Source organism: Malania oleifera, chromosome 3 (genome assembly GCF_029873635.1).
Source record: "Malania oleifera isolate guangnan ecotype guangnan chromosome 3, ASM2987363v1, whole genome shotgun sequence".
NCBI classification, from domain to species: Eukaryota; Viridiplantae; Streptophyta; class Magnoliopsida; order Santalales; family Ximeniaceae; genus Malania; species Malania oleifera.
In genome coordinates, this window is record NC_080419.1 from 104292127 (window position 1) to 104364215 (window position 72089).

General features: G+C 38.0%; 1 protein-coding gene and 1 pseudogene across 1 annotated transcript; one reads left to right on the forward strand and one right to left on the reverse strand.

Annotated features, from left to right (window-relative positions):
* Window positions 1-5659: 5659 nt before the first annotated feature.
* Window positions 5660-7658, forward strand: LOC131151461 (leucine-rich repeat extensin-like protein 4; annotated as a pseudogene).
* A 1075-nt stretch (window positions 7659-8733) lies between these two features.
* LOC131150156 (diacylglycerol O-acyltransferase 2D) lies at window positions 8734-35363 on the reverse strand. Its single transcript, XM_058100740.1, has 9 exons — window positions 34972-35363; window positions 34814-34888; window positions 34562-34647; window positions 11258-11364; window positions 10996-11151; window positions 10232-10318; window positions 9971-10068; window positions 9438-9525; window positions 8734-9025 (listed from the first exon to the last, which is right to left on the reverse strand). The coding sequence occupies exons 1-9, from the start codon at window positions 35160-35162 to the stop codon at window positions 8924-8926; spliced, it is 990 nt and encodes a 329-aa protein (XP_057956723.1). The 5' UTR covers window positions 35163-35363; the 3' UTR covers window positions 8734-8923.
* Between the last annotated feature and the right edge of the window lie 36726 nt (window positions 35364-72089).

A 72089-nucleotide genomic window follows, 5' to 3' on the forward strand; every position in this document is an offset into this window, starting at 1 on the left:
TCAAGCGAACTAAACCAATCTCATGTGTGGTAAGAGGGATATCATTGGCAGTGTAGATGATTCCATCTTCTAGATCTTTAAAATCAAAGACCCAATTTCGATTGGGACATATAATGGATACATCCAGAATCTAGTAGCCATATATAGAATGAACTAGTTGATGGCGTAATAGCAAGTGAAAGATCTAAACCTTCATCTTCGTACTTATCCACATTTAAGACGGTCTTTCCTTTATCATGTTTTCCTTAATTTTTTAGTTTCGGACAGTCTTTCTTCCAATGCCCTTTTTCTTGACAAAAAGCACATTCATCTTTGTTTGGTCTGGACCTTGACTTGGATCTCTCTTTCTTTCTCCTATTTTGGCTTTGTGAATGGCCTCTAACTACTAAAGCCTTGTTGGCTCCACTTGTGCTTTCAAGCTTGTCCTTCTTCCTCAATTCATAGCTGTACAAAGCAGCATAAACCTCGCTAAAAGACACTTTTTCCTTTCCATGGAGTAGAGTAGTTTGAAGAAACTCAAACTCCTCAAGAAGTGATCCAAACAACATCAAAGTCATGTCTTCATCTTTAAAAGTCTCATCTAGATTAACTAAATCAACAACCAACCTATCAAAGTTGGTGATATGATCATTCATAGTGGTACTTGAGACATAAGTGAAGCAAAATAGTCTCTTCTTTATATGGAGTTTCTTCTGGTAGCTTTTTTTTGAAAACTTTTCCTCCAGTGCCTTTCACAACTTATTTACAGAAGTTTCCTTATAGAATGTATGCTTCTGCTCTCTTGAAAGACATGATCGAATTGTACCACATGCTAACTGATTGATGGTCCCCCATTCTTTCTTCTCAATATCTTCTGGTTTCTCTTCTTCAATGGAAATGTCTAGACCTTGCTGAAGAAGAGCGTTTAGAACTTCACTTTGCCACATACCAAAATAACTAGTGCCATAAAAAATCTCAACTGCAAATCTAGCATTTGTCACAGTAGTTCTTACCAGAATAGATGAGTTCGATGTGGATGTTTTTGCATTATCTGTCACCTCTAATGTGGATATCTTTGTGTCGTCTGTCATCTCTACCACAAATGCTATTCAATAGCTGCTGATGCGAAATGCCAATAGCCCAAGGGAAACTTTTCTGATGTGGAAGAGGACTAAGCTGCAACCATAAAGCATACTAAGAATAACCTTGGCTCTGATACCAATTGTTGTGAAGCTCGAGATTATTCAACCTAACTTCACCTAGTTACTCATGCATAGGTGAATAGAGAGTGAATGATTGTACTAAATTACATCAGCTAAATTCTCAAGGAAGTGGGAGATCACAATGGACTACTTAAGTCCTAGTTTCCTCGATAGAATTTTCCTTTTACACGTAATTAGCACAATATATAACTACAACTATACCGGAAAATAGCTAACTATTGAATAGATGAAAGGAAGAACACCAAAATTTAATGAAGTTCTGTTAATTGTGCATATGTCCTCGGATACTACCAACTAATATTTCTCTATTGCATAAATATTACGGAGAGAGAGAAGAGAGAATGTGCCTAAGAGAAAAGTAGACAATTATGGGATGCTTTTACAAATGAAAGTGGTGGGTATATATAGGGTAGAGAATAGCACTATTACAATAACTCATTTACTATTACACTAACCCTTCACCCACCATGGAAGACTAGCCCATCATTGAAGACTTTCATGGCAACCTCAAGTTCAACAATGGTGAACTTTTGAAAATGAGTCACTATTCAACAAATCTCCACCTTGGCGAAATTCCATCTCTTAAAATCACTCATGGATTCCATTGTTTCTTCAAATGCGCTTGTAGCGCCAATCTTTCAATTTTCAACAATGTTGATTAAGTTTAAGCAATGTTGAAACTTGACTACAGTCACTACTTTTGTTATCATATCAGCAATATTCTCAGTGGTTCGAATCTTATGAATTACTACTCCACCTTTCTTCCAAAATTTCTCGTACAAAGTGATGTCGAATGTCGATTTACTTTGTCCTTGAATGGTAGACTTAGTTCTTTGCTAGATGGATAGCACTTTGGCTATTACAATGCACCTTGATATGCTTCTTTCCAATTCCCAATTCTTTCATCAATCCTTGAAACCAAATTGCCTCCTTCACAACCTCTATGACTACCGTGTACTACGCCTCTATAGTGGAAAAAGCAATTGTTGACTGTAGAGTAGACCTCCAACTAACTTGAGCTTTTGCAAGAGTAAATACATATTTAGTAGTTGACCGACGCTTATCTAAATCACTAGCGTAGTCAGAATCACAGTATCCAACAATACTATTACCATCTTGCTTATCTTGCTCAAATATCAATCCAACATCTACAAGATACAGAATGTATCGTAGAATCCATTTCACAACTTGCCAATGTTCCTTTCCTGGATCATGCATATTCCTACTCACAACTCCAATAGCTTGTGAAATATCAAGTCTTGTGCACACCATGGCATACATCAAGCTACCAACAACACTTGAATATGATACTTTTGACATGTATTCTCATTCTACTTTAGTTTTTGGAGACAGAGATGCATTCAGCTTGAAATGAGGAGCAAGCGAAGTACTAATAGATTTGACTTCTCATTCATGCCAAAACGTTTCAGTAATTTCCTCAAATATTATTTTTGAGTCAATTAAGCCTCCCCAATTTCGTATCTCTACTTATCTCCATACTGAGAATCTTCTTGGCTTCACCAAGATCCTTCATCTCAAACTCCCTGTTCAACTCAACCTTCAGTTTGTTAATTCTGTTCGACTCTTGGAGGCTATCAACATATCATCACCATAGAGAAGAAGATATAAGCAAAATCTATCTTATAGCTTGCGAAAATACACACAGTGATCATATTTGCTTCTTCTGTACTTTTACCCCATCATAAACTTATCAAATCGTTTGTACCACTACCTTGGGAACTGTTTTAATCCATACAACGATTTTTCAAATTTGCACACCATATTTTCTTTTCCAGCAACTTTGAAACCTCCTAGCTGAGTCAAGTAGATTTCCTTTTCCAAGTTTCTATGTAAAAAAAATAGTTTTTACATCATATTGAACTAATTTCATATCCAATTTTGTTACCAAAGTCAAAAAAAATTTAATGGAGGAATGCTTTACTATTGGAGAAAATACCTCATTGTAATCAATTGCCTTCGTCTGTGTGTAACCTTTAGCCACCAACCTTGCTTTGTAGCGAATGCTATTTTTGTCAGGAAATCCATCTTTCTTTTTATATACCCATTTGCACCAAATTGCCTTCTTTCCCTTCGAAAGACTAACTAGCTTCCATGTCTGATTCTTATGAATGGACTACATTTCTTCATTCATGGCTCCCTCTACTTTTCTTCTTCTGAACTTTGGATTGCTTCATTATAAGTGACAAGAGTATCATCGTTTGCAATTGGAGATGTGTAAGCCACCATCTCAACAAAGCGAGCAGGCTTTCTAATTTTTATCTTTGGCTTACTCAATGCAATAGATTCATGTTGCTATGGAGGTTCTTGGGTTTAAACCTTTTCTTCAGGAAACTCTTCTTCTACCATAGGAGAGTCTTTTGTCTCTTCATTTGTTGGAAAAACAATTCTTCTATCAAATTCCACTTGTTTTGGAGCACCATTTGTCTGCTCAACACTTTTTGTTGTCACATTTTTTAAAAAAAGTAGATTCATTAAAGGTAACATCCCTACTGAAAATTATCTTCTTTGTTTTTGGAGACCGAAGGTGATATCCCTTTAACCCAGAAATGATCCTCATAAAAATTGCTTTCTTAGCCCTTGGATCCAGTTTTGATTCCTTGACATGATAATAAGCAGTGGAACCGAATACATGTAAGGAATTATAATCTATAACAGGCTTTCCAAACCATTTCTCCAATAATGTTTTAGCACCAATAACAGTAAATGGTAGGTTATTGATGGGGTGGCATGCATATGTTCACCCTCAGCCTAAAATTCTCTACCAACCCATCACTAGACAACATACACTGAACCTTCTCCAACAACGTTCGATTCATACGTTATGCCACTCTATTCTGTTGTGATGTATTCCTTACGGTGAAGTGTTGTATAACACATTCTTCTTCACAAACTTTAAGAAATGGATCATTTCTATATTCTCCACCATTATCTATACGGATGTGCTTGATCCTTCTGCTTGTTTGAGTTTCCACCATATTTTTCCATTTGAGGAAGACTCTCAACACTTCATCCTTAATTTTCATAATATACACTCATACTCTTCGAGAAAAATCATCAACAAAGGTCGCATAATTGTATTTTCCTCCCTATGAAGTTGTCTTGGAAGATCCCCACGCATCAAAGTGAACATAATCCAAAATACCCTTGGTATCATGGATTGTAGTACCAAATTTCACTCTTATATGCTCCCCTTTGACGCAATGTTCACAGAAATCTAACTTGCAGGTCTTTGCTCCCTTTAATAATTCTTGATTTGTAAGAAGTCTCAAATATTTTTCACTTGCATGCCCCAAGCATATATGTCATAACCTGGTTGCTTCTATTTCCTTATCATCAGTAGAAATTGTTGGTGTTGTCCCAATAACTGTACGACCTTGATAGTGATACAAGTTATTATTCTTTCGAATTCCCTTGATTACCACGAGTGCGCCAAAGATGATCTTCATGACTCTGTTTTCTGTTGTTACTTTGAACCCCTTTGATTCTAGGGTTTCCACACAAATAAGATTCTTCATTAAACTTGGTACATATCTAGCGTCCGTCAATATTTTGATTGATCCATCTTGATTCCTTAAGCGAACTGAACGAATCCTATGTATGGTAAAAGGGATATCATTGACTGTGTAGATGACTCCATCTTCTAGTTCTTTAAAATCAAAGAACCAATCCTAATTGTGACACATATGATGGCTACATTCAGAATTTAGTAGCCATATACAGGATGAACTAATTGACGACGTAACAACAAGTGAAAGATTTGAACCTCCATATTCGTACTCAGTCACATTTGAGACAGTCTTTCCTTTATCAGGTTTTCCTTTATTCTTTAACTTCAGGAAAACTTTGTTCCAGTGTTTTTTTTCCCGAATAAATGCACATTCATCTTTGTTTAGTCTGGACCTTAACTTGGATCTCTTTTTCTTTCCTCTATTCTGGTTTTGTGAACTGCCTCTAACTACTAGAGCCTCGTTGGCTCCATTTGTGCTTTCAAGCTTGTCATTTTTCCTCAATTCATAACTGTACAGAGCAGCACAAACCTCGCTAAGAGACACTTTATCCTTTCCATGAAATAGAGTAATTTCAAGAAATTCGGATCCCAATAACATCAAAAGACATGTCTTCATCTTTAAAAGTCTCATCCAGATTAACTAAATCAATAACCAACGTATTAAAGTTGGTGATATGATCATTTATAGTGATACTCGGGACATAAGTGAAGCGAAATAGTCTCTTCTTCATATGAAGTTTGTTCTAACAGCTTTTTTTTCAAAAACTTTTCGTCTAGTGTCTTCCACAACTTATTTGTAGATATCTTCGTACAGAATGCATACTTCTGCTCTCTTGAAAGACACAATCGAATTGTACCACATGCTAATCGATTGATAATCTCCCATTATTTCTTCTCAATATCTTCTGGTTTCTCTTCTTCAATGACAATGTCTAGACTAGACCTGGCAAAGCGGATCGAATCGGATAATTCGTCACGGATAAGGTGGATTATCGGGTTAAAAAATCATAATCCATATTCGACTCGTTTAAGTCTCGGATTATGCAGTTTCGGGTCGGATAATTCATGGCGGATGGGCGGATAATCCACCATTCTCAAATATAATTTTATTAATAATTTATTGTGTATCATAATAATTTAAATTGTATACGAAAACTTGTAATTAGTTTGTGTATTAACTTTTTTAATAACTATATCAATCATTCAATCGTTTCTATCAATTAACAACTCTTAATTCATGTAAGTAAAATTGTAAGCATTAAAATATAATAAATCCAACTCAAAATAAAAACTCAGACGTATTATATAAATTATGGTATTTTTTTAGTAAAAGGATATTAATATATATATTGAAATACATATTACCAAAAGATAAAACAAAGAAACAAAACTATAAAAGAGCTACAGTTTTACTATCATTAATTAGTCTAAAATTTGTACAAACAATTTTTTTTGGCCACTTCACCAATTGCCAGTCAACACTTTTTGCATAATAGTTAAGACCCCCCCAACTGTTTAGTACAGTACTGATAAAATATATCAAAATATAATCAAAACACATTAATGAAGACCAATCAACCCCACCATTCATCTTCTATCTTCAATGCTGCAGCCTTCTTTGCCTAATCCTACAAGCAAAGCCATCAAGCACGCTTCTTGTGCCCTCACCTGATCAAAATTGAGAAACCCTTGCTTTTGGCTTTTCTCTTCCTCCCAACAGCCATAACACAAGCTGCTGTGAGTGTGGGTGGTGGTGTTGGTGTCAGTATTGGCATTGGCGTTGGCGGTGGCACTAGTGGTGGTGGTGGTAGTGGTGTTTGGACTGGGGGAGGAATTGGCAGCCCAACTCCATCTAGGTCTTATTCAGCAAAGCTTGAAGATGCTTATAGATCTCTCCAAGCATGGAAATATGCAATTAAAGAAGACCCACTTGGGGCTTTAGCCACCTGGGTTGGCCCCAATGTGTGCACTTACAAAGGGGTCTTATGTGGAGTCAAACGGGCACCACCACCATCACTGGAATAGATCTCAACCGAGAAAATCTTTGGGGAACTCAAGTAAATGAACTATCTCTGCTCAGAGACATGTCTCTTCTTCACCTCAACAGCAACAGATTCTTCGGCACAGTCTCTAAAACTTTCACGGACCTCTCTTTCCTCCAAGAATTAGATCTCAGCAACAACCTCCTCTCAGGTTCTTTCCCCACGGCAACCCTGCTCATGCCAAATCTCGTCTACTTAGACCTTAGATTCAACAGCTTCGCAAGACCAATTCCAAAGGACTTATTCAACAAGCGCCTTGATGTGATCCTCCTCAACAATGACCAGTTCGAAGGCCAAATCCCTTCAAACTTAGGCAACTCACCTGCTTCTGTCATAAATTTTGCTAACAACAGATTCAGCGAGAGCATCCCATCTAGCTTTGCTTACTCGAGCTCTAGTGTGAAGGAGATTTCATTCCTCAACAACCAGTTAACGGGTTGCATACTTGCATTCCGAAGGGAGTAGGGTTCTTGAGGAATATGCAAGTGCTGGATTTAAGCTTTAATTCACTGACAGATCATTTGCTGGATTCTCTGTCCTGCTTAAGCGACATTGAAGTGCTCAATTTAGGGCACAACAAATCTGGTACTGGGCTAGCCTGGGAGTGGGCTGGCCAAGGGGGGCTGGAGGGTGTGGTCTGCGTCCATCATCCATATGGTCGTGTGGGTTGTGTCTATGTAGCACGGGGGTCGTGCGGGCACTGGGCTCTGGGCACTTGGGCAATGGGTTGTGGGCTATTGGGCTTTTATGGGTTAATTAGTTATAGGCTTTCAAGCGGGTTGGCGGATATCCGCCGGATAAACCCAACCCGACCCACTAAGGAGGCGAATATGAAAATGGAAAACCATATTCGACTCATTTAGCAAGCGGTTGATTATAAGTCGGTTAAAACGGGTCGGATGCGGTTTGGATTAACGGATTTTTATCCATTTTGCTAGGTCTAGTCTAGACCTTACTGAAAGAGAGTGTCTAGAACCTTACTTTGCCACATATCAAAATGACTGGTGTCATAAAAAATTTTCACTACAAATCTGGCATTTGTCATAGTAGTTTTTACCAGAATACACGAGTTCAATATGGATGTTTTTACACTATCTGCCACCTCTAATGTGGATATCTTTGTGTCACCTATCATCTCTGCCATAAATGCTATTCAATAGCTACCGATGCGAAATGCCAATATCCCATAGAAAACTTTTTTGATGTGGAAGATCAAAATAAACTACAACCACAAAGCATACTAAAAATAACCTTGGCTCTAATGCCCATTGTTGTGAAGCTCGAAATTATTCCACCTAACTTCACCTAGTTTACTATTACACATGTAAATAGAGAGTGAATGATTGTACTAAATTACACCAAATAAATTTCTTGAAAAGTGAAGGTGTCACAATGGACCGCTTAAGTCTCACTTTTCTGAACAAAATTTTCCTTAAAACACATAATTAGCACAATATATCACTACAATTATACACGATAATAGCTAACTATTGAATAAATGAAAGGAAGAACACCAAAATTTAACAATGTTCGGCTAATTGTGCCTACGTCCTCGGACACTGTCAATTAATATTTTTCTATTACAAAAATATTACGAAAAGAGGGAAGAGAGAATATATCTAAGAAAGAAATAGACAATTCTGAAATAATTTTACAGATGAAAATGGTAGGTTTATATATAGTAGAGAATAGTACTATTACAACAACTCATCTACTATTACACCAATCCTTCACCCACCATTTAAGACTTTCATGTCAACCTCAAGTTCAACAATGGTGAGCTTCTGAAAATGAGCCACTATTCAACACACTACTATTAATTAAGGATGTATTTGTTGATTGAACTAATTTTTCATCAGCCATGTTTATTCTCTAATCATTCAATCATATTACTCTTTTTTTTCCATTCTCTCGAAAGAAATTGACATCCAACATATTTAAATGCAGGTGCAAGCACATCTTATCTATCAAAGAAAAATTCATAGAGAAGCACTTGACTAAAGGTTATTTCATAGAAAGTCTACATGCACATGAGAACTTACAATTAAAAAAACCCCTCATCACCCACACCCCCACCCCAAAACCCCAAACCTAAACCAAAGAAGGGCTTCCTATTGCAGGAAGCTGCACTAAAAAGAGTAATGCTCAAATCAAATGATTTTCAGCTCACGATCAGCGTGCCCAACCCTTGCTTTGTGCCTCTCGAACAGATCTTGCAATGCCCCCACAAACTGACTGTGCACTTCATTCACCTGCACCAATTACAATGAAAATACATATAAATACATAATAAGTACATATATATATATATATATGCATATTTTAATTAGTCCCAACTCATTTAAGGCACAGGAAGAAGCGGTGCGTAGTCTGCTAGCCCCGGAAACAAGGCCAAATTTTCATTAGCTTGAAGCAACAATGAAGTAATAACAAATACCACGTAATATATGGCACAGGATGTAGCACAAGCAAGCAAATACATGGCATGGGAGCCATTAAAACTTGCTGCCCTTCCGAGGCATACATGTTAAAAGTTGTCCAACGCCATCTAGTCTACACCAAAGCCTTAACGAACTGTATTCCAAGATACAGTATTTTTGCCAACTAAAGGAATGTGAAATTGACAACCAAAAGAGTATATGCCCAGGTAGTGGACATCCATACCTCTTCTGCTGTGGGTTGTGAATTTTGCTTAACCTCAATTGGTCTACCCACAACCACATGCAATGGAAGCCGACGAGGCATAGGAGTTCTGCAAAACAGAATAACCGCTTAGGAACTCATGAAGTGAAAATATTGTTAATTAATCTTGCAGGTAATGAAACCAATGTCCATCTAAGCAAATGAGAGCACCCCACTTGAAAAGTTAACAGGGGAACAGTGGCAGCTCTCCTCATGATGAAGAAAGAAGGCATTCGTGTGTGATGTGTGGAAAGGAGCCCTGTCCATGTTATGAGATGTAGCATCTACCCAAAAAAATAAAGGTTTTGACTGCCACATAACTTCATAATAATTCAGTAATGCTTGTGCTAAGCAATATTTTTGTTTCTTTCCAAATTTTGTTGTCTTGAGGGTACTTCAAATACAATGCACAAAAGCAGATACAAACATAAATATGAATTCCAATGCAATTGATAAGACAAGTGCGAAAATATTCTAATCAAAATAAGTAATAAATATGAAAATTTAATGCATACCCCAAAACTCCCCAGAAGAACATCGGTGTAAACTTGATCTTTCTGCAAATTTGCAGGAACAACTTCCCAGTTGGCCTCCACCAATTGTAGACTTTTGACTGTAGCACAATGATGGAAATTTTATTTTATTTTTTAAAAAAATGCTTTATGGGTTTATCAATCAACAATATTAAAGAGAGAACAAATAAAATGCAGGAATATCAGTTGCAATTACATGTGCACATTACGATAACAATGCTAAACCCAAAAAAAAAAAAATACCTGGCCGAAAGAGAAAACAGGGATTAGAGGCACACCGGTCTCTATAGCCGTGCGAACAAATCCTTTTCTCGTCTTAAGGAAAGCAATCTACAAAATAAACAAAAAGAAACAAAAATCAACATAAAAGAACACATTCTTCACAAGTTCACCATCTCCGCACGTGCACGCCTGCAAGTGTGCAGTTTCAGACACGCGCACACACACACAAAAGGGGGGGAACTGTGGGCGCACATTCTATGGTCCTTCAGACTGCTTTATCGTCTACCTTCTGGAATGGGCACAAGTTCCACTCCTGCAAGATGCAATGGCCAATACAATACTTCTATACTAGAGCCCACATTTTTGGTTCTACTGGACTACCCTCTGGAAGATTCTTACCAGAAAGAAAAGGGGGACAAGAGGTTCCCTAGTTTGGTTCTCAATTAGTGTTCAATACTTCGATGTATTGTAACAAAGCCAAGATTTCACTACTGAATACTAAGTTTCTCACTTTGCTAAAAATTGGGATAAACGAACATGGTGCCTACTTTAAGAGCTTCTACTTGGTATTTTGAACAATGATTATTTATCTAGACATTGAAAAGAACATAAGAAACAATATAAGGGTGGAAAAGCTTAATACAGCAGTGTTGGTGCTTGCACAGCCAGGATGATGATCACAACAAAGAAACAACATTTTAGAGCTACGACTATTAATGTTGTACCAAAGCTGTAGAGCGTGCAGCAATACGCAATAGAGCCACAGAGAGTTTCAAGAGATAAACCTCATGATCTTGCACCATAAGCAATGTCTCCCTCGTCCCACCTGGTATTATGGCGCAACTATAACCAGCTGCCAAAAGGGAGATAAAATTTTTCCTTGTTACAGCTGCAAGGCCCATCCATGTCCATATATGCCTCAGGAATGGTGTTCTAAACACCTAAATAATTTTCCACATATATCAAGAGAAATGAGAAAGAAAAAAAAAATTGACACAAGGCTCAGGAAAATGTATGAGTTATAATCACAAAAGCAGCAAAACTTACAGCGCTACTGGCAAGAACCCTAGTTTTTGGGAGGGGCACAGCATTTGAAAGGTGCATAAGTGAGATGACACCAACAGGCAACACTGAATGTGGCTCCAACGCAAAGACTGTGAAGGACAAAACAGAACCGTTACTAGCATTAAAAAGGGTAAATAAACAAAAGAGAGAGATCCAAATAAGCATAAAATCAAATATCCATTGAAAATAATTATGACAATAGCATCCCGTCTTATATCCAGTAAACAATAATCAAATCCAATGTCTGACCAAATCCAGCCAAATAATATTCCAATCTCAACACCCCACAACAATATGAGGATCATGTAAAAGAATAAACCAAGGAAATTGGAGAAGATGGAGCAAGCAAATCATAGATACAAGCAGCTTATGTGATCCACCATGAGCTACGTACGCAAGTAGCCTAGTTCCACATAGTATATTAGATGACACATCAAAATCCACCTAATCTTTCTCAGCTACTGTCTCACTCTCTCTCTCTCTCTCTCTCTCACACGCGCACACAAAATTTTTATACCATGACAAAGTAATATTACACTGGCACCCAAGCTGATTGTATTTTCATTAAGAACCTGTATTTAGCTTGTTGATGCAATGCTGCTGCCCCAATGAAACATAGTTAATATTGTCAGTTGCTACAATATTTATTACTTATGGTTATCTAGGTGTCATAATATGGTATGGGCAAGTGTTCATTGCTGGATCCAAATTATTATTTACGGAGTTCATTTATGAGTCTAGTTCTTCCAAAGTTAATTATGAGGTCTTTGATTCTAGAGAAGTCCAGTCAACAATAGCCATTTTCCTAGGCACATTTTGTTAGGAATATACGAACAAATTCCCAAAACCTGTGAGAAACAAATAGAGAAAGAATAACGCCAAAGAAAAATTCAATCACACGCACAAGACAATATTTACGTGGTTCGGCAATTTTGCCTACGTCCACGGAGTTGCAGGGATTTCAATATTATCAGGAAGAAAGCACAGAGAGTGTGGCGATACAATTCTCTCGCTCTCGTTCTCTCTCGCGGATACAACCACATAAAACCCTAATCACCCAAAAGCACCCTTTCATATGTTGTGCCTAAGGTTCCGTTCCGAATGGGTCCAAAAAATTTTCCCCGAGGGCGACCCCCACGAGTACGGCTTGTACCGCTTAGTCCATGAGCGCTGCGGCTTGGGCCCCTTCGCTCCATGGACTAAGCCTTAGGATAGAAATCTCTAATTAAATAGAGGTCGGGTCGTCATCCAAATCAAAACATAACTAGGCTCCACAAAAGCCCAACAAATCTCCCACTTGGAGACTAGTTCAATCACCAATATCAACTGCAATCCTCCTGAAAAACAATCCCCCATCCTTGCAACTCAAACCTGCTCTCCTTAAGTTAGAAGACCAACTGAAGCTGCACACAGCTTCAGTTTCTCAATAGTAACACCCTTAGTCAACATGTCTGCTGGGTTCTTAGATCCACATATCTTTTCAAATATTACCATCTTTTCTTCAACAAGGTAACGGATAAAGTGGTATTTTGTTTGTATGTGTTTCGACTTTGAATGAAAAGCCGAATTTTTGGCAAGAAAGATTGCACTCTGACTATCACTGTGTAGAATGCCCGTCTTCTGCTTCTTACCCAGTTCCTCTAAGAAACCATGTAGCCAAATCATCTCCTTTCCAGCTTCAGTTGCTGCAACATACTCAGCTTCTGTAGTAGACAAAGTAACAATCTTTTGCAAATTAGAAGCCCAAGATATAGCTGTACCACCCAAAGTAAATACAAATCCAGTAGTACTCTTTCTACTATCATTATCACCAGCAAAATCAGCGTCTACATAACCCTGCAGTTTCAAACTTGCACTAGTGAAGCAAAGACATGTATCTGATGAACTCCTCAAATATCTCAGAATCCACTTTACTGCCTCCCAATGCTGCTTTCCTGGCCTACTCATGAATCTGCTCACGACTCCCACTGCATGTGCAATGTCTGGCCTTGTACACACCATAGCATACATCAAGCTGCCAATAGCTGAAGCATAGGGCACCTTGCTCATATGGTCCCTTTCTTCTTCTGTCTTCGGTGACTGTTCCTTGCTTAGTTTGAAATGACTCCCCAAGGGTGTGCTCACTGGTTTAGATTCATTCATGTTGAATCTGCTGAGAATTTTCTTCACATACTCTGACTGTGAAAGCTTCAATGTACCAGTAGCCTTATCTCTAATAATTCTCATTCCAAGGATTTGCTTTGCAACTCCCAAATCCTTCATTGCAAACTGTTCTGACAATTGCTTCTTCAGATTATTAATCTCCTCAATGCTAGACCCTGCAATAAGCATATCATCTACATATAGCAGTAAAATGATATAAGAATTGTCAAAGAACTTAACATAACAACAGTGATCAGCTTCACATCTCTTGAACTCAATTTTATGCATAAAGCTATCAAACTTCTTATACCACTGTCTTGGAGCTTGTTTTAGACCATATAAGCTCTTTTTCAGTTTGCAGACTAAATTCTCTTGTCCCTGGACAATGAACCCTTCTGGCTGAATCATGTAGATGTCTTCCTCCAAGTCACCGTGAAGGAATGCCGTTTTCACATCTAACTGCTCAAGATGTAGATTTTCTGCAGCCACCATTCCCAGTACCAGTCTAATTGTTGATATCTTCACAACTGGAGAAAATATTTCTGTAAAGTCAATGCCTTCCTTTTGCTGAAACCCTTTGACAATTAATCTGGCTTTGTAGCGCTTGCTACCATCATGTTCGTTCTTTATTCTGTATACCCACTTGTTATGCAGAGCCTTCTTCCCTACTGGCAATTCAGTTAGTTCCCATGTCTGATTCCCCAACAAGGAGTCCATCTCATCCTTCATGGCTAACTCCCACTTGCTTGAACTCTTGTCCTGCAAGGCTTCATCATAACACTCTGGCTCACCACCATCAGTTAGCAGAAGATAATTTAAAGCAGGTGAATAACGCTGTAGAGGTCTAGTGGCCCTGGAAGATCTACGGACCGCAGCTACAAGTGTAATTTGAATTTCCTGCAATTCTACATTCTCCCTATTATCTTCACCCCTTTCCTGGACAGTATTTTCGGTCAACTCATCTAAGTTAATAAACTCATAATTTTTCTTATCTATCGCTGTGACATCTGACACTACAGTTGACCTATCCTTGTACATAACCTATTCGTTAAATATCACATTTCTACTTCTGATGATTTTCCTGTTTTGTTCATCCCAAAACCGATAGCCAAATTTCTCATCACCATAGCCAATGAAATAGCATATTTTGGACTTTGCATCAAGTTTACTACGAGCATCAGAATCAACATAAACATAAGAAACACAACCAAAAACTTTTAAGTAAGAAAAATTTACCTCTTTATCGCTCCAAACCTCTTCAGGAAGTCTAAACTCCATGGGAACTGAAGGTCCTCGGTTTATCAGATAAGCTGCAGTACTGACAGCATCAGCCCAAAAAATTTTTGGTAATCCAGCATGTAGCCTCATACTCCTGGCACGCTCGTTGAGAGTTCTGTTCATGCGCTCAGCCACACCATTCTGCTGTGGTGTCCCAGGAATGGTCTTTTCCATTTTGATTCCATGTGCAGCACAATACTCTCTGAACCCTCCATCTATGTACTCTCCTCCTTTGTCCGACCTCAAACACTTTACTTTCAAACCTGTCTCAATCTCAACCATAGCCTTCCACTTCTTAAAAGTTTCAAATACATCATATTTATTTCTCAGAAAATAAACCCATACCTTTCTGGTTGAGTCATCAATGAAAGTAACGTAGTACCTTGAACCCCCAAGGGATGCAACAGGAGAAGGACCCCATAAATCTGTGTGCACTAACTCCAATTTTTCAGCCTTCGGCGTTCTGCCACTTTTCAAGAAACTCACCCTTTTCTACTTTCCTAAGATGCAGCTTTCACACAATTCAAAATCAACAGACTTCAATTCCGGCAGTTTCCCTCTTGACAGCAGCATCTTCATGCCCTTCTCACTCATGTGACCAAGTCTGCGGTGCCATAAGCTTGTATCAGTATTTGCTTCAGCAACTGCAATTGTATCTCTTGGACTTGACGTCATGTATAAAGTACCAGATTTCTTTCCACGAGCCAATACTCTGGCTCCCTTTGTAACCTTCCAAGTGCCACCAGCAAACAACATCGCATGCCCTTCATCATCAAGCTGTCCGACAGAAATCAAATTCCTTCTCAGGTCAGGAATATGTCGTACCTTCTCTAGTAACCAAACAGACCCATTTGGCAGTGACATCCGGACGTTTCCCATACCCACAACATCCAAGGCTGTACCATCAGCCAAATATACCTTACCAAAATCTCCTGCTACATAATTCTGTATGATTTCATGGTGTGAAGTAGTATGAAATGAAGCTCCTGAGTCCAAAACCCAATCATCAAGTGGACTGTCTACTGCAAGAAGTAGTGCATCCTGTACCTCTTCTGTTACAGCATTAGCGGAATCATCCTCACTCTTCTTCTTAAGACTTTTGCATTGTCTCCTAAAGTGACCTGTTTTCCCGCAGTTCCAGCATTGTCCCTTTTGGCCAGGTCTGAACTTACTTCTGTTTCGATTATAGTTTCTGGATTTTGATCTACCCCGATCTGAATTTCGGTCATTACCTCTGCCTCTGGTCTCAAGATTTAGGGCAGAGCCGGATCCTGAGGTTTCGCCTGCATCTCTTCTGCGAATCTCCTCAGCCAGAATTAAATCCCGTATATCATTATACTTCAGTTTTTCCTTTCCAGTAGAATTGCTTACTGCCATCCTCATTGCCTCCCAACTGTTTGGCAATGAAGCCAAAACGATCAGTGCACGAATCTCATCATCAAAATCAATTTCTACCGACGATAATTGATTTGTGATAGTATTGAACTCATTCAGATGTTGTGCTACAGATGCGTTTTCTGTCATCTTTAAATTAAATAATTTCTTCATCAGATGTACCTTGTTATTTGCTGATGGTTTTTCATACATACCAGATAGAGCCTTCATCAAATCTGCTGTAGTTTTCTCCTTCACGACGTTGTGTGCAACAGACCTGGACAGAGTTAATCTTATAACTCCTAGTACCTGTCTGTCAAGGAGTGTCCATTCCTCGTCCTTCATAGTAGCAGGTTTTTCTCCTAGAAGCGGTAGATGTAACTTCTTCCCATAGAGATAATCCTCGATCTGCATCCTCCAGAATCCAAAGTCTGTGCCGTCAAACTTTTCTATTCCAGACGCCCTTCCTACTTCCTCTTCCATTGCTCCCACTCGAACCTAACCCTAGGCTCTGATACCAGTTGTTAGGAATATACGAACAAATTCCCGAAACCTGTGAGAAACAAATAGAGAAAGAATAACGCCAAAGAAAAATTCAATCACACGCACAAGACAATATTTACGTGGTTCGGCAATTTTGCCTACGTCCACGGAGTTGCAGGGATTTCAATATTATCAGGAAGAAAGCACAGAGAGTGTGGCGATACAATTGTCTCGCTCTCGTTCTCTCTCGCGGATACAACCACATAAAACTCTAATCACCCGAAAGCACCCTTTTATATGTTGCGCCTAGGGTTCCGTTCCGAATGGGCTCCAAAAAATTTTGCCCGGGGGCAACCCCCACGAGTACGGCTTGTACCGCTTAGTCCATGAGCGCTGCGCCTTCACTCCATGGACTAAGCCTTAGGATAGAAATCTCTAATTAAATAGAGATCGGGTCGTCATCCAAATCAAAACATAACTAGGCTCCACAAAAGCCCAACATATTTAACAGGGAAGGCTGTCATGTACCTTCATTTTTCTTAGTCTAAATAATAGTAATTTCCCTTTTTCATTTGGTTAATTCTTATTTGTTCAGAATTTATCTGAATTTGGAAGAGTGGCTGAGGATTCACCTAGTGGCTCCTCCCAAAGCCTCCAACTCTGCATTTCTACACGGGAGGATCTCTATTCGCCAATAAATATTGCCACAATTAATCCTAATATGTCAGATTTCTAATCTATTCTACAGTGTCTTTCCTCCACATGCTTCGCACCAAATTGGTATCAAAGCAGTTCCTTCCATGGTTGATTTGTGTTGCTTGCTGTTTGCTCCTTCCATAGCCTCCATTGCTGCGTTTCCGCACAAGAGGATTTTTTTATTTGCCACTAAATATTGCTGCCATTAATCCTAATTGTCAATTTCTAATATGCCAAATTCTACAGTGTATTTCCTCCATGCACACTGTATCACTTGTAAAACTGGATGATGGCATGGATAGAATTCAGAACTAGAGTTCTTTCCACTGGGGGGAAAATAAAGACACTAATTTTAAGCAACAGGAATAACCCATACCAAATGATTTGATTAAGTCAACAAAGAACTATATTTCTAGTGCTTAACAATCAATCACACTAATCCATTTTTGCAACTTAAAAACATTATCAAGGGCGATACATGATAAATCAGAACCATGTCCCTAGTGTGTCCTAAGTTGCTCTTCTTACTCTTCACCTATAGTGTAACGCCAGTCATTACTCTATCGCATATACTTAATGATATCAGTTTACCTACTGCATACTTTTTTTTCCCCTAAAACCCATCATAGAGCTTCCACATACTCTGTCATAGGCTACTTTTACGTTAATAAAGACCATGTGCAAGTCCCTTTTCTTTTTCCTAGTTATTAAAATATATATAGCTCTTGTAGTTTATCTCCCACGCATAAAACTAAACTAATTTTTGAAACCCTCGTTTTTAACCTTAGTCTTTGTTCCACTTAACCTTTCCCAATGTTTCCCTATATGAATAAGTTTAACTCCACAAAAGTTAAGAGTTTTAAATATCTCCTTTATGTTTTGAAAAAGGTATTAAAGTGTTTTTCCTCCATTCATCTTACATTTTCTTAGTTCTGTCTAAGCAGACAATTCCATGATCACCTAGGCATTTCCAAGAATCCATTGGAATGTATATATCAAACGCTAGCCGAGAAAGCCTTTGAGATACTGCAAAATCCTGCAAACAGCATCCCAATGTGGTGGTTTGGGATTTTTCATAAACTAACTCACTACTCCCACTGGAAAAGCTATCTCAAGTCTAGTGACAGTCAAGTAGATCAACTTGCCAACCAATTGCTTATATCAACATTTGTCTACGAAGTCTGGTCCAACATCTGTAAACAAATTCACATTGGCCATAAAAGTATCAATTGGTTTAGCTCCCAACAGACCAGTCTCATTTAGCAAGTCCAACATATGTTTTTGTTGAGATAGATCCAACCTTTTCTTGCACCATACAATCTCAATACCAAGAGAGGAATGCAAAATTCACAGGTCCTCGACTTGAAATTTTATGAATCCACTGCTTAACATCTACAATCCCGCTCTGCTCGCCGCCAATGATGATGATATCATCAACATAAACTACCAAATGATCAAAGCAGCACTGGATAAAGCCAAATGCAGAAACTACAACACCAAATTTGTCAAACCAGGCTCAAGGAGACTGCGTAATACCATACATCACCTTATGCAACCTGCATATTTTACCATCCTCCCCCTGAGCAACATACCAAGGAGGTTGCTCCATGTATACCTTTTCCTGAAAATCTCCATACAAGGATGCATTCTTCACATCCAACTAGTATTTTAACTACCAAAGGGATCAATACATGAATACAGTTTAGTCAAGCAACAGAGAGAAGGTCTCAGAACAATCAATATCATGTGTTCGGGTGTACCCCTTGGCAACCAACTAAGCCTTCAGTTGTTCAATAGAGTTGTCAAGAAGATATTTGACAGTGTAGACCCAACGACACCTAACCATTCTTATACCAAGAAGAAGATCACCAATTCCCATGTCCCTTGAGTGGTCAAGGGGGCATCCATTTCAAAATCCATTGCTTTCTCCCACCCAAGGTTAGCAAGCACTTCAACATACTAGGAATAGAAACTAAAGAAACAGACTAGACAAAAGAATGTATAGGACTAGGAAGGTGAAGAACTGAAACATAATGAGCAATAGGATAAGCAACTAAGGACTGAAAGCACATGTTCTAGAGCCAGAATTTGATATAATGATGGACAGAAGAGGTGGTTGAATGGTGGCAGTGATATCTATGCTTGCTTTCCGTCGTTCATAAAATAATGTTTCTCTGGATCAATAACTAATGAATTTGGGAGAGGGGCAAAAGATTTCTTGAGAGGGGGATCAAAAAAAGAAGGGGGACCATAAATCATTGATGGCATTTGTTGGCCTAACCAAGGCTTATGACTCTTGATTTTGATGATAACAAAATAAGGTTATTTAATGTTCTTTAAAGTTATGATATTTCAGATATTGAAGCAAAAGCATACTTCATGAAGACAAGTGATCAATTCTAAAAGCTCAAGAGACCAACATGGAAAGACTCAAAGATCACAAGAACATTGAAAGCTCATATCAACTCAAGTGATCAATATTGAAAATTCAGGAACTCAAAGCAACAACTTGATGAAGTTTTTCAAAGAGTACAAAAGAAATGAAGAGAGTCAATAGGAAATGTACTGTAAGTACTTTGAGTGTTTTCAAATTATGAAATTTCAATTTGAAGCTCATCGGGAATGAAGAGCCCTAGAGACTCTAATTTTTAAAATCTTGGAACATATTTTTCAAAGAAAACAAATTAACATTCCAAGAATAGATAAGAAAAGAGACAGAAAATAACAATATTTTAGAAGCCAAAATTTTTACTTGACAAGCGCTTGATTGACATGGTCAGTAGGCTGCCACTTTAAAAACTTTTAAAATATACCGACAAAAGGTCATCAGGCTATTGTTTGTGTCTTGATAGGCGCCTGACGGTGCAAAATGAGAAGCCTGACGAGGTTTCATCAAGCTACAATCACCATTCTGCATCTTTTTTAAAACTGGGTTATTCAGTGACAGGCGACTGCCACCCTACTGCCTGTGTATTTTAGCTGTATAATTTATTGACAGGCGACTGAGGAGAACCCCTCAAGCTACTGCCACGGGCAAATTTTAAATTTTATAACGGACATATTTTTGAAAAATAAATTACTTGGGGCTCAAACCTGTTCAAAGCTTGGTCACTACTCCAAGTAAACTTGGAGATCAAGTTAAATGTCTTTCTAACACTATAAATACACCCAAGTTCAATTAATTCAATCACCAAGAATCAATTACAGCAATACTCTCTCAATTGCTCTCAAACTCTCAAGGGCTCTCTCACTCTCAACTTGCACGAAAATTACTGAGACTTTGTTGACTCTCAATCTCTAGTATTGTGCTACAATTCTAAATTCTTTCATCCATTGAAAGAATCATTGGTTGATATACTCTTGGGGCTTCAATCAGAATTTCATATTTGATTTGCTTTGAAGTATATAGCTCTGAATTTGTACTAATCAGCTCTTTTAAGAGCATCTCTTGTACACCTTGTTTCAAATCTTGTCTTGTAGATTCACTGACGGTTTGAGTGCTTGGATCGTTAGACCGAACGAGGGAATATTGTTTGGAGAGGCGGGTTCTAGCCTAATTAAGGAGTGGTTGTAACGGTATTGTTCCGCCCAACAAAGGAACTAATATAGTGAAATCCTTTGGTAATTTGCCAAAGGCGAGGACGTAGGCTAGGGATAAACCGAACCTCGTAAAAACTTAGTGTTCTTCTCTCTACTTTACTCTTTCTACACTATAATTTTTATTTGTTGAATGCACATTGCTGATTGCAGGGCTTAAGTAAAAAATTCAGAGAAGACTCTTAATTTTAGAAAGTACATTTTTAATTAACCTTTTGCGGAAACCCACAAGGGAGTGCGTTGGTTAATTTGCAGAAATCTTGGTTAAGAGAGCGCATTACAAATTAAAATCAAAACAGTGCTTGCACATAAACACAGGGTTGTTACCAAAAGTTGAAAGCATCAAGTTCTTGATAATCTTGATTGATTGATTTTAATATTGTGGTTGATTGGATTGTTTAAATTTCAGTACTTTGTGGTGTGTTTTGGTTGTGATCACAAATTGATTGATTTACTTACGTTTTTGTTGTTGCACCAAAACAAGTAAGAAGTTAAAAAAAACTTAAACTTTTTAATTAACCCAATTCACCCCCCTTCTTGGGAACACTATTCTAATTTCAACATCAAATAGATTCTCCAAGGAGGACCCAGCACTAGAAATAGGGTGTCCCCTAAAAAAAAAGGTGACATCAGCACTACCATATTTCATATGAGTATGGGATCATAACATCTATAAGCTTTCTAAGTTCTTGAGTACTCAACAAAGACATATTTAACAACATGATGAGAGAACTTGTTCTGACCAATATATGGAACATAAAAAAAACATGTGCACCCAAAGGCACGAGGTACAACAGAGAACATGGATGTTTATGGGTACACAATGGAGAGGGGAATTTATCCCTCCCCAAGAACACTTGAGGGCATGTTGTTGAGCAGAAAATAAGTTCCAAGATGAGCATCAGTCCAAAAAGTTTTAGGAATATGCATATAAAGGAATAGAGATCATGCTATGTCAAGTAAATGTCTATTTTCTCATTTAGATACTCCATTCTGCTAAGGGGTGTGTACGCATGATGTTTGTTGAATAATCCCTTTGGCCAAGTGAAAACATTGAAGCTCATTTTGAACAAATACAAGTGCACTATCAGATCAAAAAAAATTGAAAATCGATGCCAAATTGAGTTTTATTTTCTGGTGGAATTGAATAAATAAATTCAAAAAAGAATACCTAACTTTTAACAATAAACTCAAGTAATATATGAAAAATCATCCACGAAGGACACGAAATATTGCTGACCAGTCAAATTCTTGACTCAACACGGACCCAAATATTTGAATGAATAAGAGAAAAAAATGATTTACTTCAAAACCCGACTCTAGATGAAATATATATCCTAATATTCTTTCCTAACTGACACAAAAAACACCCAAAACAACAAACAAACTTGAACATAGGAAAAATTTGTGTAGTTTTTGAAAGGAAGGATGACCCAAATGAGTGTACTAATCAATTGAAACAAGATGAGGGAAAAATTGGACCCACAATGAGCAACAATAAAATAATACAGGCCATCTTTCTCAATCTCCACTAATCCTCTTCTTCATCCAAAGATCTTGAATAACACAATGAGAAGGAAAGGAAGGCACAAAACAATTATGAGACTTGGTTCATTGACTAATTAACAGCAGGTTCAAGGGAAATTTAGGCGCACATAACACAGACGAAAGAGGAATAGAAGGAATTGAGAGAATGTTGCCAAAACCAAAAACCAATATAACCAAACCATCAGCAAGAGTAACCTTAAGAGTGTGAATTAGTGGTGTTCAGGAACTCAAACAAAGTAAGACTACTTGACATATGGGAGGAGGCACAAAAATCTATAACCCAAGGTGAGGAGGATGAAGAGGCAAGAAGCTAGATTGTACCTAAATGGGCCATAGTAGCACTAGATGTAAACACAGTTTAGAGGAGTTGAATCTTGAAAATGATATTGTTAAACTCCTCCCAAATACATAGCGGGTGAAGTACTCAACTCCCCAGTGGAGTGGCTAAATGCGTTTGAACTTTGAAGTGTCAACAATAGAACTGCAATTCACAAAAGACTTACTGGCACAAGGTGGTTTCCTAAGGATATCCCAATCGCAATCAATGGTATGACCAACGACAAACTTCACATTGCCATACACAACTGCTGCCATGACCACAATACAAATCTTGTCCCCATCCTCCAAAACTTCCCCTACTATGGTTAGAGGTCGTATCAATGGCTGAATTATAGCAAGGAGGAGCTTGAGAAGAAGTTAGGCAGCACAAACAGCACTTTCAGGACTTCAAAAACCAGAACAACACTTTAGACTCCCAAAATTGAGCTTACAGTATTTTAGGAGGAATTATTTAACCACCAAGAACAGGGCAGACCACAGCAAAGTACTGCAGGCATTCAATAAACAACCTGGCAGCAACTCCAGGCATTATGGTTGGCAGCAACTGGAAATGAATGCAGAAACAAACAGGAAATGAGTGTTTGAACACCAATTGAAACCAACCAGCAATCAGCACAAGATTGCAAGCAATCAATCATGAATACACAGCATCAAAACAGCATCATCATCAAAACCACAAAAAGAGACAGAAGAACAGCAGCAACAGCAGCATGATAAAAATAGAGTATAACTGACTTCACATCAGAAAATCACCATGAAAACACACAGCTTCCTGCCAAGGATGCTGCACAACATAATCTAATAACCCAAAGGAAGCGTTTTCTTAAACAACTCTCAAACCAACCATATAATAATAATTGAGGGCTGACTAGGAAAGGATTAGAAAACAATGAAAAATACAGTATCAAAACCAATTTAGATAAATCAGATTTGGAGACCAATGCTCTGATACCATGTTCTTAAGTTAGATATGGAGGATAGAAGAAGAGGTGAGAAAAGAAGAAGAGAAAAAGAAAATGAAATAGAGCACAGTTGTCCCCTCCAAACACCCCCCCCCCCCCCAAAAAAAAAAAAAAACACCAGTTATCAGCAATTCCTGAGGTAAAGGACAAGCTAGAAACAATCCCCCCAATCTGCAAGATGTTGTCAATGACCTTGCTCTGGCTCTAGCCCCCAAAAATCACACTGAAGCTATGCACTTTAGTCTCAACCCAGTGGTTGTGGAGAATAATCACAACTTAGAAATAATGAATGGATTGTACCCGAATAGAAAGCACTTCAAGAAGCAGGTCTCTGGTTGGGTTTTACGGAAGGTGAAGCTGGTAAGCAAAGCCATTGGTGCATCCTTCAATGGCTTTGAAGATAGGGCTATAGATTGTTTGAAGAAATTGGGGTAAAAAAAAAACACGAGAAGAGAGGAGGCAGTAACGGTACAATCTAAGTCTAAAAAACCTTTGGGAAACAATAAAAAATGAGACACCAATAGGGAGCTAAAATGCTTGGAATGTTTAGTAAATTACAATGAAATGGGAGGATGCTCAAACATGGCAGAAGCATGTAGCAGTTGAGGTTACATAGTTAAGCCATGTTAAGGAAGATCATTTTTTTAAATGTGAGGGAGTTCAACAACAAATCTAAAAGGAGTCTAATCAAGTCTTTTCTCAAGGGGATGAGAGGCAATATTATTTGCTTACAGGAAACCAAAGTGGAAACAGTGGATCAGTTCTTAGTAAGATACCTTTGGGCAAGGGAGGCTTGTGGGTGGATATCCCTTGGTGCTAAGGGTAGTGCAGGGAGAATCCTTATTTTGTGGAATCTTAATATTGTGGAGCTGCAGGATCACTCCATCAACTCTAACTGTCTCATTGGTTGTTTAAAAATCTAGATAACATTTTTTGTGGATTCTTATCAGGGTCTGTGGCCCAGGTGAAGGACCCTTTAGACTTCCTTTATGGACCACGCCTCTGGAGATTAGAATCTGGTGGGGATGCTTTAGCTTATGGGAGGATATTTTAACATGATTATCTACCATCATGAAAGAAGTAGGGGTGGCTCAAGGAACGATTGCATGAGAGAATTTCTAGACCTCCTCAATGTAAAATGCTCTCATCGATCTTCCGCACCTTCACTTTATCCAACTCTAGAGAGCCACCTTCATTCTCGAGGATCGACTGATCCTTAATTTCGGCAGATTGGGAAAATCACTTCCCTAAAACTGCTGCCTAGGTCCATCTCAAACGATTTTCCCATTCTCATTGACATAGGAAGGGTTAAATGAGGGTCGACCCCTTTTCTCTTTGAGAACGTATGGCTAAAGCACGATGACTTCAGGGACCTCATTAAACACTGGTGGTCTTTGCTTCTGATAAATGAGAAAGCTAGCTTTGTGCTAGCACCAAAATTGAAAGGGTAGAAAGAAAAGTTGAAGGTGTGGAACAAAAACACCTTTGGAGATATCCAAGCAAAAAATTCTATTATTAATGGTATCAAGGATCTAGATGAAAAGGAGCTGGGTCAAGTGCTTAATGAGGACAAAAGGGTAAAAAGAGTGTCACTCAAGAAATAATTGACTAAGGTTATTAGCCATGAAGAGATTTACTGGAGACAAAAATCTAGAGCCTTATGGCTAAAGGAATAGAATCGGACTACTAGACTCTTCCATGAGTTCCATCAGACAGTGAATGCCCATTGGGATTTTTATTTTTTATTTTTTATCAGCAAAGAGAAAATATACTAGCAAGGCATCAAGAGGATGCCAACCCGTGGAACAAAACATCAACCACTCCGAAGAGTGTCACAAAGATCAAGGATTACATAATGATCATTAAAAATTTTCCCACCATGCCAGCTGGAGACAGCAGCAATCCATTGTTCTTTGCAAGTCTGAAGTGAAGTGGTTGAATCTTTGAAGGCTCTCTTATTTCTTTCTTTCCAAACACACCAAAAGATGGCAAGACAGATGTGATTCAAAGCCTTTCAGTTCTCCTTTGTGGCTCTAATGCCTTTCCAAGCCCATATCCCCTCCAACTGAATTTGCCATAACCCACTGCTGCCCAGCCAAGGAAAGAGCCAAATTCCACAAGTTCCTTGTCCGGGGCCATGGGGAAGAATGTGGTTGACAGATTCTGTATCAGCCATATAGAGAAAACACCTATCTGTGACTGTAAGCCCTCTTTTCTGCAGATTATCAAGGGTTAAAATATTTCCATGTACAGATCCTTAGATCTCTCAGCTCTTCCACCGTGGAGTGGCTAGAGAGACTCTTTGAGAAGCAAAAAACCTTCAAGCCATTAGAGATTGCAATGGGGATAAAGCACTTGGCCCAAATGGTTCCTCTGTCTTTCTTTCAGTCAAACTAGGGAGCTCTCAAGCAGGGCACTATCATCACTGTTGAGGAATTCTTCAGATCAGGCAAATTTTTTAGTATCAATGCCACTTTTTTAACCTTGATTCCAAAGTAAACAGGGGCCGTTAATATCAAGGTGTTTGTCCAATCAGTTTGGCAGAAGCATTTATAAGATCCTTGCCGAGGTTCTCACTATGAGGATCAAAAGAGCCATTCTAGAAGTCATTGGGCAATTCCAACATGCCTTTATGGTTGGAAGGCAGATCATGGATGCCGCCTTTATTGCTAATGAAGTAGTAGATTATTAACAGAAGGAAGGAAAAAATGACATGTGCAAGCTCAACATGGAGAAAGCCATTGACCACGTCAACTAGAATTTTCTCCTTTACCTACCAAGGAAAATGGGCTTTGGGGAGCATTGGTGCAGCTAGATTGCTCAATGCATCAACACTCCAAGCTTCTCAGTGCTTACAAATGGCTGTCCTTCATATTTGTTTTGCTCCTCAAGAGGTTTGAGACAAGGAGATCCTTTGTCTCCCTTTTTGTTCATCATGGTGATGGAAGCATTCAGCCTCGTGCTAAAGAATGCAACCAAAAGAGGGTTCATTAATGGTCTCAGAGTAGGCAAGAATGGAAGATCCATGAAAGTGTGATACCCAGTGGAAGAAAGGCTTAAAACGATTAGATGTTACTACCCATATCAACAAGGTGCACATTTCTTTTCGGAAGCCTTCCCATAAGAACTCTACGGTTAAGCGTGCTTGACTTAGAGTAATCTTAGGATGGGTGACCTTCTGAGGAGTTTTCTCAAGAAGTGTATGAGTGAGAACAAAACACACTAAAAAAGACACGTGTTGGTCTATGGGGCCAGTCATTAGTTCGATAAGGCCCGCCCCTCCTATTGTCTAGTCCAGATGAAGGAGGAGAGACTCAGTGCTCCCTGATAAACCCAGGTTAGGGCGTTACAAAATGGTATCAGATCAATTACCCAATTGAAAGTGTGATGACATTCACATCGCCTGGGTTTGGAAATATGAGTTCACAACGAGGACGTTGCGTTCTGTAAGTGGGGGAGAATGTGATACCCCATGAAAGAAAGGCTTAAAAGGATTAGATATTACTATCCATATCAACAAGGTGCACATTTCTTTTTGGGAATCTTCTCATAAGAACTCCACGGTTAAGCATACTTGACTTAGAGTAATCTTGGGATGGATAACCGTCTGGAAAGTTTTCTCAGAAAGTGTGTGCGTAAGGATAAAACACACTGAAAATAACACGTATTGGTCTGTGGGGCCAGTCATTAGTCCAATAACGCCCGCCCCCCCCCTGGTTGTCTAGTCCAAGTGGAGGAGAGACACAATGCTCCCTAGCAAACCCAGGTTAGGGTGTTACAGAAAATGTCATATTTTTTGTTTGTTTGATGTGGGCAATGGGATGAGTATATTTTTGGGAAGTGACTTGGGTGGAGGATTCAGCTCTTTTCATGTTGTTTCCTCATTTGTGTCGTTTTTCTTCATTACATAATGGCTTTATTCCTTCCTTTCTGCTATCTAATGGCGAATATTTTTCAGATGATTTTCATTTCTGTAGATCTTTGAATGATAGAGAGTTGGAGGAGCTTGCATCTTTGTTGAGTTTATTGAAGGGTTGCTGTCCTTCCAATAAGAAGGATGCGAGGAAGTGGGCGCTGGTTGTCTTTAAGAGAATTTTCTTGCAGTTCTTTCATTGATTTCTTGACTCGAGAGAAAATTTCCTTTTTTTTCTTTCATATGGTTTGGAAGGCCAAAGTTCTCTCCAAAATTAAAGCTTTTATTTGGTTGGTTACTCTAAATGGAGTTAGCACTAACAATCTGTTGCAGAGTAGGAGGCCTTCTAAGGCATCATCTCCAGGCTTGTGTGTTCTTTGCTTTAATAGGTCAGAAACTACCTTTCATTTGTTTTTGCATTGTTCTTTCTCTTGAAGGACTTGGTACAAGTTATTTAGTTTTACTAGGGGAAAGTTGGGTTTGTCCGGACTCTGGAGTCTATGTAGTAGATGCTGGCTATTTTTTGGGGGGTTTGGAAGGAGTGAAGACAAGGCTGCTCCATGGAGATGCGGTTTGTTTGCCATGTTGTTAGGTATTTGGATGGAAGAGAATAATTGCATTTTTAAAGAAGGGAAGACTTCATGGGTTTTGTTTGGGATAAGATTCAGCATTTGGATTCTTTATGGGTTGTTGTTGCTGATTGTTTCAAGGGGTAAGGTCTAGAAGTATTCAGAGTGATTGATAGCGATTGATCTACTATCTTCTATTATTTTTTTCGTTTTTCTAATTCAGTTTTCCTGTTTTATCTTTCTTTCTTTTTTTTTCCGGAGAATTCTTTATTCTCCTCTATCTTAAATATTTTCGCTATTAATATAAAAAAAATGTCTGTTTTCCCTTCTTTTGTATCTAATCTAGCATACAAACTATTTTATGCTCTATGTTTAGCTTATGGCTTTTTTTGCACCTTTTCTTGCTTCTTTATACTTTTCAAAATTCTCCATATTTCTATATATTTTGTCATGTTTAAAACCAAAATTATTTTTGTCTTCATGGCTTTCTGCACCTTTTCGTTTGTTTTTGCATTGTTCTTTCTCTTGGAGGACTTGGTACAACTTATTTGGTTTTACTAGGGGAAAGTTGGGTTTGTCCAGACTCCAGAGTCTATGGAATATATGCTGGCTATTTTTTGGGGGGTTTGGAAGGAGTGAAGACGAGGCTGCTCCATGGAGATGCGGTTTGTTTGCCATGTTGTCAGGTATCTGGATGGAAGAGAATAATTGCAATTTTAAAGGAGGGATAACTTCATGGGTTTTGTTTGGGATAAGATTCAGCATTTAGATTCTTTATGGGTTGTTGCTGCTGATTGTTTCAAGGGGTAAGGTCTTGAAGATGTTCAGAGTGATTGATAGCGATTGATCTGCTATCTTCTATTAATTTTTTGTTTTTCTAATTTAATTTTCCTGTTTTTATCTTCTTTTTTTTTTTTTTTTTTTTTAGAGAGAATTCTTTATTCTCCTCTACTGCTATTAATAGACTTCTTTTGTGATTGAAAAAAAAAAAATAAATGTCTTTTTTCCTTTCTTTTGCATCTAATCTAGCATTCAAACTATTTTATGCTCTATGTTTAGCTTATGGCTTTTTTTTGCACCTTTTCTTGCTTCTTTATACTTTTCAAAATTCTCCATATTTCTATATTTTGTCATGTTTCAAAACCAAAATTATTTTTGCCTTCATGGCCTTTTGCACATCTTGATCCCACCACCAACTCTCTTTACCAGCCAAGAACCTTCTTCTAGATTCACCTACAATCTCTTTTTCTATCTTCTAAATAGAGCTAGCTATCGTACTCCAAAGAGTGTATGCATCAAAGCTATCCCCTATTGTCCAATCACAATCTTGATCAATTTATTTGTGAATTTTATTATCTTTTTTTTTCCCTCTAGGTTCCACCACCTAGTTCTCTTGCATTGGTTTATGTTACCCTTTCTCTTCCATTTTTTAATACATATAACACTAAAACTCTACATTGCATAGTTAAACTTAGGGTGACTTCAAAATCCTTACAACAACAACAACAACAAAATCCAATCTACCCTCCTATTTTATATAAAAATTTATTTTAAAAATTATATGTCGCTTATTTTGTCCACTCTTGAAGATTTTTAAGTGTTCTTCTCTCTTCTTAAATCATGTGTTCATTGTAATAAGGTTGTATGAAATGGTAAAATCTAAGATCATATTGTTGGACTCATTTTTCTCTCCATATCCATGTTCTCCATGTAGATAGTGAATAAGGATTTAATACCCTTGAATTTATCAAAAGAAATGGTCCATGATCGTATAAATTGGCGGAAAATGATTCATATAGCCGACCCCACCTAGTGGGACTAAGGCTTGGTTTTGTTGTTGTTGTTGTTGTTGTATCCATGTCCTCCATGTATGCTCTCTTAACCCTTATTGTCCTTGCCAATGTGCCGATTCAACTCAACTCCTATGAATATTTTCACAATCCTTGATGTCCCTTGTCTAATATTATCCATATCCTCCCAAAATTGTCTTTTTAACACTTTTTGCTAAGCCTATTGAGGAGCATAAGAACTAATGACATTTATCATCTCTTGCCAATAGACCATCTTGAATTTAATGATTCTATCTCCTACTCTTTTAGCATCTACAGCACTATATTTAGGCCTTTGTCTACGATGATTCCTACCCTACTCTTATGTTTTTCATGTTCAGTGTACCAAAGTTGAAATCTTGATTTTTAAATTTCCTAGAATCAAGATGAAGCAATTTTTGGCAGTACAATAACCTCACTTAAGTTGTTAAATGACATTGTTTTGACTCAAGTTACAAATCATAAAGAAACCGATCACACGTTGGAAGGTTTAGCACTTCCAAGACTACCTTGGCAGCATTGTCACCTCCAGTTCTGGCATAGTGACACTGTGGCAATAAACCACCACCATTTTTTTTACAACCCTGCACCACCAATTGCAACAGCCTACTATCACCCATTCCTTCCAGCACTTCCATTAAAGTATAAGCACTACCGCTAACCAACCATGTATGTTGGAGAACTCTTCATCATCACCTTCATTATCATGATGGTTATTGCCCCTAAGTCCAACAAACCATTGTTGCAACAAAATGTTAAACAACTGTTACTACTGCATTGCCACTATTAGCCACTTCTAACATCTCAATAACACAAAGATGTCACCACCTTTGGTTATTCATAACCAACAACTCAATTAACAGCAAAATTAACAACTTCACTGGCTTATTCTAACAGAAATCTGACTTACTCTAACAGAAGATCACCCCAACTGTCACTTTGCTAGCGATTTAACAATGATTAAAGTATTAAATAGACAGTCACTCTCTTTTCTTAGTTATGCATCAAGCTAAGCATGATTGATGCCTATGGGGGACTGTTATGGACTGTAAGCTAGTAATAGGGCTAGGACTGCAATTTCACATTCTTTTCAGAAATGACAAGATAGGAGAGGAGATGGCATAGCATTGGGCTCTTTGACTCTCTCTCTTTCCTCTTCTCACATCAGTGGCAATGATGCATTTAAACTAGTTATTACCAAACATAACCTCCATCTTTCTCAAGCCTTGGGAAATAAGGCATTGAACGTGACAATGGCTGAGGTCCTTTTTTTTATATACTAATCTATATGCTGCTAAACAAAATCTGATATAATACATGTAAGAAAAAGTCATTGAAAGTATAGATTGGATTGAGAGAACCATGGTCCCCTGACTTTATATTTTAAAAAATTCATACATAATATATTCCAGTTCCTGTGCTTATGTGAGTCATATATGTTGAAATATTTTCTATAATATATGATTTTATGGGTTTTTCAAAGTCTTCTTTTGATGAATTTTCTAAAGTATTTAAGGTTTTGTGGGTTTGTCCCACATTGGAAAAAGTGGAAAACGAAAAGTCATTAATAAATGACAAGGTGGAATAATCTCTTAAAATTGGTTAAGAGATAGTGTTAGTATGTGTACTCTAGTGCACCCTAGCACCGTCCACACACGCACGCTGTACGGCGCTAGTGACGCATTTAGTTGGCACAAAAGCACTAAGCACTTTGCATTGTTGCGAGATCGTGACCGTTGATCATGAACGAATGGTTAAAAATTAATCTTACATTTTTTAAGATTAAGTGGTACGACCAGAATACTAGGTGCAACCTGGTCAACGGTACCATTGACTGAACATGTAATCCCTAGAGTCTAGATGAGGGTGCGACCAGTCTCGACCAGGGGCTCAACCAGGGCGCAACTAGGCTCAACTAGGTCGACGTCGGGTGTGACCAGATCGAATCTGCTTCGCAATTTGAACAGATGCAACCTTTCGGAAAAGACATAATTCTGTCTATAAATAGACAAAATTAACTCCAAGAAATATACAGAAAATTAATCATTTTCTCTTTCTCTTTCTTACATAAACCTTCCACAAATTATATTTTTTAAAATCTAGATTCTATTATCTGCAGAAATAGAATTCTACAAAATTTGTTCAGATTATTCTAAGGGTGTTAGTGATCAGTTTTTGTCTGTGTATAACGCAAACTGATATCAGATTATATTTTGGGCTTCATTGTATCCTGAAAACATATTTTCTAACTCAATACACATCAATCTGGTGGGGGCAAATAACGTTTTAAGGAAAACAACATTGTCACGTGCCTTGAAGCATTTTCAGTACTGCAGCATTCTCTACTTTTATTCCTACAATATATAAATTATATAGTGTTTGGCCCCCTCACAATTTGATCTTTTTGAAAGACTATGATCTCTCTCACTTATATAAAGATTTATACTCCCTCCATCTCTCTTCCAGTGCAATTTACAGTGAATCCACCAAATTAATATAGTTTTCTAGAGCACAATAATCTTAACCATTAATCAAGTTTTATTGAATCTCCCTCTACACATATCTATATTATACTAATTGAGAGCACAGAATCTCTTAATGATGAAGAATTCATTCTACCCCACAATGAGTTTCAAACTTACCACTAGCATCTTTGATCATCTTTAAAGATGTATATAGCAATGAAGTTGGATACAGTGGTAACTCCTTTCTTCTTCTACCTAAGGTCTCAGGTTCAAGTTTTCTTTCCCTCATAAATGCATCCCCATTTTTAGAGGGCAGGCCTTAGATCAACAGCATTTAGCAATGAAGTAGCTAGTATAAAATATCTTATAATTAACTTCTTCGATAAGACAATGAACATGACATTTGTTAAGGTTCCTTTTTTGATAGCTATTATTAATTTTAAAAGATTCAAGAGGCCATTTTTTTGTCATCCATTTCAACTACTATTGTTATAAAAATTGGTCCACTCATTTCTAACTAAATTAACCATCAATCAACTAGATCGCTACACCAAATCCAAAAAGACTCACCATTCATAAAATTTCAAATCATTCTTATACCAAATAAGTTCTTTTCTTTTAGCACGAAAGAAGAAATCTCTAGCTTTTCCCTTCAAATTTGAACATGAATTTCATAATACACAGGGAAACCCTTGTAGGGGCTGCCCATTGCAAAGTGGACAGACAACATGCGTTGTTGGTCAGGATATAAATCCTCACCAGTTTCCTGGGACTTGTTAAGGAGGTTTACCAATCACATAATAATAATAGTACCATAATACACAATGAAATATGGGACACTTCAACTAAATCCCAGTAACAATGGTGACAATTTTTGAATAAGGAAATTCATACCAAGTTATTTCAAAATAGGAAATTTTTTCACTAGAATTGAAAAAAAAAAAAAAGAGAAAAAAGAAAAAAAAAAAAAAAAAGAAACAAAGAAAGAAAGAACAATTTGAAAAAATATTGTTAGAGATTGAAAAGTATCAAACTGATTTCTAGCAATTAATTACCCTATCAACAAGTAATAATGTTTAACAAAGATACAAAGATGTCCCACTTAATTGCAACTTTGCAAGTTATTAAACTATATGTTAGTTTATTTTAATATTATTATTGATTTATAAATTTTGGTGAATGTACATTCAGAAGGGCATGTACCTTGGAAGGGGATAGGTATCTATATCTTATTGAGTTTTTATTCTTGAATTTCATAAATTCATAATATGAATTAGGTGAATGTACCTTGAAATTAGGTATGTATCTATTTATTTTAAATACGTCATATTTATTAAGTGCAAGGATAATAAAGGGTTTTGTCTGCTTATAAATAGACCCTTAAGGCTTTGGCACTGCACACCAATCTCATCATACTATCCTCTCATTCCAATTCAATCAACAACAATCCAAGTATAGGGAGTTTGATATTCAAAGAAAGGTGTTTTTTTTGTAAAACTTTAGACACTTACATTTGTGCAGAATTTGAGTGACTCATATGATTCAAATCAGACTATTGTATCTTGGGAGAAACAAGTCAAGAAGTTTTGTCACATAAGTTCGTGGGTTAAGCCGAAAACCATAAAAAACTTGAATCTTCTTAAAAAGAGCAAGAAATATGTGTCCCAACCTAATTGTGAATCATGCTTGTATTTTAATTTACGTTTAATCTAGTTTTATGTTTGTATGAATGCTTAATCTAGTGTTATCTTTGTATAAATCCCAACACTATACAAGGTAAAATCTATTTATATTCATTGTATGAATAATTCTTGCATAAGCTCCAGTATATCAGCGTTCTACATCCTGGATCTCATTTTGTTTTTTTTCCCCCACAATTCAAATAACAATCAACCAGTTGGGGTTAACACATGGTATGGCATGGCACTCGATGAAATAACAAGATAAGAGGAAGACCTATAAATGTCGGAATTAAGATGCATAAGAACACAAATTTGAAATAGCAAGAACTACCCAATGACGATGTAGGTTACAGATCCAATAAATTTCATGAATATAATTCTTAAAAGTAAAAGAGTATAAGAATGTTACTATAAGCCCGATTTGGAACAAAGGCCTTGATATCCTCGACGTGTACGGTAATCGGATAATACCCACAAACGTTCTTGAAGATATACCTGAAAGTTCATTAAACAACCACGAAATCATTTAAAGTTCTTGTCCGCGAAAAAAAGACGGGGGAAAAAAAACTTCAGCTAATTTGCGATCGAGAGAGAAATGAGAGTAGCGAGTAGGGAAGGGAAAGGGAAATCCAGCTAGTGGAAAATCCTGGGAAGTCTTTACCTCCTTACTTTCATCCCAAATTTACTATCAGCCTCAACAGGAACCACAATAAGAACCAGTAGCAGAGCAAACACCCTGAGAAAACACAAAATCTAATTCAGCAAGAACAGCGCAGAGGAGGACAAAACAGAAAAGAGAGAGAAAAAGCGGGTACGGACGCAATGGATTTGGAGAGGGGGAGCAGGAAAGTGGCGGTGAACATGACGGCGAAGAACAGGTGGATGCAACCAATCCACAGGGCGGTGGCGAGCACGGAATGGAGCAGGGGAACTCGGGGGCTCTCGATGACAGTCACCTCGGGGGCAGGGGCGGCGGTCAACGGCGACTCTCTGACCTCGGTCTCCGCCATCGCGGCTGCCTAGGGTTTATCAATCGAGACGAGTCGCGAGAGGAGAGAGAGGACGAGAGGAGGAAAGCTCAAAACCAACTGCACATGGGTCTGGGTATGGGGAAGAAGAAGCTGATTTATGGGGAAGTCGCCACCCATTGTCACGCGACGCAAGCCATACACGTAATAATAAATAACAATGCGGTTGTCTTTGAAATTATCGGCAATTGATTTTTGATGTCGTTGCCAAAAGTCTTTTGTTTTTTACTTCTTTATAATTAATTATACATTGTTTTTTTCTAGAAGAGGGTTTAAGCCTTGTTTGGATGTCACATAAATGCACCCATATGCGAAATGTTTTCACTCATAATATCATCTTTGAAATTTTATTAGAAAAGGAAAAATTTTGAATTTTTATATGGTTGCCATTTTGAATTATGTCAACATTTCAGATAATCTTAAATTTAATATGATGATATTTTTATCATTATTTTTCTCAACTGATTGTTTCTTTTTGTTTAATAATAATAATAATTAGTTTTTAAATGTTCTAAATATTGTTGTTTAAGAGTAATAATAATTGTTTTTATCAATACTAAAAATATATTATTTATTATCATTAATCTTGTTACTATTATTATTTCTAGTAATTATCAAATTAAATTATTGTTGTTATTATTTATTTGTTTGTTTATTTTGATGTGATGACTAAAAAAAATACTTTCCTAATTAAAATGAAAATTTCAAGTCTTACAAGTTACAACTTTTCATTTGAGATAAGAGATGGATTTATTATTTAATAGAAATATGACAGATTATACTTATAAGAACCTGAACCGTGATATATGGAATAAATAAATAAAGAGAATGGTAAAATAGTAAATTGAGCAGACTTCATCGACGAAGTTAGAGTTCGTCGGCGAAGGACCTTCTGTTGTTCAGCGACGAAATGCAGGTGCTCATCGACGAGGAGAAGCCGAGAGGTTTCAAGAAATCCAGAAATCTCAGGCTCGTCGACGAGGCCACCGCTTCATCGATGAACTGTCTACATTAACTCATCAACGAAGATGCTGCCCCGTCGATGAGGTTGGCCGAGTCAAAGGTGTTATAAATATCCATTTCAATTGCTTCTTAGCTAAGTTAGCTAATTTCTCTCTCTCTCTCTCTCTCTCTCTCTCTCTCTCTCTCTAAGAACTCGAACCTCACTCTCACTCTCTAGATTTCTTCATCGTACGTTGTTAGAATCGTCAATCTGACGTTACTACGAGGATTAAGGAAGGATTCTCTTTGAGATTTGTGGAACGGATCTTCGTTTCAAGCGTTTTCAAGTTTTGACTCAAAATCGAGGTAAGACTCGATTTTCATTACCGTTTTGGTAGTTCTATAGGGAATGGAATTGTGAGTATGTTTTGTACTATGATTTATAGGTTTTGGGAACTCGGTTCGCTGTTTAGGTGTCGTAGAGTTCGGGTTTGGCTATTTGGGGAAAGGTAAGGGGATTCTTTTTGTATTGGTTATTTTTGAAATCGAACTCGGTAGAACTATAGTTCACAGTCCTATGTGTGTTTTGGTTACTCATTTGGGGAAATCTAATGGGTAAAATTATGGGTTTTGCATATTACATTTTTAGGAAAAATGGGGCATTGGGTTGTATCTCTAGTTTCGTTGGAAAATCATGAATATATTGTGATATATATTGTGTTATGGAGATGGTCGTGTCTTGACTTGTTTTAAACTGTATTTTGAAAATCATGATTGTTGAGATTACCAAATGAGTGTGGATTGATTTGTTATATGAACATGTATGAGTTGTGATTTTCTAAAATGAGATATAAGAACGGGGTTTCGAATTGTTCTAGGTTATGAAAGAGTGTGGTGTGAAATATCATCTGTCAGTGATTGGCAAGAGTGTCAGACACTATATTCGAGGGTGTGAGCCTTACTCGCTGATCATCGAAGGGTGTGTGATCCACCAGTTGTACTGGTACGATGCCATGGGAGCCTGGGGCTACGCCATGTTCTAGGGACACCATGTAATGCGAGCCGACTTCAGGTCGAAGGGTGTGACGACATCGGGTTATTTGATCATGTGTGTGTGCGTGATGTGCACTATATTAGAACTGTTTTGTGAAAATACTGGAATTGTATGGAATTGTGTATGTTTTATGTCATGATAACACTCATATGCCACACACCGTTATAACTTAGATCTACCTTACTGAGAAGTGTCTCACCCCTATCGTACGTACATGTTTTTCAGGTCCTTCTAGTAACCAGAACTAGCGTCCTTGTGTTGGGAGCGTAGTGGTCGGTGTACTGTGAGAAGTACTTGTGTAAGTATTAGGACTTTATTGGGTTGTCATTTTGGGTTTTGGCTAACACCCGGGTTTATGTTTTGTATTATGGAGCTTAGACTCCTTTTGTATAGACTTTGGTATGGTACAAAATATGTATAGAAAGAACATTTTTCGCTGTGTATATGTCATGTATGTGAATGTGTATAGGGTGTATAGGAACCCAATGAGGTCAGACCTTCATTCCTTATGGTGTATCATTGGTGTTTTATATGATACAGAGACAGGCTAGGTGACTAATTCACCCCTGGGCCCCATTACCGGGTTCGGGCGCGATAGCTTGGTATTAGAGCTAACCAAGTTGCTAGGTCTTGTGGACTTGGTTAGGCATAGCTATGTGTACATACCAGAGTATAGGATGTAGGAAATGGGTAGAGTAGGTCAAGGGTTGTTTTGTTGCTAGACAGGGACTCGTTGGCGGTGTTCCGTCTTTTTTCGTGGAATAACGATTTTAGTAAAATCATAGCAAACCATTGATGATTTTTGTGTCGATGTGATAAGACAAACCTGGACCCGTGAGGTAGTAGTTAACATGATTAGTTGTAAATGATTGCATTAACTGTACATGACGTAAGAGTGCTAATAGATTCCTATCATATTTTCAGAATGGAACCCAAGGATAATAAATTGAGAAGTGGCTCCGAGGAGTCTGCAAGTGATGAGTTTCCTTCTGTGCCTCGAGGGCTGACGAGGCAAGTTATGTGGGAAATCGGGCAGAGTGTTAGGAGATGCGAACGTTCTCCTACTGCTGCGAGGTGTACCATCAAGAGGTTCACATGTATGCACCCTCTGACGTTCTTAGGAGGACCCAATCCGATGATAGCAAGGGATTAGGTTGAGAAGACGGTGAGGATTCTGTAGGTCCTACACTGCACGGATAAGCAGAGAGTCCTCTACACTACCTTCTAGCTGTCTGGGGAAGCAGGGTGATGGTGGACTGCGGTGAGTCTACTAGAGAAGTAGAGAGTCGGTCATACATAAATGACATGGAGTCATTTCAAGGAGGTGTTCTTTGAAAGATACTTCCCAGCCTCCACATGTGATGCTAAGGCGGATGAGTTTTCTACTTTGACACAGGAAAATATAACGGTGCAAGGGTATGCTGCTCGGTATATAGAGTTATGCCGTTTCGCGCCATGTTTGATCTCGAACGAGTACGAGAAGACTCGAAGGTTTGAGAAGGACTTGAGGAGAGACATCCGCGGGTTAGTGGGAATGCTGCAGATCCGTGAGTTTTCAGTTTTGGTAGATAAGGCCACTGTGATCGAGACCAACATCCGGGAGGATGAGGTGGATCAAGAACTAAAGAAGAGGCTAGTACCTTCTGGTTCTCAATCTGGATCTCTTCAGGGATCATGAAAGAAGAAGAGTAAAGGCTCATGTTACCGCCAGAATATTGAGCATCAGAGTTCTCAGGTGAATTAGTCGTGTGATCGTTGTATCGAGTGCCACAGATGGCATAGCGGTGAATGCCAGCCATTTGGGGCTAACTGCTACAATTGGGCCACATGGCTCGAGATTACCACGCACCAAAGACGCTTTGATTCGGAATCGGAGAAGTAATCAGGTATCCCGGGGAACTTATCAGGCGAACACAATTCCAACAAGGGTATACTCACTTACTCCAGCGGATGCTGTGTAACGCCCCGAACCCTTAAACTCGGGTCTAGCATGTTATACCTGATAATCCATAAATCAATAATATACGCAGCGGAAAACATAACCATAATCTCCATATAACATAATACTAGAGTTTACTAATTCTAACTATAATCCATATTAAATTACTCATCACCTGCATTTCCATAAATCTATATAACTTCCAAAACAATTCAATATTTTCACAATCATTCCTTACTCAATAGCCTTAAAACATAAAGGCATAAAACATAATTATTTACATTCCCCCAAATTAACATAGAAATATACCATTTTCTTTTTATATTTCCCAATAATGCTATAAAAACCTCAGGCTCTCAAAGATCGATCTCGAGGAAATCCTGAAAAAAGATAAATTCATATTCTGGTGAGACACATCTCACTAAGGGAAGAAACAATATATTAAAGCAGTGTGTGGACAACATGAGTTTATAATCAACATAATATTTAACATTTGCAAATTCTTTACATAATTTCCGAAATCATTTTATGATCCTATTCAAACACATGCAAATGTTTAACCCACGAGATTACCTCAGGATAGGGGTGATTACCTGCCCATACAAGTAGCACCCCTCTACTCTGATATTTAGGCAACCCAAAGGTCGCGATTTAAGCATACCAGGGCACTCACCTTACTCAGTAAGTTCTCAAGTGTTAAATTGATCTCGTACTCACGTATTCAACAATAGTTTACCAACAAAGGCCCTAAGGATAGGTGTAACGCCCCGAACCCTTAAACCCGGGTCCGGTGTGTTATACCTGATAATCTATAATCCATATCATACGCAGCGGAAAACATAAATATAATCCCCATATAACATAATACCAAAGTTTACTAATTCTAACTATAATCCATAATAAATCATCCAACACCTGCATTTTCATAATTACATATATCTCCAAAACATTTCAGTATGTTCACAAACTTTCTTTTCTCTACAAACTTAAAATATAAGGACGTAAAACATAAATATTTGCATCCCAAAATTAACATAGAAATATACCATTTTCTTTTTCTATTTCTCAATAACGCTATAAAAACCTCAAGCTCTCAAAGCTCGACCTCGAGGATGTCCTGAAAAAGAAATACATTTATATTCGGGTGAGACACATCTCAGTAAAGGAAGAAATAATATATTAAACTCAGCGTGTGGCCATCATGAGATTATACATATCATTTTATAATATTTGCAAATCATTAACATAATACTGAAAGTCATTTTCTGAACCTAACAATCACATGCAAATGTTTACCCACGAGATTACCCAAGGATAAGGGGGATTACCCGCCCATACAAGTAGCACCTCTCTACTCTGATACTTAGGTAACCCGAAGGTCACTACTAAAGCATACCAAAGCACTCACCTTACTTAGTAAGCCCTCAAGTGTTAACTTGATCTCGTACTCACGCATTCAACAACAATTTACCGGTAAAGGCCCTAAGGATAAGGAATTCTACCCGCCCATAAAAGTAGGTTCCCTCTGCCCTAGTGCGTTATGCAGCTACTGTCACATCTGAAACTACTAGTACACTCGCTTTACTCAGCAAGCCCTCAGGTGAAGAGTATGCCTCGCCCAATTGTAACATGTTTTACATACATAGATACTTTTAATATCATAATACATCATTCTTTCCATTGTTATTCAATCATTCACATTCTTTCATATTCATAACTTAACATTTCCTTGGGTTTCACTTTAAGTGACTCTTTCCCATTTGTATCATTCACGTTTCACATTTCATTTCATTGCATTGTCATTCCTTGTCATTTCATTTTATAAAATTTTCATTTCATTCCTTTGTATTACAACCACTCTTTAGCCGTCATCAGTTAGTCTACATAGAAATGCGTTAAAATCTTCTACAGTTAGTCTACATAGAAATGCGTTAGAATTTGCTAACTTGGCTTTCAGCTGTTGTACCTTTGCATGGTTCCATTTAACATACACAGGCATCATTGTTCATATCATATTTTATTCTCATTACTTTACTTACTTAGTCTGCATCTCATACATTTAACATATATTTACACAGAATCTCATGCCATACAATTTAACAGTAAAATTCATATATATTCCTGTAAAATAGACCAACCCACATTTAGCATTTAATTACTGAAAATATAATTTCCATTTCTAACATCATTATCTAGAAAATTCCTTCTACTTTGTTCAGTTCATTTCCACACATACATAACTAAATAAGTGGTCCTAGGCTCAGAAATCATAGTTTTACATGGTCGGCATTTTAATAATTCACACCAAAACATACATATAATATAACATAAATTATTACCTTTAATTTCATTAAATATGATTTAATATATAATTTCTCCTTACCTTGTTTCTTGAAAATATGATTTAATATATAATTTCTCCTTACCTTGTTTCTTGAACTACGCCAACAGGGACCCCGAAAAGATGCTTGCGGTGCTCACCTGGACCTTGAAATTAAATTCCTAGTTCCAATAAATTATTCCTGAATAAAATATTATTTAAATATTTCATAGGGTTATAATTCCTAAATAAATAATAATACCTTTAAATATAGTCAAATTACCAAATTTCTCAAATCCCACTCTCGTTTTGGAGTGGGGCCTGGAAAACCTTAATTGGAAATTTATCCACGTCAAAATAACAACGACGATGACTAGGACCCCATGGTGGTGTCCGATCATCGATTTAACCGCATATTAACAGCGAAATTGAAAAAATGGAAAAAAAATACCTTTCCCTAGGAACAGTGCCTGAGTCATTCCAATGAAAAATCTGCTTTAGTAGAAATGTCGGTAGCGGAACCAAGAATCCAACGGTACCTTTCGTTTTCCAATCCGTTGCAAACTCATCGAGAAATTGAGAGAAGAAGAGAGACGGAGACGGAGGTGGCTGAGCGCGCAGGAGAAATCTCAGGGGGGGTTGCCGCCTCTATATTCTTCTTCTTTATTCTTTAACTTTATATATATATATATATATATATATATATATATATCATTCTAATTAGTTTTTTTTTTAAATCCAATGTAAAAATGTTTAATTTAATAACTAATGATATAATTATTTAATTCATCTTAATTTAATTTAATTTCTTTAATTTTAATTTTTCTTTTCTTTTTCCCATGTCATTCCTTTTATTTATTTATCTGTTATTTTATTTATTTATTTTTTCTAATTATTTTAATCATTTTAATTTTTCGAGTCTTTACAATAGAGAATTCTACCCGCCCATACAAGTAGGTTCCCTCTGTCCTAGTGCGTTATGCAGCTACTGTCACATCTGAAACTACTAGTACACTCGCCTTACTCGGCAAGCCCTTAGGCGAAGAGTATGCCTCGCTCAATCATAACATGTTTTACATACATAGATACTTCTAATATCATAATACATCATTTTTTCCATCATTATTCAATTATTCACATTTTTTCATGTTCATAACTTAACATTTCCTTGTGTTTCACTTTAAGTGACTCTTTCCCATTCATATCATTCACGTTTCACATTTCATTTCATTGCATTGTCATTCCATTGTCATTTCATTGCATAACGTTTTCATTTCATTCCTTTGTATTACAGCCATTCTTTAGCCGTCATCAGTTAGTCCACATAGAAATGCGCTAGAATCTGCTAACAGTTAGTTCACATAGAAATGAGCTAGATCTACTAACAGTTAGTCCACATAGAAATGCACTAGAATCTGCTAACCCGGCTTTCAGCTGTCGTACATTTACCCAACATCTTTCAGCTATTTTACCCAACATCTTTCAACTGTTTATATGCTTGCATTAACACACACAAGCAACATAGTCTATGTCATGTTTTATTCACAATGCATTACTTACTTAACCTGCATCTCATACATTTAACATATATTTCCACACAACATTCTATTTACTCATGTCACACAATTTAGCAATAAAATTCATACACTGCCTGTAAAAGAAGTCAACCAACATTTAATGTTTATATATTGAAAATACCTTTCATTTCTTACATAATTATCATGAAAATATTTCCCACTTTCATCAATTCATTTTCGCATATACATATCTAATAAACAACCCTAACTCGAAAAAATAATAATTTAAATAGTTGACATTTTACTCATACCGAAACATATACATGTACATATAACACAATTAATTTTTTCATTAAATTCATAAAAATTTTGATTTAATATATATTTTTCCCTTTACCTTGTTTCTTGAATTATACCAACAAGGACCTCGAAAAGATGCTTGCGACACTCACTCGAACCCTGAAATTAAATTCCTAGTTTCAATAAATTATTTCTGAATAAAATATTATTTAAATATTTTCTAGGGCCATAATTCCTAAATAAATAATAATACCCTTAAATTTAGCCAAATTCCCAAATCTTACTCTCGCTATGGAGTAGGGCCTAAAAAATCCCAATTGAAAAATTACCTACGTCAAAATGACGATGACGACGACTAGGACCTCGTGATGGTGTCCGATTGTCGATTTAACTGCATATTAACAGCAAAATTAAGAAAATAGGAATAAATTACCTTTCCCCAGGAGCAGTGTCTAAGTCGTTCTCATGAAAAATCTGCTCCAGTAGAAATGTTGGCAGTGGAACCAGGAATCCAACGGCACCTTCCGTTTTCCAATCTGCTGCAAATTCACTGAGAAATTGAGAGAGAGAGAGAGACAAAGACGGAGCAGCTGCAGGAAATATTTCAGGGGGGGGGGGGAAGAGGCTTGAACAGAGCCTCTATTCTTTTTCTTCTTCTTCTTCTTTCTTCTTCTTATCTCATTACTTTATACATATATATATATATCTTTTAAACCTTATCTTATACTTGTTTTATATATATATTTCTCTTATTTCAATTAGTTTTTTTTTTTAAATCCAATGTAAAAATATTTAATTTAATAACTAATTATTTAATTTATCTTAATTTATCTTAATTTAATTTAATTTCTTTATTTTTAATTTTTTTCTTCTTTTTCCCACACCATTCATTTTATTTATTTATCTGTTATTTTATTTATTATTATTTTTTTCCAAATTATTTTAATCCTTTTAAATTTTCAGGTCTTTACATGCTGAGCATGCGGAGAATGTGTGACAGGTACTATAATGTTACTTTTAAATAGAGTTGTGGTTCTATTTGATTCGAATGCGACACATTCCTTTATATCTGTTAATATTATAAAACTATGTGGGGTAGAGACCCAAGTCATGAATGAAAAGTTGTCTGTAGCTACACCATCTAGGAGTGTATCACTGTATAGGAAGATGTTAGAATACTACCCAGTGGTAATTTAGGGAAAGTTGCTACCTGCGAATCTTGTGGTATACGATATGTCGGGGTTTGATGTCATACTGGGATGTATTGGTTATTCTCCAGTTATTCGGTGATCGACTGTCGTAGAAAGGTGATAGTATTCAGACCTCCTGGGGTGCAGGAGTATGAGTTTGTAGGATCGTTTGTGCGTTCAACGCCACAGGTTTTATCGGCACTACAGGAGAGGAGGTACTCTTGGACGGATGTCAGGGGTACCTAGCTTGCGTGAGGGAAACACCATGGGATGAGTTGAGGCTCAAGGATATTCGAGTAATTAGCGAGTTCCCAGATGTGTTTCTAGAAGATTTACTTAATTTACCTTCGTATCGTGAGGTGGAGTTTGCGATAGAGTTGCTATCTGGCAAGGCACCGATCTCTAAAGCTCCGTACCAGATGGCTCCAGCAAAACTTTAGGAGTTGAAGGAGCGGTTTCATGAATTACTGGATAGGAGCTTCATCCGACCTAGTGTTTCGCCCTAGAGAGCTCTAGTTTTGTTTGTGAAGAAGAAGGACGGGTCGATGCGCATGTGCATTGATTACCGTGAGATTAACAAGTTGAGTGTGAAGAATCATTACTCGTTGCCTCGTATTGATGATCTCTTTGACCAGGTACAAGGGACGCAGGTCTTTTCGAAGATCAACCTACAGTCAGGGTATCATCAGGTTAAGGTTAAATCTGAGGACGTGGCGAAGACTGCTTTCTGAACTAGATACGACCACTATAAGTTCTTAGTCATGCCTTTTGGGTTGACGAATGCTCCAACTGTGTTCATGGATCTGATGAACAGAGTTTTCCATGAGTACCTAGACCAGTATGTAGTGGTGTTTATTGATGATATTCTGGTATACTCGAGGAGTTCGAAAAAGCATGAAAACCATCTGAGATTGGTACTACAGATTCTGCGGGAGAAGAAGTTGTATGCCAAGCTGAAGAAGTGTGAGTTTTTGTTGAATCAAGTTGCATTTTTAGGCTATGTGGTGTCTAAGGGTTGTATCTCAATTGATCCTAGCAAGATAGAAGTTGTGGTCGATTGGGTGAGACCAAAGAGTGTGCAAGAGGTTTAGAGTTTTCTAGGATTGGAGGGTTATTATCGTCGGTTCGTGGAGGGATTCTCTAAGTTGTCTGTACCTCTGACACGATTGACTAGGAAGGGGGTGAATTTTGAGTAGACCAGTGATTGCAAGCAGTGTTTCCAGGAGCTGAAACAGCTATTGGTTACTGCTCCGATTTTGACCATTCCTTTTGAGGATGGCAGTTTTGTGATCTATATCAACGCGTCTCTGAAGGGTTTGGGATGTGTGCTTATGCAATAGGGTAAGGTAATAGTGTATGCTTCTCGAAAACTCTAGGAATATGAGAAGAATTACCTACGCATGATTTGGAGTTGGCTGCTGTAGTTTATGCATTAAAAATCTGGCGACATTACCTGTATGGTGTTCGGTGCAATATTTTCACTGATCACAAAAGCCTCAGGTATTTTTTCACGTAGAAGGAGTTGAACATGAGGCAGAGATGGTGGCTTGATCTAATCAATAACTATGATTGCACTATCAGTTATCACCCAGGGAAAGCTAATGTGGTAACTAATGCATTGAGTCGGAAGTCGAAACATGCGGCAGTATCTGCAGTTGTGGCTCAGCATCACATCAGATGGGATCTTAAAAGCCTTGGTATAGAGTTGGTGACTAGTGATCATCAGGCCTTCTTTGCTAGTTTGGTGATCCAACCAACTTTGTTTGAGCATATCAAAGCTGCATAGGCTAGTGATGCGGAGTTAGTTGAAACAGTGGAGTAAGTACAACAGGGGTTGACTACAAATTTTAACATCTCTGAGGGGTGTGTGTTGAGGTTTGGAACTAGGTTGTGTGTTCCAAATGATGATGGTATCATAAGGATGATTCTGGAGGAAGCGCATCATTCTTTGTATACGGTGCATTAGCACAAAGATGTATTGGGACTTGCACGAGACATTCTGGTGGAGTGGTATGAAAAGGTAGATTGCTCAGTTTGTGGAGCGGTGTCTAACATGTTAGCGGGTGAAAGCTGAACATCAGAGGCCGGCAGGGCCGTTACAGCCCTTAGCTATTCTGGAGTGGAAATGGGAGCATAGTTCCATGGACTTTGTGACCGAGTTGCCACCAGCACTTCACGGGCAAAATGCCATTTGGGTGATCATGGACAGGTTGACAAAATCTGCTCACTTTTTACCGATGAAGGTTAGCTACCCTTTGAGTAGGCTAGCAGACTTGTACGTGCATGAGATAGTTAGAATGCACAGGATACTGGTGTCCATAGTGTCAGATCAAGACTCGAGGTTTACCTCTCGTTTGTGGAAGAGCTTGCAGGAAGCATTGGGGACGAAGCTTACTTTCAGTACAGCATTCCACCCCCAGACTGATGGACAGTCGAAGAGAACAATACAGATCTTGGAGGATATGTTACGTTCTTGTGTGTTAGACTTTAGTGGTAGCTAGATGCGATTTATGCCACTGGTAGAGTTTGCTTATAACAATTGCTTCCAGGCTAGTATCGGGATGGCACCGTTTGAGGCTTTATATGGTCGGAGGTGTTGGTCTTCTTTGTACTGGGATGAGGTTGGTAAATGTCAGGTATTAGGACCTGAACTCGTGCAATAGGCGTCTGAGAGGGTGGGTTTGATCCGGGATAGGATTAAATCGGCTTAGAGTCAGCAGAAGAGTTACGCAGATATTCACCGCCGTGAGTTAGAATTCGAGGTGGGGGGTAAGGTATTTCTGTGGATGGCTCTGATGAAAGGGGTGATGAGATTTGGGAGGAAGGGCAAGCTGAGCCCAAGGTTTATCGGACCATTCGAGGTTTTGGAGTGAGTGGGTCCGGTAGCTTATAAGATTGCACTACCCCCAGCACTCTCGAGGATCCACAATGTGTTTCACGTATCCATGTTGAGGAGGTATGTGTCAGATCTATCGCATGTTATTAGCTACGAGAACTTGGAGATTGGGGATACTTTAGTGTATGAAGACGTACCCGTTCAGATTCTGGACCATAAAGTTCAGAAGCTACGTACTAAGAATATACTGCTAGTGAAGGTATTGTGGCAGAATCACGAGGTTGAGGAAGCTTCTTGGGAATTGGAAGCGGAGATACGTCGGAAGTATCCACAGTTGTTCTGAGTATGTGTGTATTACCCTACTATTGTACTGGAATAGGTGGTTAGTCTTAGGGAGTGTGTGTTATTGTAAACTCCTAAGACGATTTATGTATGTAACCATGGTATTCCTCTGCCATAAGTGAGGGTATGTATATATTGTGATGGGGTTGTGTTATAGTGGCGGCTGGTTCTTTCTAGAGTCGAGTGTGTGTGTTGGTTGTGTGAATGAGTTTGTGAATGAGAGATTTTAAATTTTGAGGACGAAATTTTTGTAAGGAGGGGAGGTTGTAAGAACCCGAACTGTGATATATGAAATAAATAAATAAAGAGAAGGGTAAACTAGTAAATTGAGCAGGCTTCATCGACGAAGCCAGAGTTTGTCAACGAAGGCCCTTCGGCTGTTTGGTGACGAAATGTAGGTGCTCGTCAATAAGGAGAAGCTAAGAGGTTTCGGGAAATCTGAAAATCTCAGGCTCGTCGGCGAGGCCACCGCTTCGTCGACGAACTGTATACATTGACTCATCGACGAAGACGCCTCCTCATCGATGAGGTTGACTGTAACGACCTACTTAATTATCATGATTTTTTTTTTATACTCTAATACCATCTATGACATTAACCTAAGCAGCAAGAAGCGTAAATCATTATAAACATATCCATACAATATAATACCAGAGTTACATACATATCACTATTTTCCCTAAAATATAAATACATTTCTTCCCCAAAAATACACTCAACAAGCTAGGGTAATACAAAAATGCTCCTAAAAATGATACTCACTCTCCGTTAAGGCACTACTGAAGCCCTTCTATTTGCGAGCCTGATCTGCTTGCCTACTTGGATTACCTAAAAAATATATCAACATTGGGATGAGCCAACGCTCAGTAAGAGAAAATATGCTATTACTAGTGTGTGGCAAATGAGCTACTATATATATATATATCATGAAATTTGTTTCATATAAACATGAATAACTGAGTACCAAAGTACAGTACAAGTAATAAAGTACACCACCCTTTTTCCCTATTACTTAACATATCAGTATTATGGTTATAATTCAAAATACTTCTAGTGTATATAGTAGGATCCTTGTTTCTGTAAATCAATACGTAAATAATAATAATTGAAACTGTTCCTTGTGGCTATCTATGTCATGACATGCCCCTTATGACGAGGTTGTGCGGCCCATAGGCGAGATTTACCCTGGCTGATCAACCAGGAATAAATCACTGAACTCCGTCAATCGACCTGGCCTCCTCAACCCATATCTGGATGGGAAGCCTAACCTCTTCTAGGGCCTAGGTGGTCGACCGTACCACGTATATCTGAATAGGTGGTTGCACTCATAAAGTAACATAGTATCTGTAGCAACGATACCATGCTCTATAGCTGCAAGTCCAATAGGGTCTGATATCGTATAATATATTTCTATATATAACTAACTGATTTACCATGATTCTGAAGTATTGAAATAACCATGATGCTGCATAACTTACTGAAATCTAAATAATCATAACATGGAACTGCATATTTGTAATATTGGAATTCGTATAATCATGGTACTGAGATTCATAAAATCATGGTACTGAGATATCGTAAAATCATGGTACTGAAATCCGTAAGATCATGATACTGACGTTCGTATAACCATAATACTAAAATTCGTAAAATCATGAAACTAAATTCATAAACATATCCCCGTACTATATACATAATCATAAGCCATACCATACTAAAATACATAATTTTCGTAAATAAATAAACTGCATAATATTCAGAACTTTCCTAACATAGCATATTTCCCTTACCTGACTAGTGGAAAGCCCCTAGGGAATACAAGCCTAATACCCGCAGGGCCTCCTACAAAACACCCTGAAACCAATATTTGTCAGAACTAAACATCAGTATTTTTCTACCTACATTATTTCCTATAACTGCCATGAGGCCAAAAAGTGGCTAAAAGGGCTTACTCTGAATTTGGGATGATTTCCAACTCTGATTTCCTGACGATCCACTCCGGTAGATTCGCAGAGAACTCTGTTAGGAGCACCGTGGTAGCTTTGGATCGTCAATCCAGAGACCGGTGGGGTCGGAAACGAAGAGAGAAGGGAGAGAGAGTTGTAGGAGAGAGAGAGAGGAGAGAGAGAGAGAGGCGAGAGAAATGAATAAAAATCCCGTATTTCCACTATTTATAGGGCCAGGTTCGTCGACAAGACCCTGTGTTCATCGACGAGCCCTTCACAAAATTCGTCGACGAGGCCCTGTGTTCGTCGATGAAATTTAGAGCAGCTTGAACCGCCTCTCGGTATTTTCTCGTAGACGAAGCCCTGTGTTCGTCGACGAAATTCTGAAGGCCTTCGTCGACGAGACCCTATGTTCATTGACGAAGTTGAGCAATTCCCTTTATTTTTGATTATTTAATATTATCTTCAAAATGCAATGTCGTAAGTCTACGACCTCCTTCTATTTTAGTATCTATTTTCTCTCCTTTTTATTATTATTATTATTAACATGCTATTATTCAGGTCACTACATTCTCCCCTCCTTATAAAATTTCGTCCTCGAAATTTACTATCTGAATCTCTATCTATACTTTCCATCATTTGGTAAAGAAAAAGGGGCTACTTATTTTATTACCTACCCTCACTTATGGCGGAGGAATACCGTGGTTACATGAGTGGTTGTGGGAGATAACATATATCATGAAAGAAAATTTCTCCCAAAACAAAATACTATCTAGTAACCATAATCAATACATGTACCTACAAAAGAAACTCATCTAACTACTATACTTTACCTGAGTACCTCTATACCTCTCGGAATAACTGTGGGTATCTCTGTCTAATCTGCTCCTCGAGCTCCCAAGAGGCTTCCTCTATGTCGTGATTCCTCCACAAAACTTTAACTAATGGTATCTTTTTAGTACGTAAATTCTGAACCTTTCGGTCTAAAATCTGTACTGGAGCTTCTTCGTATGCCAATGAATCCTTAAGCTCTACCTCTGCGTAGCTAATGACATGGGATGGGTTTGGGACGTATTTCCATAACACGGTAACATGAAACATGTCATGAATACGAGCCAAAGCTGGCAGCAAAGTTAGCCTGTAGGCAACTGACCCTATTCTCTCAAGTATCTCAAAAGGGCCAATATACCTAGGGCTCAACTTGCCCTTCTTCCCAAACCTCATAACTCCTTTCAGAGGAGCTATCTTTAGAAAAACATGATCACCTACTCCAAATTTCAGTTCTCGACGGCGAGTATCTACATAACTTTTCTGCTGACTCTGCGTTGCACTGATCCTGTCACGAATAAGTCGGACTTTATCACATGTCTGCAGAATTATCTCTGGACTCAAAACTCACCTTTCTCCCACTTCATCCCAGAAAATAGGAGATCTACATCTCCTACCATATAATGCCTCGTAGGGTGCCATGCCGATGTTAGCCTAATAACTGTTATTATAAGCAAATTCAACTAGTGGCAAGAACTGAATCTAGCTACCTCCAAAGTTTAGCACACAAGCACGAAGAATATCTTCTAATACCTTGATGGTTCTCTCAATCTGACCATCGGTTTGAGGGTGGAAAGCTGTGCTGAATGCTAACTGAGTCCCTAGTGCCTCTTGCAAACTTCTCTAGAACTGTGATGTAAAATATGGATCACGATCTGAAACTATGGATACCAGCACTCCATGGGATCGAATAATCTCCTGTATATATATCTCTACTAACCTATTTATAGGGTAGCTGACCTTAATAGGCAGAAAATGTGCTGTCTTCGTCAATCTATCAACTATCACCCATATGGCATTCTGACCATGCAAAGCCGGCGGCAGCCCAGTAACAAAATCCATGGACACGTGGTCCCACTTCCACTCAGGGATGAAAAGTGGCTGCAACTGACCAGCTGGTCTCTGGTGCTCAGCCTTAACCTGCTGGCACGTCAAACACTACTGCACAAACTCTGCTATTTCCCTCTTCATGCCACTCCACCAGAAAGAATCTAGTAGGTCCCTATACATTTTCGTACTGCCAAGATGTACAGTGTATAGGGACCTGTGTGCCTCCTCTAAAATCATCCTCCTGAGGCCATCATCTGCAGGCACATACAATTTGGTGCGAAATCTCAGAGCCCCATCGTCAGAAATACTGAACTCTTCCCCCTGACCGTCCTGAACTCTGGCTATAACCTCCACTAACTCTGGATCATCTCTCTGAGCAGCTTTAATCTTCTCACACAACATGGGCTGTATAACCAAACTGGCTATAAGTGCCTGAGGATCATCCTCCACTAACTCCAAACTGAGTCTCTCTAAGTCCATCTGAATCTGATGCTGAACTACTGCTGCTAACTGTGCTGAATCTCCTGATTTACGGCTCAGTGCATCAGCTACCACATTTGCTTTACCCGGGTGGTAACTGATGGTGCAGTTGTAATCCTTGATGAGTTCCAACCACCTCCTCTGTCGCATGTTCAGCTCCTTCTGCATAAAAATGTATTTCAAGCTCTTATGATCAGAAAATATTTCACACCTCTCACCATATAAATAATGCCTCCAGATCTTCAATGCATGCAGCATCGCAGCCAATTCTAAATCGTGAGTAGAGTAGTTCTTCTCATATTCTTTCAACTGTCGGGACGCATATGCTACCACCCTACTGTGCTGCATCAGCACACAACCGAGTCCTTTCAAGGACGCGTCACTGTAGATAACATAACCATCGCCACTAGATGGAATCGTAAGAACTGGTGCAGTGACGAGCCGCTGCTTTAATTCCTGGAAGCTCTGCTCGCAATCTTCATCCCACACAAACCTGGCATGTTTCCTAGTCAACCGCGTAAGAGGACCTGACAAGGCTAAAAAACCTTTAACAAAACGACGGTAATAACCTGCTAGTCCTAAGAAAATCCTAACTTCCTGCACATTTCTCAGACTAGCCCAATTTACTACTGCGTCAATCTTGCTGGGATCCACTGCAATACCATCCCCTAAGATCACATGGCCTAAGAATGCCACTTCTCTAGACAGAATTCACACTTGCTAAACTTTGCATAAAGCTTCTCCTCCCTGAGGGTTTGCAGCACCTGCCTCAAATGCACCTCATGATCCTCGAAACTCCTCGAGTACACCAGTATATCATCGATGAAAACTACTACGAACTGATCTAGATACTGATGAAAGACTCTGTTCATCAAGTCTATGAACACAGCCGGGGCATTCGTCAAACCAAAAGGCATAACGAGAAATTCATAGTGCCCATACCTGGTCCTGAAGGCCGTCTTCGCAACATCCTTTGCTTTTACTCTCACTTGATGATACCCGGATCTGAGGTCAATTTTGGAATATACCCGCGTACCCTGGAGCTGATCAAATAAATTGTCTATACGGGGTAGAGGATATTTATTTTTGACAGTAACTTTGTTTATCTCCCTGTAGTCAATACACATCCTCATGGACCCGTCTTTCTTCTTTACAAACAGTACTGGAGCTCCCCATGGTGATACACTAGGTCGTATAAACCCTTTGTTCAACAAATCCTGCAACTGCTCCTTTAATTCACCCAATTCAGCTGGAGCCATACGATACGGGACCTTAGAGATCGGCGCCGTACCTGGAGGTAAATCTATAGGAAAATCTACCTTATGCACAGGAGCCAATCCTGGTAGCTCCTCTGGAAAAACATCAAGAAACTCTCGTACCACTGGAGTGCTATCAATCTTCAGTTCATTTTCAGATGCTTCTTTCACAAATGCTATAAGCCCCTGACCTCCCTCTAGGAGTAATCTGTGCACCTGCACGGTGGACATCAGCTGTGTTGGAGCACGTACTCGTGAACCAACGAATCTGAATTCCTGCTCCCCAAGAGGTCTGAAAATGACTTCTCTCTGAAAACAATCAATGCTGGCGTGATTGGCAGCCAACCAGTCCATACCCAGTATTATGTCGAACCCACACATATCAAACACAATCAGATCTACCGGTAATACTTTTCCCTGAATCTCTATCAGATAGCCTCTAAGTACCCTCTGACATCGGATCACTGACCCTGATGGCGTAGCTACCGACAATGCTATATCTAATGATTGGGTCTCACTCTCACATAATTTAACATAAGATGCAGAGATAAAAGAATGGGTAGCCCCCGAGTCAAAGAGAACAAAAACTGGATATGATGAAACAGTAAATGTACCTGTCACCACATCCGTAACAGCCTCTACGTCACCTGGCGTCAGGGCATAAACTCGTGCTGGAGCTACGTTCCTTTGCTAGCCACCCCGGGGCGCCTGATATCCTCCCTTAGCTGCTTGATGTCCTCCCTGATGAGACCTGGGTATTAGGACCTGATCCTGCTGACCTGGGCAATCACGCATCACGTGACCTGACTTCCCACAATGATAACATACGCCTCTGCCTGCCTGGCACTCTCCCAAATGATGTCTCCCACATTTCTGACAAACTGGGTAAGTCGGCGCACCCTAGTTCCCACAACCTCCTCTCCATGGGCCCCTACTGGATCCAGCCTAGAAACCCTGAGGCGCAGGCCTCTTCCTCTGACTCTGAACTGCCACACCCCTCTGAATACCACTCTCAATGATCGCAGCTCTATCTATAACCTCTGTAAATGTCAGAGCCCTGAAACCAATCACCTGCTCAAAAAAATTTTGTCTCAACCCTTCTTCAAACTTTCTCGCCTTCTTCTCTTCATCAGGTGCTAAATGCGGGGCAAAATGCGACACTCGACAAACCAAGCCACGTACTGAGATACAGTCATCTGTCCCTGTACCAAATGCAGGAACTCAGCTGCCTTCGCACTCCGAACGATAGCAGGGAAATATTGATCAAAGAATAACTCCTTGAATTGGTCCCATGTCACTGGCACTGGAACCGGCCTTTGCTCCTCTATCAGACGCGCTGCTCTCCACCAGCGTTTTGCCTCCCCTATCAGCTTAAATGTGGCAAATGCTCCCTTCTGCTCGTCCTTACATGGAAGCACTGCCAATGTCTCCTCAATATCCTGGACCCAATTCTCAGCTATGATAGGGTCATCACCTCTAGCAAAGGATGGGGACTTCATACGCGTAAACTGTTTTATCGAATAGCCACGGTCCTCAGAGCTCCTAGCCATCTCAGCCATCACTTGCTGAGTGACACTGCGCAGTACCGCTTCTGAGTCTCCTTTACCCATGCTGGAAGGACCTACTCCATCCCTCCCAGCGTTCGTACCGCTACTTCCTGGATCTATCCTGAAAACAAGAAGCATACTTAAGCATCTTATCCCCTATAAGGACCTATCCTATACCAACTCACAATTAACTATCTTCCCTGTCTCTACCCAATATCCAGTCTTGTCATCTAGACACACGACCCGACAATAGTTTACTATGTTTTTCCTGAAATCGTCACCCCAAGAAAAGCACATAAACCACTACGGTAATCCTGTACCCAGACACAGAACAAACCTCAAATCCTTTTCCTATACTCTGGTATGGCTTCTGCTGCATTCTAAAGTCTATAGAACCTAGCAAACCTAGGCTCTCATACCAAACTATAATGACCTGCTTAATTATCATGATTTTTTTTTATACTCTAATACCATCTACGACATTAACCTAAGCAGCAAGAAGCGTAAATCATAATAAACATATCCATACAATATAATACTAGAGTTATATACATATCACTGTTTTCCCCAAAATATAAATACATTTCTTCCCCAAAAATTCCCTCAACAAGCTAGGGTAATACAAAAATGCTCCTAAAAATGATACTCACTCTCTGTCAGGGCACTACTGAAGCCCTTCTATTTGCGAGCCTGATCTGCTCACCTACCTGGATCACCTGAAAAATATATTAACACTGGGATGAGCCAACGCTCAGTAAGAGAAAATATGCTATTACTAGTGTGTGGCAAATGAGCTACTATATATATCATGAAATCTATTTCATATAAACATGAATAACTGAGTACCAAAGTACAGTACAAGTAATAAAGCACACCACCCTTTTTCCCTATTGCTTAACATATCAGTATTATGGTTATAATTCAAAATACTTCTAGTGTATATAGTAGGATCCTTGTTTCTATAAATCAATACGTAAATAATAATAACTGAAACTGTTCCCTGTGGCTATCTGTGTCATGACATGCCCCTCATGACGAGGTTGTGCGGCCCGTAGGCGGGATTCACCCTGGCTGGCCAACCAGAAATAAATCACTGAACTCCGTCAGTCGATCTGCCATCCTCAACCCATATTTGGATGGGGAGCCTAACCTCTTCTAGGGCCTAGGTGGTCGACCGTACTACATATATCTGAATAGGTGGTTGCACTCATAAAGTAACATAGTATCTGTAGCAACGGTACCGTGCTCTGTAGCTGCAAATCCAACAGGGTCTGATATCGTATAATATATTTATATACATAACTAACTGATTTACCATGATTCTGAAGTACTGAAATAACCATGATGCTGCACAACTTACTGAAATCTGAATAATCATAACATGGAATTGCATATTCGTAATACTAGAATTCGTATAATCATGGTACTGAGGTTTATAAAATCATGGTACTGAGATATCGTAAAATCATGGTACTGAAATCCGTAAGATCATGATACTAATGTTTGTATAACCATAATACTGAAATTCGTAAAATCATGAAACTAAATTCATAAACTTATCCCCGTACTATATACATAATCATAAGCCACACCATACTAAAATACATAATTTTCATAAATAAATAAATTGCATAATATTCAGAACTTTCCTAGCATAGCATATTTCCCTTACCTGACTAGTGGAAAGCCCCTAGGGAATACAAGCCTAACACCCGCAAGGCCTCCTACAAAACACCCTGAAACCAATATTTGCCATAACTAAACATCAGTATTTTCCTACCTACATTATTTCCTATAACTGCGATGAGGCCAAAAAGTGGCTAAAAGGGCTTACCCTGAATTTGGGATGATTTCCAACTCTGATTTCCCGATGATCTGCTCTAATAGATTCGTAGAGAACTCCGCTAGGAGCGACGTGGTAGCTTCGGATTGTCGATCCGGCGACCAGTGGGGCCGAAAATGAAGAGAGAAGGGAGAAAGAGTCGTAGGAGAGAGAGAGAGAGGCGAGAGAAATGAATAGAAATCCCATAATTTCACTATTTATAGTGCCAGGTTCATCGACGAGATCCTGTGTTCGTCGACGAACCCTTCACAAAATTCGTCAACGAGGCCTTGTGTTTGTTGACGAAATTCAGAGCAGCCCGAACCGCCTCTCAGTATTTTCTCGTCGACGAAGCCTTGTGTTCGTCGATGAAATTTTGAAGGCCTTCGTCGACGAGACCCTGTGTTTGTCGACGAAGCTGAGCAATTTCCTTTATTTTTGATTATTTAATGTTATCTTCAAAATGCAATGTCGTAAGTCTACGGCCTCCTTCTGTTTTAGTATCTATTTTCTCTCCCTCTTATTATTATTATTAACATGCTATTATTCGGGTCACTACATTGGCGGCTAAGTCAAATGTGCTATAAATATCCATTTCAGTTGCTTCTTAGCTAAGTTAGCTAATTTCTCTCTTTCTCTCTCTCTAAGAACTCGAACCTCTCTCTCTCTCTCTCTAGATTTCTTTGTCATATGTTGTTAGATTCATCAATCCGATGACTACGAGGATCAAGGAAGGATTCTCTTCGAGATTTGTGGAATAGATCTTTGTTTCGAGCATTTTCAAATTTTGACTCAAAATCGAGGTAAGGTTTGGTTTTCATTACAGTTTTGGTAGTTCTATAGGGAATGGAATTGTGTATTTTTTTTACTGTGATTTATAGGTTTGGGGAACTTGGTTCACTGTTTAGGAGCCATAGAGTTCAGGTTTGGCTATTTGGGGAAAGGTAAGAGGATTCTATTTATATCGGTTATTTTCGAAATCAGACTCGGTAGAACTGTGGTTCACGATCTTGTGTGTGTTTTGGTTACTCATGTGGGAAAATTTAACGAGCAAAATTATAGGTTTTTCATATTACAGTTTTGGGAAAAAAGGGACACTAGGTTGCATATCTGGTTTCGTTGGAAAACCATGAATATATTATGATATATATTGTGTTATGGAGATGGTCGTGCCTTGACTTGTTTTAAACTGTATTTTGAAAGTCACGATTGCTGAGATTACCAAATGAGTGTGGATTGATTTGTTATATGAACATGCATGAGTTGTGATTTTCTGAAATGAGATATAGGAACGGGGTTCTAAATTGTTCCAGGTTGTCAAAAATTGTCTGGCTCTATATCCGAGGGTGTGAAATATCATCTGCTAGTGATTGGCAAGAGTGTCCAGCTCTATATCTGAGGGCGTGAGCCTTACCGACTAATCACCGAAGGGTGTGGATCCACCAGTTGTACCGGTACGATGCCATGGGAGCCTAAGGCTACGTGTGTGTAGTAACCTGGGAAAAAAAATTTTAAAAAATTAATTAATAAATTAAAATGATTAATCAATTAATTAGTTAAACATTATTAAATTAATGTATTAAATAAAAAAATAAAAAGAAATAGTAGGAAAAAAAATTAAGAGTAATTATTAATTAATTAATTAGTTAATTAAATATTATTAAATTGAATTAATTAAATTAAGTAAAATGGTGGTTATATATATATATATATATATATATATATATTTATATATAATATGATATTGTTGTAATATATATAAAGTAAGTAAAAGAAAAAAGAAGAAGAAAAAAAAAGAGATAAGGAAGCCTCTTGCGAATTGTAGAGGGATCGCAACTCTCTTAGTCGTCTCCGTCTCCACCTCTCTCTCTTTCCTCAGTTTTGTCGACCTAACGAGCATCAATTGAGAAACAGAAGGTGTCGTTGGATTCCTAACTCCGCCACCGATATTTCTACTTGAGCAGATTTGTCGTAGGAGCGTCGGCACCATTCCTAAGGGAACGTAAATTTCTCCTAATTTCTCAACTTCTCCTTAGATCTCCAATCAAATCGACAATTAGGTACCATCACGGGGTCCTAGTCGTGATCGTCGTCATTTTTGACCTAAGTAAAGTTCTAATTGGGGTTTTCTAGACCCCACTCCAAAGCGAGAATGGGTTTTGAGAAATTTGGTAATTTGGCTATATTTAAGAGTATAATTATTTATTTAGAATTTATGGGCCTAGAAAATATTAAAATAATATTTTATTTGGAATTAATTTAATGGAGTTAGGATTTTTGATTTAGTGCTCAGGTGAGCGCCGCAGGTATTTTCGGATTCTCTGTTGGCGTAATTGAAGAAACCAGGTAAGGGGAAATTATATATTAAATCAAATTTTATGAAATTAAAGGTAATAATTTATGTTATATTACGTGTATGTTTTGGTGTGAATTATTAAAATGTCAACCATGTAAAACTATGATTCATGAGCCTAAGACCACTTATTTAGCTATGTATAAGTGAAAGTAAATGAATGAAAGTGAAAAGTAATTTCTAAGGAATTCTGTAAGAAATGAAATGTATTTTCAGCATATACATGTTAAATGCGGGTTGACTTATTTTATAGGAAACATATGTATGAATTTTACTACTAAATTGTGTGGCATGAGTAAAATAGAATTTTGTGTGGAATTATGTTATATATATGAGATGCAAAATACACATAAAATGAGCTAAGTATGAAAATGATATATGAAATATGCTGCATGTGAGTGTTAATGTAATCATGAAAACAACCATGGCTAAAAGGATACCGAACTAATCAAACACGGCTGAAAAGATGCCAACCACGGCTGAAAGGATGCTGAAGCTAACCAACCACGGTTAAAAAGATGCCGACCACAGCTGAAAGGATGCCGAAACTAACTAACCACGACTGAAAAGATACCAAGATTAGTTAACAATAGCTGAAAAGATACTGGTTATAAAATGGAAAGAAATGAAAAATGAGTATGAAATGAAAATGAATGAAATGGATATAAAATATGAAATGTGAATGAGGTAAAATGTGAAAGGTTACGTAAAGTGAAATTCTATGCAATGCTTAAGTTATGAACATGAACAGATGTGTATGAATGAATAATGATAGAAAGAATAATGTATTATGATATTAGAAGTATCTATGTACGTAGAACATGTCATGATTAAGCGAGTAGCACTCTTCGCCTAAGGGCTTGCTGAGAAAGGCGAATGCATTAATAGCTTAAGATGTGGCAGTAGCTACATAACATACTAGGGTAGAGGGAACCTACTTGTATGGGGAAGTAGATTTCTCTATCCTTAGGGCCTTTCCGATAAACTATTGTTGAACTATGTGAGTACGAGATCAAACTAACACTTGAGGGCTTCTTGAGTAAGGTGAGTACCCTGATATGCTTTGGTTATGACCTTAAGGTTGCCTAAGTATCAGAGTTGAGTGGTACTACTTGTATGGGCGGGTAATCACCCCTATCCTTGGGTAGTCTCATGGGTTAAACTTTTGCATGTGTTTGGTTAGGATCAGAGAATGATTTCAGAAATTATGTTAATGATTTTCAAATGTCAAATATTATGTTATTATATAGACTCATGTTGGTCACACACTGTTTTAATATATTGTTTCTTCCCTTACTGAGATGTGTCTCACCCAAATATGAATTTATCTTTTTCAGGATCTCCTTGAGATCAAGCTTAGAAAGCTCGAGGTTTTATAGCATTTTTGGGAGATATAAGAAAAAAAAAGGTATCAATATTTTAGTGATGTTTTTGGGAATGCAAATATATTATGTTTTATGTTTTAATCTTCTAGATATTATGAATGGTTGTGAAACATACTGGTATTGTGAATACTAAATATTTTTGGGAGATATGTGTATATATGAGAGTATAGGTGGATGATTAATTTATTATGGTTGGTAGATAGGAATAGTAAACTCTGGTATTATATTGATTGAGGATTGTAGTTTATGTTTTCCATTATATACATGATAATAAAATGTGAGTTATCAGGTAAATGAATGAATTAGTAGCACTCTGGGCCCACGTAGGGGGTCGGGGCGTTACAATATGCTGGGGACGTCGTGTAATGCGGGCCGAAGGGTGTGACGACATTGGGTTACTTGATCATGTGTGTGTGCATGATGTGCACTATATTGGAACTGTTCTTTGAAAATACTAGATTTGTATTGAATTGTGTATGTTTTATGTCATGATAACACTCATATGCCACAAACTGATATAACCTAGATCTACCTTGCTGAGAAGTGTCTCACCCATATCGTAAGTACATGTTTTTCAGGTCCTTCGAGTAACTGAAACTAGCGTCCTTGTGTTGGGAGCATAGTGGTCGGTGTATAGCGGGAAGTACTTGTGTAAGTACTAGGACTTTATCGGGTTGTCATTTTGGGTTTTGGCTGACACTCAGGTTTATATTTTGTATTATGGAGCTTAGACTCCTTTTGTATAAACTCTGGTATGGTACAAAGTATGTATAGAAAGAATATTTTTCGCTGTGTATATGTCATGTATGTGAATGTGTATAGGGTGTATGGGAACCCCATGAGGTCGGACCCTCATTCATTATGGTGTATCATTGGTGTTTTGTATGATACTGGGATATGTTAGGTGACTAATTCACCCCTGGGTCCCATTACCAGGTTCGGGGTGTGACAATACTGATTTGTGAAATGAAATCATGTTATTATATTGTTTTGAAAATCACATTATATGGTTTTAGAACTCTGATGGACCATAGCTAAGTACGATACTGTAGCTTTATAAATACTAGTGCAGCCACACTTCTCAGATAGAGTGTTGGTGGTATACAGTCAATTATGCCATAGAAGTGTAAAGTTACCCCATAGAGTCTGGACCAGCTGGGTAGGACAATCGTACTCATAGTTACAGATACATATACAGATACATATATAGTTGACTTGGCCTAGTTAGGCCAACCATGGTTAGGTCCAGACTACGGGCCGCCCAACCCGGATCATGCAGGGTTAATACATGACATTATTGTTTATCCATCGAGGGCAGTTCTTCTATGCATATATGCAGATTTACTAATACAGAGTTATTATTTTGAAATATATATAGATATGTGTGTGTGTGTGTGTGTGTTGATACAACTTTACATGATTTCACAGTGAAATGAAAGGTAAATAATAGTTGTATATTTGAAACACTAAAACTCATATTGCCACACACTGATAATAACCTATTCCCACTTACTGAGAGGTGTCTCACTCCAAGAATTCAAACATTTCAGGAGATCCAGACAGACAGGCGAAGCGAGCTCCGAGGTAGAGGACGTTGTGGTACTGCCCTAGTTTCAGCGTAAGTGTTTGAGTTGGGAGATACGTTTTTGTGTAATCCTGAGGATGTTTTATGGATTTTGGGGATATACATGTATAATTATGGAGATAGTAGAACTCTGGTATTTTATACAAGGTTCAGGTATATTATGTTTTCCGCTGCATAGATAGTATATAATTATGGACAGGTATATTCTAGGTACCCCACTTTGGGTCCGGGTTGACTTTGTTGATATTTTGTGGTATTAGAGTTTATTATGTGAACAATATATATATAGTAAAATTTTTGGGCCGTGATAGTTTGGTATCAGAGCCTAGGTTGTTAGGTTCTATAGACTTTAGCAAATAGCGGATAACAATACCAGAGTACAAGAAAGGATCTTGATGAGGACAGGAAATGGGTAGATCAGGTTTTTAGTGAGTCATTGTTGGAGGTTAAGATGAGGATTTAGGGTTTTGTCTCATTGCCTAAAGGCAGGAATTTCGTGACGGTTTCTATGATTTTCTTGGAATGACGATTTTAAGAAAGTCGTGGTAAACTATCATCGGTTTTTGTTTCTTAGTGGTAAGACTAAACCTTAAATTGGAAATAAAGACATTAAGTTGATTGGTGGTATAAAGATATTTTATGTTTCATAGTTAGAATAATGTATGAGTTGTGTTATGAAGTTAGGATTCTCAGACTATGTTATTCTATTTTCAGGATGGACAATGGGAATGATAATACGAATGCTGGTGGTAGTGATGATGTAGGGCCTTCTAGTATGGGCGGTAGAGATTTTGATGCGGTATTAAGTTGCGTCTCCCAGCAAGTAATGGCTGAGATAGCGAGAAATTCAAGAGAGTAGGGCTGCACGATTGAGCCATTACATCTAAATGAATAAGTGTTAGACCGTCCATTATGTGAGACATCTAAATCATATAACCACGGTCTTCCTAATAAAATATGGGCAATGTCCATGGGAAGGACATCACACCAAATCTTGTCCTCATAATCACCAATCTTAATAAGGACTAGACATCTATGGTTTACAAGTATGGTGGTGGCATCAACCCAAGCTACCTTATATGGTCGTGGGTGTGGCTCAATTTTCAAACCTAACTTTTCAGGGGCAGATTTAGACACAAAATACAACTTCCACCATCTATGATCATTTTGTAGCTTTTATTTCCACACTTGATGTAAGTATAAAAAATAGAAGTGTGACGCCAATCCTCTTGATCATTGGGACTGATCATAATGTGTTTGATCAAATTCAACCTGGCACTCTCATTTAGTTCACTTGACAACTCATTCTCATTAGGTACAATTTCAGGAACATATACTTGATCCTCCTCAAGCTCTTTAGTTTGCTCATAATCATTACCTTGATCAATATTGTCTTGAGGTGGGTTATGGACTAGTTGGACTTCCAACCTATCTAGTCTTTGATGGGTCTTAATTAGATCTTGATTCAAGTCATGGACTTGATCTTAAAGCTCATCCATTGAGACATCTCTCTCAACATTAGTCCTATGACCTAGATAAAGATTCCTGACTTGAGTAGACACCCTAGGAGTTGAGGAAGGGTTCGGACATCACTAGGGCAGTCCTATTGTGTTTAGTTACACAAAGTAAGGTCAAATTTGAACCTAACCTGACTAATGCCCAAATACCCAAAATTCATAGTATAGGTGGGTTGTTTCGAGTAAAACTCAAAATCTGCACAAGCAGTACTGGGCCAATTCGTTGTCTGTTTCAGTTTGAAACTAAAATACTATGACTGCTATGGAAATCGGACTTTGAGGGTTTAGCCTAACTAACCTAGGCTCTGATACCAAGATGATGTAGGACGGGATTGGCCGACCTAGTCCTTCGGTTCAACCCTCATAAGCACATACATTCGAAACACTTTAAATTAAGAATTTAATTACTCAAACATAACAATAAATCAGTGGACATTTCTTATGTTGAGGAATTTTGAAAGGGTGTATGGTGCTGTTTCGAAGCAAGTCCCAATTGATTCTTTTACACAGGAAGCAAGTTGAAATTGCAGTAAAGATGTTATTTCAATATTTCAAGAAATAAGTTATATGTTTAGCACAATACTATTCCACAATTGATTTAGACTAGCAAATAGTAATATTGGAAGCCTAAGGATTCATATATGTTATTCAAGTTTGGAATTTCATAATTTCAAGCAAAGGGTTTATCAAATATGAAATTGTAGAATTTGAAATTAAGGTTTTAGTAATAGAAGGGGTTGTAAGATATAACAGGGGTTCAAATAGAAACTGAAGTTATCATGAGAATCTATGGATGCTTGACGTTATTCAACATGCGATGGGATTTGTCACACCTCAAACCTGAAAATGGGCCTTAGGGTGTGAGTTAGTAACCTAACCTGTCCATGTATTATACAATCGTCCATGATACCATACAATACAAGGGTCCGACCCTGTAGGGTTCACGTATACCCTATCCATAATCACATATACCATATACCATATACGCAACGGAATAATTCAACCTAATATATTTATAAAACCATACTAGAGTCTATACAAAACAGGATCTAATTCCTGAAATACGATACATACCACGGGTGTCTACATAACCCAAAATGACAACCCGGCCAAAACAGTACTTAAACAAGTACTCCTACACAGCTAACCAACCACCACGCTCCTGATACACTAGGATGCTAGTGTCGACTACTCGAATGACCTAAAAAATATTTGTATGATAGGGGTGAGACACTTCTTAGTAAGGAAGAAATAGGTTATATCAGTGTATGGCACATAAGTGTTATTTCAGCATAAAACATAACATAATATAGTTCTAGTATTTTCACAACGCAGTTCTAGTATACATTTCTCCAAACATATGGTTATTGTCATCACACTCTTCAGCCTAAGTTGGACTACATTACATGGAGCACCCGATAACCTGGCATTAACCGAAGCCCCATAGCGATATCATTGCTAATACGGTGTCAAAACACCCATCGGTGACCAATCGATATACAGGTAGTATTTCATGCCCTCGATTATAGAGTCGAACACTCTTGCCCATGGTATTTAGCCGAGATGTGTCATTTGCCCATAGTATTTAGCCAAGACATGGCAATTTCACAAAACCTGGAACATTTTGGAACTCATGTTCCTATACCTCCGAGTTTACGGTAATTAGCCATCATAGATGTTTCACAAAACCTAGAACATTTTACATACAACAGTCCATTCCATACTTATTTGGGTATACAGCAAATCATATCGTTTTCAATTCATGTATATAGTTGAATACAAATACATGTACGGTCATCTCGATACCACAATTTATACAACATACGTTTTCAAACAGACATGAAGATGATACCCGAAACCCCCAATTTTCCCAAAACTATAACTTAAAATATTTTGTATTTTTACCTAATAGATTTTCCCAAATAAGTAGCCAAAACATATGTAGAATTGCAAACTATAGTTTTACCAATTCAAATTTCAAAAATATCTAATATAAACAAAATCCCCTTACCTTTCCTCGAATACCAAAACCCGAAATCTACGGCTCCAAAACTACGAACCGAGTTCCTAAAACCTAAACATCAAAGAACTATATTTCACTATAATTCTCACTACTATATATATACCGAAATGAAAATGAAATCAGACCCTTACCTCGATTGTGGGTCAAAACTCGAAAATCCTCGAAACGAAATTCCAATCAGCTATAAACGTAGAGATTCTTCTCCTGATCCGCATGGTAACGTCGGATCGTTGATTCGAGTAACGAACTGCTCGAAATCTTAGAGAAAGAGAGAGAGAGAGAGAGAGAGAGAGAGAGAGAGTCCTAGAGAGAGAGAGAGAGAATTTTGGTTTCTTAACTCTTAAGCAAGCCAAAAGATATTTATAACCAAGTTGACCCTGCCAGCCTCGTCAACAAGACAACGTCCTCATCGACGAGCCGCAAAAGGAAGTTTGTCATTGTCAAGGTTGACTCGTTGACGAGCCTAAGATTTCAGAATTTCCCAAAATCCCTTGGTATCTCCTCGTCGATGAGCTACTAAATTTCGTCGCCGAAGTAAACAAGAGACTTTGTTGATGAGAAAAGAAGCCTCGTCAACGAGCCCGACTGATTTTTACCTTTTTAATTTTCCTTCTCTTTTATTATTTATTTAATACACCTATCTCGGGTCGGGTTCTTACGGGGACCACATGTGGAGTCCTTTGTGCAAGCTTGTGAGATACCAATTGAACGCAATAATGAAAAAAGATTGATGTTGGCCATGTGGTGATATGAAATTGCTGGTTGTGTGGATGTAACTTTGGTGGTGGTCGTGTGGATGTTGGAAGGGAGGTCGTGAAAGTGGGATAAGGATAGAGTCGGTGGATAGATTAGTGGTCTCTCACCACCTGATCTTCGAGGAGAATGACGTAGCCTCTCACTACACAATCACAAGGATTGGACAAAGCTAACAAGATTCACAAAGGGAATCCCTTCTTTAATTCAATATCAATATCAGCTGCTTTTTCAAATCTTATAATGAAAATATATAAGCTAAGATGGGGGAGAAGGAGACAAGGTAATAAACATACTTGCACTTCCCACACAAGCATAGGAGACAAGCTAATTAGCTATGACAACTTACTAGACATATTAAAGACTCCAACACAAATTACTAACACACACAACTTATTCAGAACAAACACATGCATGCAAGCAAGTTGTATTTCAATATTACACATTACATAAATTCAAAAGGAAGCTCAATCCGTGTAGAGCCATTTGGGACTCGGGCTCGCTTGTTTTGGTGTTCAGATGACGATATTTTTCAACTAGGTCACACCCCCAAGGCTCCTGGTTGAAGTTCTCTAGAATTCTTCAATGTGCAGAAAACCTGGTCTCACCTCATGGTGTCCTGGTCGAGACTCTCTAGAAAATCTACGAGTTACTGATGGATGGACAATTTTAGCCACGAACACCCTTCATTATTTGGGGCATAACTTTAAGTATAGAACTCCAAATAGGGCGATCTTGGCATCAAAAGAAAGCTAACAAAATTTACCACAACCTTTTTATTCGAACTTTTTGAAGATGGTAAAGTTTTGATAGAGAAATTTGCACATCAATCATGGGTTCTTGAAAAATAGTTATTGTTGGCCTTACAAGGCTTAAAGTCTTGTTTTGATGATGACAAACAGGAGGAACTTAACATATTTGGTTAAGTGATGACATTTCAAGACTCAACTATGAGAAAGTAAGGTCAAGTGTTCATAAGGATCCATTGAAGTCTTAAAAAAAAAAAAATGATCAAAAGAAGCTTAAAGGCATGAATTCCAAGATGATATATTAAAGCTTGAAGATTATGAGAGCATGGATATTAAAGAGAAAGCTCAAAGTATATTAAAGCTTGAAGACAAGATGGAGCCAAAGCAAGTATGAAGACTTAACCGTTTAGAATGTCAAAATCTTAAGAAGTATTTATGTAAGTACTTCATATTTGAATATCTCTTGAAATATGTTGAAGCTCTTTAGGATGCAATATAGACTTAGAGACCAATTTTTGAAAACCCTGGAAAATGGTTTTAAAAGTCACATTTGAGTTTTTCAAATAATAAGGGTTTATAGTCTTAAAAATTGAATTTTTTTGGAAAAATGGACTATCTAGCTGACTGACCAAGAATGAACTGGGTTTTCTCAGTCAACTTACAATTAAAACCTTTAATTGAACTATCCAGCTGACTGACCATAATGAACTGGGTTTTCCTAGCCAATTGAAAATTAATTCTTGAAATTTCTTGATAGAAAGAATGGAATCAGTCGACTGGCCAGCCGATTGACCCTATACAAAATAGGCCTAGCTGACTGTCTAGCCAACTGACCTGTGGAGTTTTAAATTTTGAACTTTAACGGGAAAATTCCAAAAATTAGTTTTTCAAATCTAAACGTTATAAAAACTTGGGGGACACTCCAAGAAAAGTGGGAAACAAGAAAACTCACTCAAAAAACTCTATAAATACTCCTTTAACCCAATGAATTAAATCACCAAGCATATAATCAGAATTCAAGCCTTCAAGTTGAATCTCTTTTAAAACTCTCTTTTGCTTATCTATTTTGCTAAGAATACTGAAGTGCTGATCCATCCTAATCCATTTTTACTGCTGATCCTTATCTTGAGAAGGAATCTTGGTGAATTCTATACTTAAACTTCATCTTATTTCTAATTGATATTTGAATTTTTGAAGTATATAGTGCTGAATTTGTACTAATCTGCTTTTTGTGAGAGTGTTCTTGTATGTAGCAATTGTTTCTTGTTTCTTATTGTTCTTGGACAATTCCAGGTTGTTGGATTGTTGACCGAGTGTGGGATATTACTTGGAGAGGTGTTGCTCTAGCCTATTGAAGGAGTGACCAAGTGTGGGGTATCACTTGGAGAGGCGTTGCTCTAGCCTATTGAAAGAGTGGTTAAGCGTGGGGTATCGCTTGTAACGGTTTTGCTCTGTTTGGAAAGAAACAGGTATAGTGGAATCCTTAGGTGGTTTGCCTAAGGCGAGGATGTAGGCTAGGGATAAGCCGAACCTCGTAAAAACCTTGGTGTTCTTCTCTTTCCCTTACTCTCCTTATTTTTCAGCATACCTATAAACTGTGTGGATGATTTAAATTCTTGATCATATATACTACGTAGTTTGGAAATTAAATAAGCTGAAGATTAATTTGTTTTTGGGCTTGCGGAAACCGAAAGGAAGTACGTTGGTTGATCAATAATTTACGGAAACCGTAAGAGAGTACGTTGATTGGTTAATACCCAAAGACTCTTTAACTGAAATTTTATTTAAAGTTTAAGCTTTTGGAAAGAGTGTTAGGTTTTAAATTGTGCATCATATTGAGAAAGCAAAATCATTAATACAAGGATTGAATCAAATTCACATACACAGGGCTACAAATAAACAAATACATTGAATTCTTGTAAAAGCTAAGAATTGTCATAGAGTTGCATAGTATATCTTGATTGAATGTATTTTGGTTGATTGGTTTAATTGATTGAATATTTGTGTGGTTGTGGATTGAATAAAGGACTAAGTTTTTGTTTGATTGCTAAATCAACAAGAAGTCAAGAATTCATTAAAAGAATTAAAAGTGGTTAAGAATTCTTAAAAAGAATTAACTAAAATTTTAATAACTAAATTCACCCTCCTCTTGGGACTACACCTTGGTTTTCAATTGGTATCAAAGCGGGGTTATAGAAAATCATAATTAGAAGCTATATAAAGATCTAGATGGCACACCTAGGAGTAGCTCCCTTTGGAGAGGATCAATTCTCAACTAGGCCTCCCATATTTTGTGGCTTAAATTATACATTTTGGAAACAAAGGATGGGAATTTATATTCAAACAATGGATTGGACGGCTTGGAAGGTTGTTACACATGGTAACCTAATCTCTACCAAACTTGTAGATGGAAAAGAAGTACCTAAAGATGAAAAAGAGATGAATGATTTAGATTATAAAATGTTGCAAGTAAACTCAAGTACCATGAAAGCACTATATTGTGCTCTTGATATAAATGAGTTTAATAGGGTCATGGCATGTAAATCAACCAAAGAAATATGGGATAAACTAGAAGTAACCTATGAAGGAACCATGGATGTTAGTGATAGTAGAATAGACATGCTCACAAGAGAATATCAGATTTTCAAGATGAACCCGGATGAAACTATAACAAATATGTATACAAGGTTCACTCACATGATAAACTCACTCAATGCTTTAGGAAAAACATACTCCACCTATGAAATGATTCGGAAAATCCTTAGAGGATTTCCTTCAATATGGGAATCTAAAACTACAACAATTACGGAAGGAAGAAATCTCAAAAACACATCCTTAGATGAACTTTGTTGGCTTTTTGAGTCCGATCTTTGTTTTAATGTTGACAAACACAAGCGATTCTTATGTGTGCTTTTAAGTGCATGAACAGGTATAATTCAGGTCACACATAAGATCAAAAGGACATGGAAGCCTAGAGGAACGTAATGCTCACATTTGGCGTATTCCATAGAGTTAAAGAGCAAAGAAGAAAGAAGAAGACATTTGTGCTTTATGTAATTGCATTTAATTTTTATATCTTTGGTCTGTAATAATGCATGCATCTGCATGATGTGTACGAATGCTCAGAACAACTGTAGATAGACCCTAGGAACTAGCACATCTCACCAAAAACCTTTTTCTAAATAGACTAAAATCATACAAAGTTTTTGGAATAGTTTTAGGGTCGAAAACGAGGTTAAACAAAGTTTACAAAAACTTCGTCGACCGACACCGAATTTTTTCGATGTCTTCAAAAAGACCTAAAATGACCTTAGGACACTCACTTATGCATACATATGTTTGGTCATTTGAAATAGGGTGACCGGTGGCTTAAACAAGACTGAAATGTACAAAATGTGCACATTTGGTTGACCGAACTACAATGTACAAAATGCCCCGGTCGACCGAACCCGAACCAGGTCAACTAGTTGACCATAGCTTGGTCGACCGACCTATGTAGTTCAAAATGAGCCCAGTCGATCGAACCTTATCCGAGTCAACAATTTGACCACAGCCCGATTGACCGAACTTGCCAGTTCATTTATACCCAATAGACCGAACTCCCTTGGAGTAAACATATTAACCACCTAGTCGACCGAGCCCAAAATGTACTCCAATGCTCTGGTTGACCGAGGGTCCTTGGGAGATGCCCCAACTACCTGGTCGACTGAACTTTTTAGTTCAAAATGTCTCAGTTGACCGAATCGTGTTAAATTGGAAAATCGCTCTCAGACTTATATGTCCGTTCGACCGAACCTTTAGTTCATTTTTGGCCCTATCTACCGAGCCTCAAGAACTTCGGTCGACTGAACCCATCCTGGTTGACCGGTGCTCTCGGGTTGGTATTTTTTAAAAGGCTTTAAAATGTCATTAAAAGTTAATTAATCTTTTCCAAAATGACCTCTGTGTCCCCTACAGTCATATTTCTCACAAACTCTATAAATACCCCCTCATTACTTCAAATTAACAACTTTGATTAACTCTAAATTTCTCTCTAATCCTCTGTTAATCAAAGTTCCCCAACTCATTTTTATTGCAAAAATTTCTTCTTTAGGGCAAAATATTTTATTCAAAATCTCTCAAACTCTATTTCATGTATTTATTTCAAAACCTTCTTTGAGAAGAGTATTTTATTTAAGACATTTAATTTGCACATATTCTCACTAGGCACCAAACGTTTGAAAAAAATTTCTGAGAATATTGCTTAGGTTTTCTCGTGGATTATTTCCTTGATAAATATATTTTGGGGGACGTTATTTATTGCACAAATATCTTTCTTGGGCTTAACTCCTAGATTCTCCAAGTAGTTTTCATTTGCATAAATCTTTGTTGGAGAACATCATACACATTTTTCATACATATTCTATTTGTGAAAAATCATTGAAAGAGAAAAACCCTAGGTTCTCCCATAGTTTTATTGAAATATATTTTGGGGAAAACTTTTTATTAGGGTTTAAATCTAGTTAAGCACCCTTACTCCTCTGAGCATTATTTCACATCATTAGAGTGTGTATTTGTATGAGCTTAGTGTGTACACCTCTGCTTGTATTTCAGAAGCATTTTCATGTACAAAAAGGGTTTTCATGTAACGGTTTGGTTTAGCTTGTTAATTGAACTGAAGAGACTCACCCCCATAAGTGAGACTAGTTCGGTTTAGCCCAGAATTGAACTGGGGAGTCTCAGCCCGCAAGTGAGACTAGTTTGACTCAACCTAGTAATTAAGTTGGGGTTTTCCTCGCATCGTAAGGAGAGAATGTAAAAGGCTTTTGTTCCACCCAGTTAAGTGAACATGTTTAGTGGAATCCTTCGGGGTATGCCCAAGGTAGGGATGTAGGCTGATTTGGCCGAACCTCGATAACAAATTTTGTGTCACTCTCTCTATCTTATTTAAATTCATGCACTTTAATTTCAGTATGTGTATGAATGTTTATCTAATGTCAAAATTATTCTCATGCACACATTTAATTTAAATAAGATACTGCACACGATTATGTTTGCTTTTATTTATTGTTAAACTCGATTTACATACACGTATATATGTTGAATGAGATATGAACTGTGGTGAATCAGTGAAACATTTAAATTAGCCAAAAAAATTTTAAAACCCAATTCACCCCCCTCTTGGGATGACACCAA

What these genes read in the sequence shown, in the direction of transcription:
- LOC131150156 (XM_058100740.1), bottom strand. Translation starts at nt 35,162, where the DNA reads ATGGCGGAGACCGAGGTCAGAGAGTCGCCGTTGACCGCCGCCCCTGCC. An exon ending in CCCCTCTCCAAATCCATTGC is followed by an intron (nt 34,889 to 34,971) that starts GTCCGTACCCGC and finishes GTGTTTTCTCAG; the next exon opens with GGTGTTTGCTCTGCTACTGG. An exon ending in TTTGGGATGAAAGTAAGGAG is followed by an intron (nt 34,648 to 34,813) that starts GTAAAGACTTCC and finishes ATGAACTTTCAG; the next exon opens with GTATATCTTCAAGAACGTTT.